Genomic DNA, 72,089 nt, shown 5'->3' with positions numbered 1-72,089 from the left:
CCTAAAATAGCTTTCCTGGCTGGAACTCCCTAACACCTTAGCTCTAAACCAACTTCTTCTAACTCACCAAATATTGCACCAACCTGACAAAACTCCAGCCTTAGAAGGCCTGATCACCCTCTACTGCAATAACCATGAGCTTAGATACACTAACAAGGCACTAATCGCAATCTTCAAAAGCCATTACAGCTATGGTGACTCCCTGTATTCTAGCAACATTGCCAAGACTTGGAACTCCCTACCACTGTAAATTAGGGTGCAACCTAATAAAACCATCTTCAAAAAACAGCTTATTTCCCACCTAAACAACTCCTGGACATGCAACTGCCAAGCACCTGGCTGACATATTCTAACACCGTTCCCCTACCCATTATCCAATCTCTTCTTTAAAACTCCCACAGATGCACTATATCTTATCACACATTACTTACCAACTCACCACTGCCTACTCCCCACTGCCCCATCTATACCCACTAACTCTCTCCTAGACTAAGTTGAAAAGCTTTCTATTAAAATGTCAGTGAACCTAATATGAACATATCTATGTTCTCCTCCTTTGACAAACTGGCTAGTATTTTTAGTTTTTACTTTCTTCTCTTATCTTCATTAGATGATGGCTTAATGGTTAACTACTGTGACTATAGTGTACAGGGTCCTGAGTTCGAGCCTTGAATAGGCAGTTTATTTTGGGGATTGGGAGGGTGGCCTAATGGTTAAGGTGTTTGCCTTACACACATGAGGTGCAGGGTTTGAGTCTCACAAGGGATAATTGGTTAGGCATAAAATGGCTCACAAGGGCAGTTAGCCTAGTACTAACCTATGAACATCTTCAAGATTATCTGGCTAGTATTGTTTTTAGTTTTTCCTTTCTTGTCTTATCTTCACTACATCTTCAAGATTATCTCTACTTAAAATACTGTATGAACGACAATCATATGTTACTACCTGCTATACTTTTAATTGTATGTCTAAACCACTATGCTTATGTAAATATTGTATGTATAGTATGTCAGCAATTGTTCTGGAGCTTTTCTCATCGGGCCTCCACTGAAAACGGACAGCTCTGTCCAATTGGACCTCCCTCTAAACAAATGTAAAATAAATAAAAATAAAAAAATATCAGTATATATCTATTTGACACTACATAGCGATAGAAATATTATGCGTGGGAGATAGAGATAGTGATGGATATATATATATATATATATATATATATATATATATATATATATATATATATGCATATGTCTGTATGTGTAGTCATTTATACATAACAAGTCATTTTGATGAAGGGGCAACAGAATTGCGCTCATTTTTACTTAAGTGTCTGGCCATGCCCAGTGGGACTGTGAGTACTTATAAAGTGACTTCAGGCCACACATACCTGTACTCCAGTCCAGGATTTTTGTATGTTAGAGACACTAACATCCGCCCATTTCTGCAGTACTGCACTTCACTCAAAATGTCCACGGCATTCACCAGCTGTGTGCTGTACTTAATATGTGACTGCGGTTGGTAATGTTATACCACCAACAGACTGACAGCCTGCATACCTCTCAACTGTCCTGATTTTCACAGAATGTCCAGAGTTTTGCCTCATAACTTTGGTCTGTTCCTCATGCATATCTGGTCTTCTGGTGAATTACTGAATATTGACGTCACTACATTATACTAAATACAGACAAACATTTGTATTTCAGTCTTTACATCCTTCAAAGAAATTTGTGTACATAAGTGCAGTCTATGGCACCCAGTACATGGTAGAAGTGTTTCATATTGCTAGCCCTCGCCTCAGGGGTGAGGGGAAAATAAATGTGCTCACCTTCATGAGATGGACCCTGTTTTCACAAAATCTCACCAAGACAACACTGATATATAGAGTCTTGGTGAGTACCCTCATGAGGTGGACCTTGTTTTCATAAAATCTCACCAAGAAGAGACTGATATATTGAGTGTATTTATATAGCATATATCATGGACAGAGGTAGGTTAAAAATAAAAAAAGTGAGCTGGGTGCACCCGACCCAGGATGAAAAAGTGCCCAAATCAGGCAGGCATACTGGTGCCTGAAATGGAAAAGATGACAGTGTAGAATCCTAAATGTATGGAAACTTTTCTACAATGGGGCCAGACCAGGCCCGGGAAAGGATGGCCCACTGTTGTAGAAGGACATAGTAGTACACAAAAATCACAAAAACTGATAGGCCAAAGAAGAACCATAAAGATGATAAAGTGGACTATTGAGGATAAGAAAGAAATTATGTATTGTTACTATTATGCAAAAAGCCCAGAATTTCCAGACACAAGATATACAAAATGATTAAGAGAGAAATTAGAGGAAAGAAAAATACTTCCACAAGAAAAACTGCCAGAAGCTTCAAATGAAAATTTGTGTTCATTAATACAACAGATTTGTGAAAAACAGTATATAGATCAAGAAACTTTAATCTGCTTGGGAAAAGAAGCATCTGAGGAAGTGCAAAAATATAAACAACAAAACCAAGAGATATTTGAAAAGTATAAAAAAGAAATATGGACATGGGAAAGAAAAAGAGATTTAATATGGTACAATAGTTATGCAAAGGAGAAAGCCAAATTAATCAATATAAAGAAGGCAGCCCCAAATATATTCAAAGAGGAATACAGGGAAAGGCATCCGGATATGGAAAATTTCACAATAAAAAATAATATCATAAAGATGTAATGTAGAAAAGAAGGTTTGTAAAGTAGAACTTAAAAAAATAGAAGCTGAAGTTATGGAGTGCCTGCAAAGTGAAAGATTTGGTGTAGAAGGTCTAACACAGGTTACATCACTGCATAATGGAGTGAGTCCCCAAAGTAAGGAGAAGCAGGAAGATCAGGAGACATCTGAAGAAGAAATATGGACATGGGAAAGAAAAAGAGACTTAATATGGTGTAATATTTATACAACGGAGAAAACAAAACTAACTAATATAAATAAAGCAGCACCAAAGATATTTGAAGAGATATACAGGCAAAGGAATCTGGACGTGAAAAACTTTACAATACAAAAAAATAAGAAGACAAAGAGGAAAAGTAGAAAAGGAGATTAGTAATGGAGAAGTTAAAGAAATAGAAACTGAGGTCATGGAGTACCTGCAAAGTGAAGGATTCAGTGTACAAAATCTAATTCGGAAAGCACCACAACAGACTAGAGCAATGGATATCCAAATTAAGGGGAAACCAGTGGAACAGGAAGCAATTGGTCAGGTACCATATGAAGATAATTTGGAGCCTTCCACAGGAAGCCAGTATAAATGTTCACTTGAAACTAGACAGCAAGGGAATGAACAGAAAACTGGAAACTCTGATGATGTCAATGTTGAGGGGTGATAGGCCAGTGAGTCCCCATATGACAGAGCAACAGATGGTACAGGATGAAAATGAAGAGAATGTGCCACAGGAAGATGCTATAGAATCTTCTATAGAATGCCCGTAGGAACTGGAAAACCAGGGATGTGCCCTCAGTTTGGAAAAAAAATGAGCAAAGAAAAGAGTTACTTGAGTAAATAGACATAGACAGATATAATAAGATCAATGAAAGAAAAAGACTGTGGAAAGTTAATAAAATTCAAAAAAGTCAGAAGTCTGATAAAATAAATGAACACAGTAATTAGGACTGTCCATAGAAATCCATGCGATATAACAGAAGTAAACAGGATATATTACTTTGCAGCTAAATTAATAACTGATAAAATTCTACCACAAGAACCCAGGGTAGTGAGGGAAAGGAAGGGGAGAAATCGAATACCATCATGGAAATATTAAATACAGAAAATTATAAAGCAGTTAAGACAAGAAATGTCGCTGTTAGAAGACTATAGAAGCGGGGAACAGATCGACAAAAATACTAAGAAAGATAGATGTGATAAAAGCAATGTGCAGTATTAGAACAGACCAGGAACTATCATGCACTATGACAAATAACAAACTAAAAATTTCAGCACAGGTGGAAAAACTTAGAAGATACGAAGATAAATATAAAGGAAAAGTACAAAATAAGCAATTTATTGATGACCCAAAAAGGTTTTATAAAGAACTGGGAAACAAGGTAAATGAAATGTAAAGACTGCCAAAAAAAGAAGAAATAGATACATTTTGGAGAAGTATCTATGAAGATCCTGTGGAACATAACAAAGATGCTAAATGGATAGAAGTAAAAGAAAGAATAAGAAGTTCAAAGGTACAGGATATGAAATGGGATGAAGTAACAGCCAGAGATATTGAAACAAAGTTTAGAAAAGCCTCTAATTGGAAACCCCCCATTCCCAGATACAATACCTAACATTTGGTTAAAAGTATTAACACCTTTGCATGAAGATTTAGCCACGAGTAAGAACTATTTATATGCGCACCTCGACCAGACACCAACCTGGCTAAAAACAGGAAAAACAATACTCCTACTTAAGAGTGAGCCTGCAAGCTACCCTTAAAATTATAGACTAATAACCTGCCTTCCAATGACGTATAAGGGGAATTGATGCTGACAGAGTTCATAGTCATTTAGAAGAAAACTCAATTATGGCAGTAGAACAAAAGGACAATAAAAGAAAGCTGTATGGAACAAAGGATCATTTGTTGTTAAATAAAGTCATAGTAGAGAACTGTAAAAAGGGGAAGAATCTAAGTATGGCATGCATTGACTACAAAAAAGCATTTGATAGTATCCAACATTCATGGATAAAAGAGTGCTTAAAAATGTATAAGATACACCCTACACTGATCGACTACCTTACAGTGACCATGAAACAGTGGCAGACCACTGTGCAATTAAGCCATGATGTTGTTGTTGTTGTGTCTTCTGGCTTATCCCGGTTAGGAGTCACCACAGCGGAACTCTGGTCCGCTAATGTTTGGTAGTGGATTTTTACGTGCTGAGTTACCAGCCCTGATGCACAACCTTCAACAAAGGCATGCCCATTCACGCATGCCTCCACACAGAAGATGCTCTAGCTGAGAATCGAACACAACAATGTCTTGCTATGAGGCGACAATGCTACCGCAGCACCACTACTGCGGGTAATTAAGGCATGATAAAAGACAAATTATTATCCCAGGGATAAAAATTCAAAGGGGGGATAGTCCAGGGTGACTCTGTGTTACCGTTGCTATTCTACCTTGCCCATAACCCATTAAGCTCTTTACTTAACAGCTTAGGCCATGGCTATAATTTGGCTCCTAGAAAACAACAAGGTGTAAAGACTTCTTATCTTCTCTTTGTTGATGATTTAAAACTGTATAGCTCATCAGATGAGGAACTGAAAACACAACTGCAAGTCATTAAAACTTTTTCAGATGATATAAGAATGTCATTTGTTCTTGATAAATGTGCAAAAGCAACCTTTAAAGCAGGAAAACTGCAGTACCAAGAAAACATCAGTTTGAAACAATATGATATAAAAGAACTTGAGCAAGAGGGAGTATAAAAATATCTGGGAATTGATGAAGGATCAACAATAAAACATGAACAAATGCAAATAAAACCTAGTAAGGAGTACTTCAGAAGACTTTAATTAATCCTGAAATGAGTGTTGATATCTAGAAATAAAATCCAGGCTATAAACCAGTTTGCTCTTCCTGTCCTAATTTACAGTTTTGGAGTGATTGACTGGCCCCAAAATGTGTTGGATAGATTAGATACGAAAACAAGAAGGATGCTTCATGCTCACCAAATGATTGATAAAAATCAGTGTATATCAAGATTATATATTCATACATATTCCTCATTCCAAAGGAGGTATGGGCCTCCTTGAAAATGATTACATGTATAGATCTGCAATCATGGGACTCCACACATATCTGCTGACCTCACAAGACCCAAATGTAGTGAACATTTTGAAACATGAGGAAAATCAATCTAAATAAAGGAAGCATTTGTCAAGGAAAATGAAATAGTCCACTGAAACACAAAACACTAATGACAACGGATATCCAAGAATGATGCTTTCAAAACTAGTTGTGACAAACTTTTATTGTAAAAACAGTTGTTAAAATAGCTGAGTGCTTTCACCCATTATATATCGGCTTCATCAGAACAATTGACTTACAACAAACTGTTATTTAAATAGACAATTTGGCACCAAATGCCATATTTTAAAAAAACTTTCCTTTAAGAAAGTTGCACCACCCATTGCAAGCTGAGAGAGATATAGTGTTTTAATTAAAATATCTCACTGTAGGTGCATTTGGTGTGTGGGTAGAGAGACTAGGCAAGAAAAAAAACAAGTCTATGCAGTAAGTAAGGTTATTTACCAGTTCATTTTGTTGTTTTTGCATAATTACATAGATTGCTGAAAGCAGTAGTGAGAAATATTTCATTTTGGTGCTTGTGCATACTTGGATAGACTACTGAAGGGGTTATTGTGGGAAATGTTTTATTTCTGTGTCTGTGCATACTTGGGCAGACTACTGAAGGGGGTGTCATGGGAAATGTTTTATTTTGGTGCTTCTGAATACTTGTACAGACTACTGAAGTGGTCATTGAGGGGAAATGTTTCATTTTGGTACTTGTGCACACTTGGACAAACTGCTGAGGGGGTCATTGTGGGAAATGTTTCATTTTGGTGCTTGTGTATATTTGGACAGACTACTGAAGGGATTGTTAGGGTAAATATTTAATTTTGGTACTTCTGCACACTTGGACAGATTACTGAAGGGGTGTTGGGGAAATGTTTAATTTTGGTCCTTGTGTACACTTGGACAAACTACTGAAGGGGTAGTTAGGGAGGAAATGTTTCATTTTGGTGCTTGTGTGCACTTGGATAGACTACTAAAGGAATGTCTGTGGGGAAATGATTAATTCGGGTGTTATTTTAGTGCTCAAAACTAGTGAAGGAATTTTTGGGGGAACTGTTTCATTCTAGTATCATTTGAGTCCTGCATATATGAACAAACTACTGAAGGGGCCATTGGGAGGAAATGTTTAATTTTTTAACTTATGCATTCTTGGACAGACTACTGAAGGCATTGTTGTGGGAAATTATTCCTTTATTTGCTTGTGCATACATGAATAAACAACTGAAAGGACCATTGTGGATAATGACTCATTTTGATGTCATTTAAGTGCTTGTGCATACATGGACAAACTACTGAAGTGATCATTGGGGGAAGTTATTCATTTTGATGTCAGTGAAATGTTTGTGCATATCACTAGGCAAACTACTGAAAGGATCCCCATGACATCTAGAGAAAGAAAGAAAACAATGCAGCTACGCTGCTTGATAGGAAGCAATGTAGCAAAGCTAAGTATAATGTTAATGCATGTTTGTCTTGACTTTAAAACAAGTATAAAGTAAATCTTTCCACTATACTAACTAAAAATTAAACCCCCTGAAGATTTGGCTCCTCATTGAAATGTACATGTTTTTTGCAGGGGAGGCAGGCTGCTCTGCATCAGCAATGTCATATGTACCCCCCATATTTATATTACTAGTCTCTTCTTAGTCATTGAAAAAAGTAACATATGTTTCTGCCTTTCATGAAAGCAGTATGATGGAGGCATACCTCTCAACTTCTTAGCACAAGAAGTCTGGGCAAAGGCTAAAATAATGGCATCAAAGGCCCAAAAATAGGGACAGGTTTTAAATATTGTTCTTATAAAGTTTAAACTTAGAAAGTTGTTAGAATAACAGGATTTGTATTAGTATGCATTTTCTGAATGAAATGAAGTCTGAAACACAAAAGTATAACATTATATAATGAGTTCAATCCTTACTGAATTACCAGAAAACCACAACTTTTAAGAAAGTTTAAATATGAACATTCTGCAAAAATCTGGACAGGTGAGAAGTATGATCAGGGGTCATGACCAAGGGCGGCTCATGCTATAGGACTGTAGCCGCCCCCACCTGTAGAAAAGAAAGACGAAAATAAAAAAAAATAAAATCACGAGTACCGGAATTCCACGCATGTGCACATGGATTTCCTGGTACTCAAAGAACTCTAAGCAGTCTGGATACAGGAGAAAGGCATCTCTGTCCTGCAGCCCCAGAAGTCTGTACGGTGATGACCACACAGAAGAGAAGGAAATCAGACTGCATCATCAAGTCAGAAACCAGCCATTAGCTTGTGCAGGCTGAGACAAGGAGCTTGCTTTCATGGGGACTGGATTATTAGTGTGGAGCAGAGAACAACTGATTTAGCATACAGAAGACTCATATGTGTGTGTGCGTAAATGCCACAGTTATTATATAGTGGTGGGTAGAGAATACTCAGGCTTGAACCCTGTACCCTGGGTGCAGGTGGCAAGGGCCTGAATTCCCTACCCACCACCATTTGTAAAAAAAAAAATGTGCAGATGTTTGCCTCATATTTGTTCTGTTCCTCATAAAATCTGTGGTTTCTATGTGCTTGTTTTTCCGTGTAAAGTCAGTGGTGCACTGGTAGCATTGCTGCCTGCCAGCTACAGGTTCACTGGTTTGATTCTTGGCTTGGGTGCGTTTGACGTGGAGTCTGCATGTCCTCCCATTATACAAAGAACATGTGTGTGGAGTGTTTCTCCCTGCTCTGCTGAAAATTGGCTTTTGTTCCAAGTCAGACTTTCCTGGTTAACAAATGTTAAATAAAAATAACAGGCATTTGAATTTCAGACTTCATATTCTTCAGAAAGTACATGCTAACACAAAACCTTTTATTTTAACAATTTTCAAAATTTATAACATGGATATTTGAAATTTGTCCCTAATTTTTGGGATTGTATTCCCTCATTATTAGCTTTGTTCAGGTGTTTTGTGCTAAGAGGGTGACAGCTATGGTGAGAACTGAATTCACTAAATGGTAGCCATTCAGTAGCCTTCCGTCTTCCTCTCTTTCACAAAACAGATGATTTGGCATAGTGGTATGTTGCTTTTACTTCTTCAGAGATTGTGCACATTTACTGATACTGGTGGACTGTAGAAGTTTGAGTAGACTTTTTTATGATGGAAATGTTCTGAATTGGGCAGTTTTGTCATTAATGCTGCATGCATTTTGTTTCATTGTTTACTTGAAAAATGTTCAAAACAATACATTTAAAATGCCCTCTAACAACTGTACTGTACTGTATTGTACAAGGAATATAATTTAATACAATCAGGAAGGTGTATCAAAGAGCATGTGTATGTTTTGTGTTCAAGGGGACTATGATTTGAAAACAGCCCAAAGTTAATCTTTATCTGCCACTGGCAAAATGTATTTTCTTTGAATGTGGGTTTCAATGCTGTTTCAATGAATGTGAGTTTCAAGGGCAGAGAAGTTTTAATGCTAAGTCTATTTTCATTGTGAGACTGCATTGCTTTGTTTAGCAGATATCTATTAGTTTATGCTGTAAAATGCAAAATAAAACTTTCAAATGAAATCTAAATCATCGCAGAAGTAAAGCAGTATGCACATTACAGTGTTTATTGTAAATGGGGTGAAATAACCAAATAATGGGACATTGGAATGACTGCGGGGGAGTATCCATTCAACCATGATTTTGTGAGGGGGAAGGGCAGCAAACTCAAAGACGGCCCCAGCTGAACTTTACCTCTCAACTGTCCAGATTTTTGCAGAATGAATAGATTTGTGTTAATTATTTTAGTTTGTTCCTCATAACATTTGTGGTTTTCTGGCAAATCATTTAGGAATGAAGTCACTAAATAATGACAGACATTGAGTTTCAGATGTTATAACCTTCAGGAAAATGCATACTAAAGCAAGACCTGTTATTCTATTAACTGTCAAGTTTATACAAGAGCAATTTTTAGTACTGTTTGTATGTTCCCCCTAATATATTTGGCCTTGTCCAGATTTCCTGCATTAAGAGGTTGAGAGGTATGTTTAAATAAATCGCTTTATAGAATTAGGAATATCCTAACCTCTCAACTGTCCCCAATTTTGGCTTAAAATGTGGCTCTCCCCCTAATAATCCCTCTGCAAAATGACAATTTTGGAAGAAAATGTGGAGGGTTTACAATTATAAATAGCTGCAATGATCAGAGTTATAGATTACTTTTATTTCAGAAATGCATGTAGATGCTCTTATTTTGTCAGCTGCTCAGATTAACAGTACTAATATTAAAAAGGTGCCCTTTCTTTGACAGGTTCCCAGCTGTATTGTGTGGCAATTTTATATTTTTGCAGCACATTTTTGGCCTGTTTTTCATAACATTGTGGGTTTCTGGCAAATTAATGGGAAATCATTAAAGATTGAAGTTAGAAAATAATGGCAGACATTTGAGTTTCAGATTTTATACCCTTCAGAAAATTCATACTAATGCAAGACCTACTACTGTCTAAGTTTATGAGCAATATTTAAAAATTGTCCTTATTTTTGGGCCTGTGTCCCACTTCTATGTATGGCTTTGTCCAGATTTCTTGCTCTGAGGTTGTGAGGTATGAGTGTCAGAGCCATCACTGTCAGCCAGAGTCATTTCAAATTGTGACATACTTGTTGCACCCTTCTTCCCATTGTAGTGGTTCTGGATGTGTCCAAGCAAGGCAAGGAGCAGTTATGCAGTTAAGTGTGCAGAGTATTCGCCCATCCAAGGTAGACCATAAGTACGACCGTGGCTTTTCATCTGTCCTTGATTTTGTAGAATGTTCTGGTTTTCTGTCCTATTTTTATACTGTTGATTTATGCTTCTAATTATTCAGAAAATGCATGCTGTCACAGTGCCCTGTTGCTCTGTGTTTAAGCAGCAATGCTTTAATGACTATCAGGTAAGCTTGTCAGAGATTTTAAAATGCAAGTAAGCTTTAATAAGCATATTGTTAAAGAATTACCAACATTGAAAGCCTTTTCGTTGTTGCCATGCAGAGAATATTTACCTAACTAGATAACGTATAAGCCTCAGGTATTGAAATGCATATGACAGTATTTGTAATAAAGAACAGGATTACAGTATTTTCAGAAGCTCATTACCTTTGTTGGAGACTTGCAGTAATCTTTGCAGGCTTTACCCGTAAACTAAACAGAATGCCAATCTATCAAGTATGGTCTATAACTTGTGCAGTAATCCGTTAAGCAGTTTATCTTGAGCTTGTTTCTTATTTGCTGTTCATTTTTTTACATTGATCATGTTTTCCCCATGAAACAAGTAGATAGTTGTTGTCAGGCAGCAGGTCTTTTTGGATAAGAAACATTTTTGCAAGTGGGGTATCATGCAAAGATTTCTACTTTCAGCATGTTACTTGGTAATTTTATAAAGCTGAATATAAATTATAATTAGATCTGCAGTGCAAGGGGAAGTGGTTTGAGTTGAGTGCTGCTTGTTTTTATACTTGATTTTGACTGGCATTCCAGTAATGTATTTAAAAAGTAATTTTATTTTTTCATGTATTACAACCTTTGTGTTTCCATCTAGATATTAAGTAAGTTGTCATGTAGCCAATGCACTGAAATATTTTTTTCATCTATACTTCATTTTGTCTTGATTGGACTTTCTTAATGATGGTTTGGCACCCAGGGCAGCGTATTTAATTAAAATTCCAGTTTTTGTGGTTTTGAGCATAGCCCCACCCCTTTCTAGTTGGCCACACTCCTTCCCATTGGGCCCACCCATTCAGCTGTCTCCTGCAGCCCCCCTTTAATTTGAAGTCACCAGCCACCACTGGTCATGACTAAATATTCAGCAAGTGTTGCATAATACTCTGAAGGTCCGTTTGTTGCCTAAATGAACTAAGGAAAAAATCAAACAAAAATGAGGCCTCACTATACTTTGTATTCTTAATAGGCTTCTGGAGGTCTCCATTAGAGTATCTTGACATATTCATGATTACTGCAGATTTGCAGAATAACAAATTGTGCTGTCCTAAGTATTACACTTTATGTCGTGAGCCTGACATTGGTGTAGGGCTTTGGAAACAATTTTCTTTCTTTGGTGTTTAAACAGCTGAAGAGTATCATAAAATAGGATAGGTGTATGTAATGCAGTATACAAATAGTTATTTGATTTGCAGGATCCTTACTGGGCTTTTATACAATGCGTGTTTTAATTAAAATGAAGCTAATTTTAGGTAGATACTTCCTTTATTGATGACTAGCATGAGAATTGGATATATACTTGTCATGGATTTGTTTTGCGCAGTAACAAAAAAAAAGTGTGTGTGTGTGTGTGTGTGTGTGTGTGTGTGTGTGTGTGTGTGTGTGTGTGTGTGTGTCTTTGTGTCTGAATTCACAGGTTAGTACTTTGCTATTTACCCTTGTGGGCCATTTTAAGCCTAGTCAAATTTCAGTTAATCAACTTTTCATAACACCGAGAATTTACCCAGGGAAAGTAATCTGTCTGCCAATATATGGGAGTTTGCCTTTTTTCCCCTTTAGTGCGATTTTAGAGTTGGCATAATTAGTTAGTGGGGTGTGGGTTTGAATTGATTTTCTGTAGTTTGTTGTGCTTGTTGGTTGTCCAATTACTTTCCGTGGGTAAATTCTCAGTGTTATGAAGAGTCGATGAACTGAAGATTTGCTGTTTTTGTCTTGATATTCTCATCTTCAATCATGTAGGATTTCGATATTATCAGGTAGACCCATATAAATATATATATATATATATATATATATATATATATATATATATTTATTTTTTTTTTTTGCTCTGCAGACTGGGGTGCTAAATGATGGTCTAGACCTGGGCTCCAAATGGCCTAGCTACCCTTCTGTAGCTCAGATATGCTTCTTTATTCTAGTTTGTTTTTTGTTGCACACTTACAGGGCAAACCTCTACTATGGTGATAGCTGTGATAAAGTGAGATACTGGCAACCCAGCTAGCTGGAATTTTGTAAATAGTTATATGTCATTAGTGAATATTGAAATGATTTCTGCAATATGCTTGTGTTACAAATGTATTAGAACTGTACGTCAAAATGGTTTGTACAGACGTGTGTTAAAAAGGTATTTTATAAAGTGCTTGTGCTTAAAATGTAACCATAGTGTGCCCTACTGGAAATGAACAGAAATGTACGTGCACTATTGTAACTGTGTATATATGTTAACAGTGGAAACTGGAATACAGGAGGTAACTTCAGAAAAATAACCAAAATTAAATTACTTTATGGTTATGCAGCAAGGGAGCTTTCTGCATTGTTGCTAGGGTAAAATATTTACTAGTCTTGGAATGTGAAGGAATGTAATTGTTTTATGACTTCCAGCATCTGCTAAAGATCTGAGGTCTATGTATTTTCACAGGTAGATGCTAAATACTGTCAGCTTCCAGAACTGGGAGTTTCACCTGGGATAGAGTCAGATGACAAGAAATGATGTCATTCTGTAAGCTATTCCAGCAGTAATATTTGAGATATTAATTTGAGAACTCTCTTAGAGAGGTAGTGCATTCTGTATTCTGTCTTGGACCTGACAATGATAAGAACCATTCACCACAACATCCGCCTTATTCTGTAGGTAAGTTTCTAGGGCATAGTAACTCCCTTAGATATAGTCAGAAATAGAGCAAAGCTTAGTTTAGATATTTTTCTTTATTTATTTGAGACTGTCCTGCAATGTTGTTTTACATATTTCCTGTAATTTTGAACTCTAATGTCACTGTGAATATATACCGAGTATTTTCTTGTTCTTTTATTATTTATTATTAAATATATTTAAACCTTTCATTGTGGCTGATCTGTTTAGAGATATTTAAGTTTTGAGAGTACTTGCATATTTATTTGGTGACACAGTGTGAGCCACTCCTAATACCCTTGCTCTTGGTCAAGCTGCCACTTGTATTAATATTAATATTAAACAGTAAGATTGGACACCCTTTGTTAAGAGCCTTAAGGTAGCTGATAAGGAGTTGGCTGTTGGCAGTGATAACTACCTTATAGTCTGGGCAAAAGGGGGCATAGCTAGTAAACATGTGCCAGCCTTTCCCAGGTGTGTGTGTGTGTGTGTGTGTGTGTGTGTGTGTGTGTGTGTGTGTGTGTGTGTGTGTGTGTGTGTGTGTGTGTGTGTGTGTGTGTGTAAATCAAACCTCAAAGAGTGTGTGTGTCAGTTACTTGGACAGGGACACAAAGCATTGGTTGGACAGAGAGGGTGCTGGAGGTCTTGGCTTGTCCACCCAGCTGAGATCTCAACTCTATAGCTGTGCCAGTGGTGAGTCTCACTAGGGATCTGGAGAAAGAGGGAGAAACCAGCCCTGGACTGACTGTGGCCTCTGTGTGCTCTTAAGGGAAATTGGAATTGATACAGAGAGCTGCATCTGGAAATACTGTGTGTGCACTTGTCATCCTCCCAGTGTACATTCCCCACTGCTGCCAGTGGTGAGGAATGAGGCTCCTTGATTACTGGTCCAGTGGTGGGTCATCACAACAACTTTACAATCTGTGGAAGGACAACAAGCTGATGTTGGCACCTGTGCAAATGCTAACAATAATGAGAAGGCACTAATACGAGTCACAGTCAGATAACAGGCAGCATTATTTATCTTTATCTTGGATGGATATCCACTGACATTATCCCCAACACAGGGTGAAGATATGACTTTGTTCATAGATGAACCTGAGACTCTACAATCTGAGCACTCACTGTCTCCAGTCGGGGAGGGGTCCCCTGTGGCTATGAGCATTAGTGATGCTTCCCCTGTGGCTGTGAGCATTAGTGATGCTTCTCCTGTCTCTGTGAGTATTAGTGATGCTCCCCCTGTGACTGTGAGTATTAGTGATGGTTCCCCTGTGGCTGCAGCAATAGATGAATGCAGTGCTTCTGATGTGGGCATTCTTCAGGAAAAAGCTAAAAATAATGTGGGGACAAAGGCCCAAATTTAGGGACAGAATTGAAATATTGCTCTTATAAACTTAGAAAGTTATTAAAATAACATAATTTGCAATAACATTCATTTTTCTAAAGGATATGAAGTCTAAAACTCAAATGTGTATACTTATTTAGCAATGTCAGTCCTCAGTGATTTGACAGAAAACAATCAATTTTATGAGGAACAAACAAAAATATGTGGCAGATTCTCGACATTCTTCAAAATTCTAGACAGTTGAGGGATATTTATCTGGGTATACCTACCTTACAGCAGCCTCCAAAGGGTACTTAATACCATCAAATTTACAGTTGGTCTCCAATATTTGGACAGCAAATGGTATCGCTCAGCAGATATTCAAGGATATCCTGCAGGCATTGTCTGCTACCCAGTCCAACATAGGTTCATAGGTGTGTACTAGACTAATGGCCCTGGAGCCTTTACAAGCCTAGCCCATAGGATTACCCTGGCATTGTGCCACCCAAACTTAGTTCCCAGTGCTTCTGTCGAGTAGAGCCACTGAAGTGATCCCCGTGGGTGAATTTTCTATTTCCCATCCACTCATCAAGATTTCTCTTGAAGAGGGTCAGTGAGGTGCTCTGCTTCACATATATGGGAAGTCTATTCCATAGCATGGGCAGTCCTGGGTTATGAACCTGTCCCTCCAGCATGTTCTGTTGATTGTGGTAATGAGGTTGAGGTCTCTGGAGCATGTGGTGCAGAGGGATTGGGATTTCTTCAGATGTAGCATTTCTAACAGAGCTGGGTCAGACATCACTTTGTAAGGCCAGCAGAGATTGCCTCTAAGAAGGTGATATGAGACAGAGAATAGTTGGAGTTTTTTTGAGTCTGTCCATACAGGACAAGTGTTTAAGGCCCTAAGATCCTCTTTGTGAGGTAGTTTTGCAGCATCTCCAGTTGTTGCAGGTGTCCGGTGAGGTACATGCCAAATGGGGCATTGTACTCAATGATTTGCCTAATGAGGGAAGAGTAGAGGGAGACAATGACCTCTTTCTTCCTGGATGTAAAACCCTTAGTAATGAGATGTGCCACATAGAAGGGCTTTCTGACCACAATGGCAATGTGGTGGTCAAAAGAATGGTTGCTGTCAACTTGAGTTCCCAGATCTCTTCTAACACCTTCTGTGTTCAGTGGACTACCATCAATGTGGTAATTCATGGGAACTGAGTTTTTCCCAAAGGGGATGACGACACATTTTTTGGCATTCCGCTTAAGGCCATGGTTCTGACACCAGTCAGTAAGGCCTATCTGTAGGATGTCAACATCACTTGGGGAGTTAATAATAGCTCCCAACTTGCAATCATCTGTGAACTTTGTCAGCCAGAGTCCCTTTGTGTTGGCCTGGACTTCAAACAAGTAGATACCAAACAGGAGAGGACCCAGGACTGAACCATGTGGGACTCCACTCGTGACTGGTCGGCAGTCTGACTTGGAGTCAGCTACTTTCACATTGTGGGTTCTATCTGTGAGCCAATTTGCAATCCATCTAGTGATATAGGGCTTGATGCCTAGCTTAGTGTGTTTTTCTATGATTCCTGAGTGGGGAATGGTATCAAAGGCCTTGGCCAGATCAAGGTAGGCTGTATGAACCACCGTGACTTCATCCACAGCTCTGGTGACTGACTCAAAGAAGTCGACCAAGTTGAGTAGGCATGATCTACTCTTCACAGAACCAAACTGTGTGAGATCCAGAGTTTGGAGATTCCCTATATCCTTGTTTATTAGGTCCATGACGATGCATTCCATAGCTTTGTATATCAGACTCATCAGGCAAATGGGGCGATAGTTCCCAGGGTCTGTAGTCACTCCTCCTTTGTGGAGAGGGATAACTATAGCAGTGCACCATTCGGCAGGGACAAAGCCTGAGGTGAGGCTGTGATTGAACTGTGATGAATATGGAGCTGATTTGTCTGTTCTGTGACTGTTTTGATGCTGCCACCCTCATTACCAGCAGCTCAATGAGGACGTGGAGTCCAGAGACTGTATTGATTAGTTTTATGAGGTCTGTGGTGGCACATACCAATTCCTCCTTCACATCCATGCAGAAGATTGCCTGTACCATCATTATGGCTTAGATGGATGGTGCTGCCCAAGGCCAGTGTAGGGTATGTACTCAGATGACAACTTGAGGAGATCATCACAAAGTACACAATCCTCAAAGGCATCAGGAAATGTATGACACTTTACCACAACAAATGTAAAATAAATAAAAATGTTATTATGGGTAGGGATAACATCCAGGCTTTGTCTACTAGCAATACTTTTTGGCTCCACATTTGCACACAGTCCATGCCACAGAAGCCCCAATTCCTATTGCAACAAGCTAGCAGTCTAGACCAATGTCATATTCATTTAGTGGCACCCCAAACAGCTCACAGGAAATGGTTATCCCAGCCCCAAAATACTGTTACCTTGAGATCACCACATCCACCTCTGTGATATACTTCTCCCACCCAGTATATGCAGACAGCCATGTATCATTGTATTCTTCAGTACCTGTGCAGGATAATGATGACTGTGACCCAGTCTATTCTCCCCCATGTGTGTTGTGTTTAGAGATGTTTGATACACTGTGTGGCTTCACCACGCACTAACCAGCATAACTTGTTATTAACATTGTATGCATTACATTTGTTTTCTGTGACAGTGCACTTGTGCTTGCCAGGACCCATAGTTTTGGACAGACATCTCTGTTTCACCTGTGCTACCATGTAGTGCATCTATTGCTGTCTGTGGGGATGTTGTGCAGATGTTACTTGCTCCTGTGATTTCTCTCATTCCTTGGAAGATGATATGTCTTCTATATTAGGTGCATGTGTTTGCAGTCCAGGTTTACTTCTTCCATGCCCTGCTCAACATGTATCTAGATCATATTATGTAGCATAGCAAATGCTAGAGACATTCTGCAAGCTGTGTCAGGGTCATACTGCAGTGCCTTCTCAGATATATGAAGACTCAAGAAGCAGGCTTTGAGTTGTCTGAATACAGTCTTAATGATATTATAGACTTGTTCAGGTGTTGTCTTGTACTGGAGTTTGGCAAAGCTTTTATTCCATACAGGCATTATTAGCCAGGGCTTTATCAGTTTTCCAACAGATGTAGCTAATAAATAAAAAGCATGCTTCAGCAAATGACCTAACCTCCATGGAATTAATCAATAACACTTTGGTCACTAAAGTTATTGAATACTATCCACTGCTGGTTATGTCTTCGTTGCAACCAGATGCCTTGTCATGCATACAGGTAGGATGCTCCTCATACATACAGGTAGACTGCCTCTTCATGGATACAGGTAGGATGCTCCTCATGCATACAAGTAGCGTGAAGCAATGCTAATGGCTCGTAGGTACCTCAGCATGCATTCTTAAAATTTAGCATGCATTCTTCCTGAGATGCTACCTTTTTTGGATGTAATGGCTATTCAGAATAACTATAGAAAGATTGATACACAATTGTACCATAAGGAAATTTGGAAGAATAATTATTTGGTAAAATCAAGTCTGCATCCTCATTATATTTACTCTAGTATAGTGGAAGCACAGCTGTTCAGCGTTTCCAGATTAAATACCAGAGAAGATGATTTTCCTGAAGAAGTATTAAGAATTGGGACATTTTTTCAGCACAGAGGCTATGATAAGAAACAGATTGCTAAGGCACAACAGAAAGTTAGGATCGTATGTGGGCAACAAGGGAGACCCTATTTCTATCGGAATGACACCCACCCCCTACAGAGCTCTTAACAAATGAAAAAGAGGCCATAAGTGGAGCAAGTTAGTCATGCTGTTCTGTCTTATACGAGTGATATTAAGTATGTATGTGACATCATTGAAGCTAACTGGAAGAACATTACATCAGATGAGACGATTAAAGAGATTGTTGGAAATAGTCCACATTTTGCCTTTAAGAACAGTCACAATCTTAAGCAAATGTTATGTTTTAAACATAAAGCACCTGTAAAGATACAGTCCCGCATGAAAGGAACCTATCCATGCCGTTGTTCTAACTGCAAGTATATATCTGAAGAACAAGATTTCAAACACTCGTTTAGTAATTTTACGTTTATACCGAAGCTGTATGCTGACTGTCCTACTAAACTTTTGATGTACTTCACTATATGCAACAGCTGTACATGTTTCTATGTAGGTAAGACTGTGAGACAGTTTAAAGAAAGGATATCTAAGCATATCAGTGATATCCATTTGAAAGATCTCAAAAATCCCCTGACCAAACATGTGCATGAATCAAATGCACAGAAGTTCTTTTTTAGAGTATTACATGTGGTAACTGAACAACAGAGAGGTGGTGATCATAATAATCACTTGGAAACTGCCGAAATGAAATGGATAGGAAGGTACCAATCACATAGATGTCATAGTCTAAACTCATACTTCCCACTGAAACATGCCCTTAAGGGGGAGAAGCTGAAGCATTAATGTTGATTGGCTGAAAGTTCATTTAAATTTTTACATCATTGATTAACAGATCTGATGAGTAATCTTGTACTTGAAAGTGCTAATCTGCTGGTTTTATAAGTCTCTTAGAAGTTTTTTAAGTCTTACTATTTTATTAAAGTTCCTGTTTGCATCACAACAGTGGACCACCTTATTGTAACAGCACTTATTTTTCTTTTCTCAGATATATATATATATATATATATATATATATATATATATAAAATATGATTGGTGTGCATTATTGTAGGGGATTGGTGCTCATTATTGTTAATGGATTGGTGTGCATTATCATGTGTCATGTCTCAGTAGGCAGCACATAGCTCACTCACCTTTGGTACTGGGGAGACCAGAAGGCTGTGGGTTCAGTTCCAACTCTAGGTGACTGGACTGCAGTGGAGGCTCCATAACTGCACACAGTTAAGGGGTGCTGCACTATTCATAGGTTCATAGTTGTGTACTTGGCTAATGGCCCTGGAGCCTTTACAAGCCTAGCCCTAGGATTAACCTGGCATTGTAACACTTAACCCTAGTTCCCAGTGCCTCTGTCTAGTAGAGCCACTGGAGTGAACCCTGGGGTGAATTTTACATTTCCCATCCACTCATCAAGATTTCTCTTGAAAAGGTCTAGTGAGGTGCTCTGTTTGACATGTATGGGAAGTCTATTCCATAGCATGGGCAGTCTCTGGGTTATGAACCTGTCCCTCCAGCACATTCTGTTGATTGTGGTAATGATGTTGAGGTCTCTGGAGCATGTGGTGTGGAGGGATTGGGATTTCTTTAGATGTAGAAGTTTTAACAGGGCTGGGTCAGACATGGCTTTGTAAGTCAAGCAGAGATTGCCTCTAAGTAAGCGATATGAGACAGAAAATAGTTGGAGTTTTTTAAGTCTGTCCAATTGGACAAGTGTTTAAGGCCTAGGATCCTCTTTGTGAGGTACTTTTCTGGCCTGTCCAGTTGTTGCAGGTGTCTAGTGAGGTACATGCCAAATGCGGCATTGTACGCGATGACTGGCCTAATGAGGGAAGAGTAGAGGGAGACAATGATATCTTTCTTCCTGGATGCAAAACCCTTAGTAATGAGATGTGCCACATAGAAGGACTTTCTAACCACAATGGCAATGTGGTGGTCAAAAGAGAGGTTGCTGTCAACTTGTGTTCCCATATCTCTTCTAACACCTTCTGTGTTCAATGAACTACCATTGATGTGGTAATTCATGGGAACTGGGTATTTCCCCAAAGGGGATGACAACACATTTTTTGGTATTGAGCTTAAGGCCATGGTTCTAACACCAGTAGTTGGTCTCAGTGACGCCTTTCTGTAGGTTGTCAACATCATTTTGTTGGAGTTAATAATAGCTCCCAACTTGCAATAGTCTGCAAACTTTCTCAGCCAGAGTCCCTTTGTGTTGGCCTGGACTTCAGAGTAGTAGATACCAAACAGGAGAGGACCCAGGACCAAACCCTGTGGGATTCCACTCATGACTGGTCAGCAGTCTGACTTGGAGTCAGCTACTTTCACACTGTGGGTTCTATCTGTGAGCCACTTTGCATCCCACCTAGTGATATAGGGGTTGATGTCTAGCTTAGTGAGTTTGTCTATGATTCCTATCATATGATGATGATATTCCTATGATGATCAGATTGTATGTCTATGGGTGCCTTTCAAGTGACTCGCAGAGAACAAGTGACCAGGTTTGGAGCCCTTTTCTGTTGCTCTAATTGCTATAGCTATATTTCTGCATAGTTTGAAATTATGTTAGTTTAACGCCCCAATCGGCATGTGCCATACAAAGCATCTGCAGAAACTGGAGAGACCTCAGAGGTTTCTAACAAAAAAGATCAAGCACATGCCTTACACAGACCGACTAAAGTCCCTGTCACTGTAGTCTGTGTCATATAGACTTCTTAGGGGAGACATGCTTGGCATACAGAGCAATCTTCGACCCAAACCTAATGAGCTTGCTGCATATGTGTAAATCAGATGTGACTAGGGCTACCTATTCCAGGGACCTAAATATGGCCTGCAACTTAAAAAGGACATGCTGGAGGGACAGATTTATCTCCCAGTGACTGCAGCATCTTTGGAACAGGCTACCAATTCATGTGAAACAGAGCACCGCTGTGACACTTTAGAAGAGGAACCTGGACAAGTGGACGGAACACCATAAATCCTTACCAGGAATAGTGCCAACATCCTTCCGGGACATAGGCAGTCATTACCAAATGGAATTTTTGGTATTGACTTGCATTTCTATAGTATTACATTGGGATAAAATGGCTAGGCTTGAAATGACCTCCAGGTCGATAGCCTAGTAATTTCCTATGATCCTATGATCCTATGATCCTGAGTGGGGAATGGTATCAAAGGCTTTGGCCAGATCAAGGTAGGCTGCATGAACCACCTTGCCTTCATCCACAGCTTTGATGACTGACTCAAAGAAGTCAACCAAGTTGAGCAGGCATGATCTAGCTTTCACAAAACCAAACTATGTGGAATCCAGAGTTTGGAGATTCCCTATATCCTTGTTTATTAGGTCCATGATGATGCATTCTATAGCATTGCATATCAGACTCATCAGGCTAATGGGGAGATAGTTCCCAGGGGCTGTAGTTGCTCCTCCTTTGTGGAGAGGGATGACTGTAGCAGTGTGTCATTCGGTAGGGACAAAGCCTGAGGTGAGGCTGTGATTGAACAGGGCACACAGGTGACATGCCAGTTCACTCCGTAGTTCATGTAGAACCTAGCCAGGGATATTGTCAGGTCCCATAGAAGCTGTATTCTTGGCCTTGGACAATGCTGTTTTAACCTGTGCAGCAGTAATACAGGTGCCTGGCAATCTACTGGTATTGTGATTGGTCTTTTGGAGGGAGGGGTAAAGTTGGCACTGAATCTGTCGGCCAGTATATTGGCAATATCTGTTGGCTCAGTATAGGGGCTACCATTGTGCAGTAGCTCAGAGCAAATCTGGGTATTGCCATGGATTTTCTTTACATAACTATAGAAGGCCTTGTGGCTGTCTTTACTATCTGCTGCAATTCTTTTTTCATATCTAGCTTTATAGGATTTGATGAGGGATCTCAACTTTTTGCTGAGGCTGATAAGGGAGTTTTTCCAGTCTTGGGACTTCACCTTATTCCACATCAGTTTCCTCCTTCTGTTGTACAGTTTGTTTATGGCAGGGGACCACCAGATTGGCTTCCTTTTTTTGGAGGAGAGCGTCTTGGTTCTATTGGGTATGGCAAGATCCATGCATTTGTGTACGTTTCCGTACAGTGCATTGGTGTATGATTTGGCGGACATGCAGCTATTCTCCATTTTCATGGGTGCTGTGAAGTTAGCCACCTCTGTTTTTAGGAGCCCAAATTTAGCTTTGGGAGACATTTTTCAATGTGATTACCTTTGCAGGGGTGGGGGGGGGTGAATGTGGATTTCCAATGGGATTAGTTTGCGGTCTGATCTAACCAGGGAGGAGCTGACTATTGGTATAGAGCAATGGTCACCCATGTTAGTAATGACCAGGTCCAGGATGTTGCTACCTCTAGTGGTGGTAAGAACGAGCTGGTCCAGGGCATTGGAATTAATGAATTCCAGGAAATGTTGGGCAAGTGTATTGGTACATGAGTAGTTTTCCCAGTTAATGGAGGGGTAGTTGAAGTCACCCATTATGAGAGTGTTATGATGGACGCTAATATTCTCCAGGGTGCTTAGGAACGTGACGTGTGAGTCTCGGGACATTTTTGGGGACCTATAGCAGGCTATGACCTGAATCGCTGTCTTACCCAATGTTAGCTACACCTGAAGTATTTCTGATGCATTATGTTGGGCTACCAGTCTGGAGGTGTGCGCATCCTTTATGAATATGGAAACACCACTGACTTTGGCGCTTCAGTCCAAGTTCTGGGGCTGAAAGTTGTGGAATGAGTTATAGCCTATTAGTGCAGGGGTGCTTTCTGCTGCCTTGAACCAGGTCTCTGTTACAGCACAAATGTCAATGTTCTCTATTTTAAGGAGTGCTTTGAGCAAGTGCATTTTGGGATTTAGACTTCTAGCATTGAGCAGAATGAACCTCAGACTGCATTTGTTTGTGGCTGTTACAGTGGTAATTTGGTCTTTGGAACACCACCTAAAAGGCACTATTGGGGTGGCAAGAGCCTTGGCCAGTATCCGGAAGCCCAGGGGTGGCAGATGCAGGCCATCTCTGGCATCAAGGTCTGTCAGTCATGTCATCCCAGGCAGACACATACTGGATTCCCTTAGAATGACACCAGAAACTTAGCCAGTTGTTGAAACCAATCATTTTCTGCTTGTACTGTGGTATCATTCTGGGTAATGGTAGGATGCTGCTCAGGGCTAGGGTCATACCCACCTGGGCTACATAATCCGAGAGGTCCTCCAAATCTCTTTTCATGTAGTCCAGGGAGGTACATCTCAGGTCATTCACACCCACATGTACAATGACAGAGTCATATTTGTACCTGTTGTTGAGGGATCTGAATGCGTGCATTATGTGGCGGATCCTGGCACCTGACAGGCAGCTTACTGCTACTTTCTCCTTATTCTACCTATTGAGTGGGACATTAGTGTGCCTCACTATCAAGTCACCTATGACTAGTGTGTTGAGCATGCTGTTTTGCCTTGGGAGCTTTGGTTGAGTGGCACACTGTTTAGGAGAGTTATGTGTCTTGTGATTAGTGTTGTGTTGTAGTGGTTGAGTGCATTTCTGCCTTGGAGGTCTCTGCTGTTTGGGTAGATTTTTACTGAGAGCCACTGTGAAGGTGGGTGTGTGGTTTGTGTCTTTATGTGAAGGTAGTGCTGGTGTGTGTTCGGGAGGACTATGTGTTCCATGTGGTGTGGTGCAAGTGTTGACTTTCTCATCCTGACCAGCTATTGTGGTCTTGACTGGAGAGTGCTTGACTTCCAATGTGGATATATAAGTGCATCTCTCACAAGTCTGAGTGCTGGGAGGTAAGAGGAGAAGGTTGTTGGTGTACATGTGGTAGTTGCTACATTGCCGCAGGATGCCCAATTTCACCAGGTTAATAGGACAAAGGACAGGTAACTGACCTTTAGACATGCCTGGGGGGGGGGGGGCTGGGCATTAATAATAAATACTGGAGCTGTTTCCTTGTAGAACGGTTAGTGCCAGTAGCACTTTTGCATGCTACAATAATTGCTACAAGAAGTCTGGTAAAGTGCTAGACTAATAAGCTAGTAAAAATGCAGGAGAGGAGAGGAGAGAACTAGAAGATATAAGGGAAAAATTGAAGAGCAGACTTTGGCACTGCTCAGAAAGTCAGGAAACAAGTGCAAATACAGGCTTTTAAACCAGAAAGTTGAAAGATATGGAAAAACTGCCCAAATGGCCAATAAACTACAATTTCTGGGCAAGAAAACTACTCCTCTTGTGGTAGATAGGCTACCTAGTGCTTACCACTCCCACTGATAAGCTAGAAGGCTTCCCTCCAACACAAAAAGGCTTGGGGGGCTCAGAAGCTTACTTACGGTCCTGGATACAGCAAATCTGTATCTGGACTAGACTAGTTACAGGAAAGGTGGGAAAAGCGCAAACGTGAGTTTTCATGTGTTATCCTTTGAATGAAATGTTAAACCAATGTCCCATCTGCTTGAACTGGCGGTAGCTCAGGTAGATTTAAAAGATCCCATGGCACTTACCAAAAAGAGTAGAGGAAGTTTCCTAATGCCTGGAAAAAGTTTTCCTATTTGTATGAATACCACATTGGGTCAGACCTGAAAAAGAGGCCACTAACCATGTGGGACTAATCTGGTCAAGAAGTGATAAATAAACAAATTATTGAAAAATGAAGTGCAGCATAACAGGAATTATAGCATGGATTATATGACTAAGTCACTCAGATTCTGACTGTCACTGATAACAACTCACCAGCTGTTAGTCAAATTAATGTTTGTGTTGGCAAAGAAAACAAAATAATAAATATTCTCCTCCATCAGTAATATAAAACAATTTTATAGTGAAAAACAAAAATTCTTTACTTGGAAAAGATCTCTCTCTCTGTGGGGAAAATAAGAACTGTCAGAACATTCATTCTAAACATGTCAAAAATGATCCTCAAGGTAAGCTCAGACACTTCAGCTTATTTAGTTGGCAATTGCAACAATCCTCCAGCTGGTGTCTCCTTCAACCAATGTTGAGGACTAAAATAAAAAGTACATAAAATGGTACAAAAGGTTATACCTGCTCCTTGTTATAGTTCTTGCCATCAAACAAATCATTTAGGTGGCCATGATTAAATGACTCTATCACCTCACTCGCTCCCATCCATCCAAGTCTGGCTCCTTTTGTACAGTGCTAATCATACCCCATAGTAGCTTGCACCCATAGTAGCTGCCCCTTTGCTCTACTTCAACTACAGCTCTAGGTGGGCTTATTCTTGTGGAATGAATGTGACAATCTGTATTGCATCCTTTGGTTTGTTGACAACATATGCACCTTGTCAAAGTAAGTCACGTTTCTTCATTAAACTCTCACAGGTGCAGACTAGCTTTACTAATCATGGAATCATTGTCGTTTGTGACTGGAATCTGATTCTAGCTTCTACATTTTACAAATAAGGTATTATTGCTCCTAGTCTGAGTACAAATCTTGCTTACACTGCAAAGTCCAACAAGGTTTAATAGCTGAGTAAACAAGCTTACAGCAATCAGTAGTCCGGTGCACACTCCGGTAATGGCCAAGCAATAAAAAGTTAAAAACGATCTGGCTGCACAGAATCCAAGTCACAAAGTGTAGCAATAAAAAGTTAAAAAGTTGGACTTTGCTCATCTTGTCTTGTGCCTATTAGTTTTTCGACGTTTTTAGTATACACATCTTGCTTTACTGATCAGTACAATACAGATGTATGAATTTATTTATTCTTACTGTGCTATTTTTCCAGAATACTAAGTAAAGGTAAGGATTCTATGTTCTTTTCATCTTTCAATTGAACATGGTCATAATTTTACTTTCTTGTCAAGATTATTTCTTAGATTTCAGCTGCCAAATAACACTAATCTCATTTCTTTACCTGATTATTTTCTGATGCACTTAAAATTCAATATTCAGAAAATACCATATATTTGGTCAAATTGGATAATAACGCAAATAGAAAAAAAAAGATCAGCATTCAGAACAACCAACACTTTTAATTAGATTGGGGACAAAAATCTTTTGCAGGCCAAGCAGTTGACAAATCTAGTTGAGTCATCAATATACTCTTTCTTTACAATATTGTGAGACTTAGAATTACCCTTTGACATCAGATGAATCACTTTGATGTCCACATTAAAAAGACTATTAATTAATGCTTTCGGGGAAACAAATTAGTAAATAAATAATCTTGAGAAACAAATTGTTAAATTAGACGAGGAGCTACTAGTCATCTTCAACAGAGAAAATGTTGAAACTCAAGTTGATAAACAGCAAAAATCAAAATCCATTTGTGCTTAAAATTTATCATTATCTGTATCATAAATACTGACAAGGCGTTCCAAATATGTTTATTTCCCTTCCAAACTTTTAGCAAAGTTAATGAAATTTCAGTCATATTTCAGATAACATGTATTCAGTCAAACATAACTGTCTCATATATCTGTAACTGGAACACATTTCTGATGCTTTCTATCATGCATCCAAACCAATGTATGCTTCTACTGGTCCTAATATAAATTTGGAAAATATTGATCAGCATTTGTCCATATTCTTTCTTAACACAATTTCTGAATAATTCAAATATTCTGATTTTTTTTATAGGGAAAGTAGAAGTAACAATTGGACTTACTAAAGTTAGTAAGGCTCCTGGATCAAATGAGCTTGATGGAACTTTCTATAAAAAATAAACAATAAATGTCATCAGTGTCTCTCAAGCTGTGCAAGTACATTACATAAATGTAAAAGTGATAAGTATATAAATCAATTGAAGATAATCTTTACTCTTAAACATAACTTGGACCCTTTGTTAATTAATGGTTATCATATTATAAATAATTCCTAATATAAATATTTTCTCAAAGATGCTAGGTAAATATTATATTTAATTGCTAATCATCCAATCTAAGGCAGTTGTGTGGTGCTGATGTTTAGGATTGCAAACACTGTTTTGTTTAAACATTCACTTGTTTAATGTTAAGTGCTTTAATCTTGTATAATTCACAAAGCCATCATCAGAACATTTGAAATCACCTCCATTGACCTTTATATACATGTTACCAAAATCATGCGACCTAATAATAATGCAAAACATTGTATTGTTGTCTGTTATAATTCTGTCATTGTTTAAAATCTTGTTATAAAATTTCTTCAGCATGTTAGTTTTCATATATTAATGTTTATGTTTATTAGCCATTAATGTCTAGGCTTTTAACTTCAAAACAGTTTTAATACTGATAGTGTCAACTCATACCTGAAGCTGTAACTGCATTAAGCCCCAGCTACCATTCCATTTCTTTTTTTGTCTAAGAAAGTCTCAGAATAACCCCCTCTCACTGAGAGTCATGTAGTCGAATGCAAAAAAGCTGACTGTTTTAAAATTATGACTGGTCTTAAGAGTGTTTGTATAAAACATTATTTATGCATCTTCCTCTTATGGCATAAACCTGCTCATAAATTCTTTGCACTGGTTTGTGCAGTGCTTTCTTTACAGCTTTTCTCAAAATAAAAAAAGAACCATAGGTTCCGTGTAGACAATTACTAGCTGCTAGTTCCAGTGATAAAACCTTACTGCAAAGTAACCCAAAAGATTTATTTCAATGTATAAAACTACCAATTTGATAAGCACTTTCATCTAAGAATTCTAATAGATTTCACCAGATAATTGGTTTGGCGTCATGTGATACTTTCATATGCTTCAATAAGCATGCGGTCATGTAAAACTTCAAAGATGCAAAGTAATGATTACTTGAAAAATTCTTGAAAAATTAAGAACATTAAAAGAACCATCATGCAAGTGCTTAAATATGTCCGATGACTGCTGGATGTTGAAGTAATCACTATTCCCTAACACAGTAACCTAACAATATTTTTTTACCATTTTATGTCTTGGCAATAAGCCTGTATTGTTAAATGTGAGTGTCTTTGAAGAACTGATGAATACTTGAGGTGGGCGAACAACAATCACCTCTCATATGCTTTCATTTTCAAGATGCTGGATATAGATATTACATCATTTAACCCTGGTGGTGCTGTGGCATTTAAATATAATTGCCACCATTAAACTCTCCATTCTAATATAATTGTCCAGGGTGTCTTGGATTCTTGGATTTCAATCTACTTTTTCCAGGATGGTGAACAGAAAGCTGCATTTGCTTTTATGGCTTATATGCTTATACAAAGCATTGTTATTATTTGCCTTTTTTTATATTGTATATTTACGCATACATGCATTGCTTCAGTTTCCATTCAGTCTTTCCAATATGAATTGATGTTTATAATTTGCATTGAGCAAAGTATACAACTCCTTGTGTATGGCAGTTATAGTTTTAACTTTATTGCCTACAATAATAACATCCACTTGATTCACGTATTTGTACTGTGTGCAGCTGCCACATTTAGTCATTTTACCCTGTTGTTGTTTTTGTCCATTGGAAATATTATCAAAGTAGTTTTTAAAGTTTTATCCTTTTTTTATATAAGATTTTAGGATGAGCACCTAATACTTTGTATATATATATATATATATATATATATATATATATATATATATATATATATACATATATATATATATCTTTGTCATTACTTATGAGTTGCCAATTTTTTGTTATGATGGTGGCTATTTGCTGACTGTTGATATTATAAGTAGTGACAAAGAGATGTTTAAATTCATTAACGTTTTGATGATTTTGGCCAGTCTGGCTATGTATTCTTGGATCTACTTCCTAAGCTGCACAATTATTATTTTCTGCATTGTTTTCCAATTATGTCTTCTGTGTTGACCTCCTTGTATCAAGTAGGGATATGTAGGTACCATTATTCCATTTCTGGATAACTTCTTCTTTGATTGATTCGATTATACTGCTAAGACAACTTCTATGTCAGAACATTTCTCCCAAAAAGTTACACTCATTTAAGAAATCATCATCTTCAGGCACCATTCTAGCAGCCCTTACCATCTGGCCTTACACTATGGCCTGTTTTTGATGGTAAGGGTGACTGCTAGAGAAATTAGGACTATATTGGAATACGTAGCTTTTGTAAATATGTTCAATGTTGAGTGTCTACACTTCAGGTCTTTACTTATTTTGACATCCAGATATTAGATAGTGCCATGACTGATAGTATATGTAAATTGTAAGAATGCGGTAGTAATGTTAATATTACTATTTATTCCAGATAACCCAGGAATCTTTACATATGTGTGGAATATTCATAGGTTCATAGGCAGGTACTAGGCTATCGGCCCTGGGGCATATACAAGCCCAGCCAAAAAGGTACCCTGGCTTTTGCCACCCAAGAAAATTATTTTCCAGTGCCACTGTTGAGCAGAGCCATAGAGGTGATCCCCGGGGTGAATTTCCTATTTCCCATCCAATCATCAAGATTTTTCTTGAAGAGTGCTAATGAGGAGTGTTGTTTGATATAGATAGGTAGTTTATTCCAGAGTATGGGAAGACTCTGGGACAGGAATCTATCTCTCCGTCATGTTCTGTTTATTGTGGTGACAAGGTTTAGGTCCCTAGAGCGTGTAGCTCGGAGGGATTGGGATTTCTTTAAGTGGTGCATGTCCAACAGCTCTGGGTTTGACATAGCTTTGTATGTTAGGCAGAGATCTCCTCTGAGTAGGCGATATGTGACAGAATAAAGCTGGAGTTTTTTGAGACGTTCTGCGTAGGGCATCTGTTTGAGGCCAGTAATCCTCTTTGTGAGGTATTTCTGCGGCCTTTCCAGTTGTTGTAGATGTCTTGTGAGGTACATACCAAAAGGGGCGCTGTACTCTATAATGGGTTTAATGAGTGATGAGTAGAGGGGAACAATGGCCTCTTTTTTTCTGGATGAGAAACCTTTTGTGATGAGGTGTGCCACATAGAAGGATTTCCTGACTACTGTGGTGATGTGATTATCAAAGGAGAGACTACTGTCCTCCTGTGTCCCAAGGTCTCTTATCACACTTTCAGTGTTAAGTATACTACCGCCTATGTTGTAGTTCATGGGTACAGAGTTTTTACCAAAGGGGATAACAATGTACTTTTTGGCACTGAGCTTGAGACCATGGCTTTGACACCAGGCATCTGTCTCAGTGAGGCCCTTTTGTAGGATGTCCACATCATTAGGAGTTTCGATTATGGTTCCTAGTTTGCAGTCATCTGTGAACTTCATTAGCCAAAGACCTTCTGTGTTAGCCTGTACTTCAGAGAAGTAGATACCAAACAGGAGAGGACCCAGGACTGAACCCTGTGGTACTCCACTTGTCACTAGTCTGAAGTCGGATTTGGAGTCTGCTACTTTCACAGTGTGGGTTCTGTCAGTGAGCCAGTTGGCAACCCATCTTGTGATATGGGGATTTATACCTAGTTTAGTGAGTTTATCTATAATTCCAGAGTGGGGTATGGTGTCGAAAGCCTTGGCAAGATCTAGATAGGCTGTGTGAACCACCTTACCCTTGTCTACAGCTTTGGTGACTGCTTCAAAGAAGTCTATCAAGTTTAGGAGACATGATCTGCCTTTTACAAACTTGAGCTGGGTGGGATCCAGAGTTTGGAGATTACCAATGTCTTTGTTTATAAGTTCCATGATGATACATTCCATGGCCTTGCAGACCAGGCTTGTCAGGCTAATGGGGCGGTAGTTCCCAGGATCCGTGGTGCTCCCCCCTTGTGGAGTGGGATAAATGTTGCTGTGCACCATTCAGCAGGCACAAAGCCTGAGGTGAGGCTATGACTGAACATGGTACTTAGGTGGGGTGCCAGTTTGTTCTGTAGTTCATGTAGAATGCAGCCTGGGATGTTGTCTCATCCCATGGATGCTGTGTTCTTGGATTTGGAGAGTGTGTTTTTTACCTGTGCAGCCGTGATTACAGGAACTTTGCATTCTTCCAGTATAGAGATGGGCTCTTTAGGGGGTGAGAGGGGGGTAAAGTTAGCACTGAACCTATCTGCCAGGATGTTGGCAATATCAGTTGGGTCTGTATATTTAGTGCCATTGTGCTGTAACTCAGAGCAGATCTGAGTGTTGCCATTGAGATTCTTGACATAGCTATAGAATGCTTTGTGATTGTCTTTAGAATCAGTGGCGATTTTGTTTTTGTAACTAGCTTTGGAGGATTTTATCAGGGATCACAGCTTCTTACTGAGGCTGACCAGGGAGCTCCTCCACTCGTGGGATTTTACTCTCTTTTGCAACAGTTTCTTCCTTCTGTTATACAGTTTGTTTATGGCAGGGGACCACCAGATTGTCTTCCTTTTTTTGGAGGATAGTGTCTTGGTTCTGTTTGGGATAGCATGATCGATGCACTCATGTAAGTGCTTATAAAGTGCAATTGTGTAGGATTTAGTAGTCGTAACTGTATTGTCCATCTGCATGGGTGTCATGAAGTTCACCACTTCTGTCTTAAGAAGAATGAAGTTGGCTTTGGAGAAATTTTTTACCATGGTTTCCTTAATAGGGGGTGGGGGCAGGATGTGGATATCTAGGGTAATTAGCTTATAGTCGGATCAGACTAATGAGGTGTTGACTTCAGGTGTGGAACACCGGTCACTCATATTGGTAATGACTAGATCTAGGATATTGGTGCCCTTGGTGGGGGTGTGGATAAGTTGATCCAGGGTATTGGAGTTTATGAATTCCAGAAAGCATTGAGCAAAGGAGTTGGTACATGAGCAGTTTTCCCAGTTAATTGTGGGGTAGTTGAAATCAGCCATTATTAGGGCGTTTGGTTGAACCCTAATATTTTCCAGTACATCAAGAAAAGAGGAGTGGGAATCCTGGGGTATGGTGGGTGATCTGTAGCAAGCTACAATTTGGATTGCAGTTTTGCCCATAGTTAGCTGCACTTGGATAACCTCGGCTGCATTATGCTGAGCAACTAGCCTGGAGTTGTGGATATCCTTAATGAATATGGACCCACCTCTGCCTTTGGTGTTCCGGTCCAGGTTACATGGCCGAAAAGTATGGTATGAGTTATAGCCTGGTAGTGCAGGGGTGTTCTCTGGAGCCTTGAACCAGGCCTCAGTCACTGCACAGATATCAATGTTCTCCATTTTAAGGAGTGCCTCGAGTGAGTGCATTTTGAGATTTAGACTTCTAGCATTGAGTAGCATCTCCCTCAGTTTTTGCTTGCCTGTTCCTGTTACGGTGGTGAATTTGTCATTTGAACCTTGCCAAAAAAAGGCACTATAGGGGTGGCAAGAACTTTAGCCAGTATCCGGAATCCCAGGGGTGACAGGTGCAGGCCATCTCTGGCAAAAGCATTGTGGTCTGTTGACCATGTCATCCCAGGCAGACAGATACTGGATCCCTTTAGAATGGCACCAGAAGCTTAGCCAATTGTTGAAGTCAATCATTTTGTCCTTGTACTGCGGCATCATTCTGGGTGATGGCAGAATGCTACTCAGGGCTAGGGTCATAACTGTCTGGGCTACAAGATTGGAGAGCTCTTCCATGTCTCTTTTCATGTAGTCCAGGGAGGTACATCTCAGGTCGTTCACACTAACACGGACAATGACAGAGTCATATTTGCACTTGTTGTGGAGTGACCTGAGTGTGTGGGTTATGTGGTGGATCCTGGCACCCGACAGGCAGCTGACAGTAACCTTCTCCTTGTTTAGCCTGGTGAGTGGGACATCAGTGTGTCTGACTATAGAGTCACCTAGTGTGTTGGGTATGTTGTTTTGCCTTATTGGCTGTGGTTGGGTGGCACACTGAGTCTGCGGGCTATGTGTCATTTGGGTTGTGTTGGGGGTGGAGGTTGCTTGCATTTCTGCTTTGGAGGTCTCTGTTGCTTGAGCAGATTATTATTAAGAGCCTCCGCGAATGTTTTTGTGTTTCTATGTGTGGATTTTGGTGGTGTAGATTTAGTGAGACTATGTGATGAGTGTGGTCTGGTGCAAGTGTTTACCTTCTCCTCTTGACTGTCAAGTTCAGTCTTGATTGGAGAGAGCTTTACCTCCAGTTTGGCTAGATAAGTGCATCTCTCACAGGTTGTAGTGTTGGGTGGTGGGAGGAGAGGGCTGTCTGTGTAAATGAGGCAATTTCTACATTGCTCCAAGATGCCCAGATTCATCAGATAGACAGGAGAGAACACTGGGAGCTAACCCTTGGACATGCCTGAATAAAAAACTATTTCCCTCTAGATAAGTGAGGAAAGTGAGTACAAGAGCTGTTTTTCTCTAAGCAAGTGAGGAAAGTAAGTACCAAAACTGTTTTCCTCTAGGTAATGAGGAAGGTTGAGTGTTGTAGTAATTAGTAGGTTATTTAGTGCTTACAAGTTCTGAACAAATTCAGATCACATATTCCTTTAACTGTTTGTCTATAAACTTAGCTATGCAACTTGTTTTTCAATATCCGACATCCACAATAGGTCTTAATGGTGATTCCTGTAGATGTTTGTGGCTTTTAGGGACACCGAATGTAGTTGGAATTTTTGGGGTCTCTATATTCTCAAATTTAAATTCCTGTGACTCTATCTAGCCTTGCATTAACATGCTGTAGAGACAGAAATCAATTTTATGATATGATTTAATTTAGCAATGCCTCTGAATATGTTTCATTAAACAGTAAATTGAACATTCTTTGTTAATAATCAATCTTATTCATAATGATAAGGCCAACACCTTTATCTGGTTGCATTATACTTAACAGTTCCCCAGTTGTTAAATTGTGTAATAAGTCCCTTTGATGTTTATTTAAGTTTTGGTTTTGTATTTTGGGGTATTGTGCTAGTAAATATTGGATGTCCATCTAGCTTATCAGTTCAAATATATTCAGGAAGGATGAAGTGCCAGTTTCTCATTTTTACATAATTACCATGCAATTTTATCTTAGTTGTTGTTCACAAATGATATGAAATAGTTAGTGGATGTGTGTTGAAGCTTTCAATTAAATGCACATCATCATCATCATCATCATCATCATCTTCTTTCAGCTGTTCCCGTTAGGGGTCGTCACAGCGGATCACCTGTTTGCATTTCTTCCTGTCCTCTGCATCTTGCTCTGTCACACCAACCACCTGCATGTCCTCTCTCACCACATCCATAAACCTTATCTTAGGCCTTCCTCTTTTCCTGTTACCTGGTAGCTTCATCCTTAGCATCTTTTTCCCAATATACTCTGCATCCCTCCTCAGCACATGCCCAAACCAACGTAATCTTGCCTCTCTGGCTTTCTCTCCAAACCTTCCAACCTGGGCTGACCCTCTAATATACTTATTCCTAATCCTGTCCACCCTCTTCACACCCAGTTCAAATCTTAACATCTTTAACTCTGCCACATCCAGCTCAAACTCCTGCCTTTCTGTCAATGCCACAGTCTCCAACACATATGACATAGCCGGTCTCACTACTGTCTTGTAGACCTTCCCTTTCACTCTTACAGGTACTCGTCTATACTCGTCTGACACAAATCACTCGTGAGACTCTTCTCCACCCACTCCATCCTACCTGTACTCTCTTCTTCACCTCTCTTCCACACTCACCATTACTCTGAACTATTGACCCCAAGTATTTAAACTCATCCACCTTCGCCACCTCTACTCCTTGCATCCTCACCATTCTTCTCATTCACACACATATATTCTGTCTTAGTCCTGCTGACCTTCATTCCTCTTCTCTCTAGAGCATATCTCCATAAATGCACATGTTCCTGTGAAATATATATGTCTAGTCTAGACAAGTTATTTTACCTTGGAGAATAGTATGTAAATTCTCTCCAAGTCCCTAACTACTAAATTCACATCTCCCATAACAAATATTTTCATAACTTTCTTAAGAAATGTACCCTGTTTTATTATATATTCCCTTCTAGGTTCCTCAGATACATCCTCACTGTTCATATGTTAATAGGTGTGTACTAGGCTAATGGCCCTAGGGCCTTTACAAGCCTAGTCATAGGATTACCCTGGCATCATGCCACCTGACCTTTAGTTCCCAGTGCCTCTATCGAGTAGAGCCACTGGAGTTATCCCTGGGGTGGCTTTTCTATTTCCCATCCACTCATCGAGATTTCTATAGGTTCATAGTAAATTACAACCCTGACAAGTATTGAACCCAGGACCCTCTGAACTGCAGTTCACTGCAATACACCACTAAGCCAACTCAGCTCTTGCAAATCAAATTTCAGTCCCCAGCTATAAGTAATAGTCCCTGCTGAAGTTGATTATTTCTCCCCAAATCTTCTTAAGCTGCATAATAGCAGTTTTAGGTGGAATATAAATACATGCAAGCATAATCTTCCTCCTTTGCCGGTAATATGCTACCAGAAATCTTCCATGATTATCTTCATTCCTCTTGTATCACAATTGGAGCTCCTTTAGAAATTAGTATAAGTACTTCCCTTTTCCTCTGTCCTTGATATCCATTCTGAAATCCTCTCTTTATCAAATTCACATTCTCATTTCTTTCCAAATGCAGCTTCTGTAGCATTGTTATTTGCACTCTGCATTTCTAAATATAATTTAATACTATTTCCTTTTTATGTATACCTGTAAGGCCATTCAAGTTCCAGGATAATCTGGACAGCATAGCCATTGTGATAAAAATATATTATCCCCACCTATTATACATGACATTTTTTGAATGTCTATTTCCAGATTTTATGTTGCTTACATATATATAAAGGTTTGGCAGGCTGATCTTTTGTACAGTTGTTTCTTCTCATCTTCATTTGAATCTGTCACAATTTTCAAAACTTTTTGCTTTGATGAAATCCCTCACACAGAAAACTAAATACAAAACACCTCCATCCTCTATTAACTTTGAACAAACACACAAAACTATGTACATATTTAAAACAGGAAGTTTAATCATACAGAAGGAAACAATTTCCCCAAATTAATGGCTGCATCTACAGGCATTGTCTAACCTAAAATTAAGGTTACTCATGCTAAACTGCATGCTTCAGAAAACATTAGGTTTTAGCCGTAAGAAAAAGTGCACTGGCTATCTTTAAATAAAACGAAATTGTATATGGTTTTATTAACATTAAAGTATTAAGGCTACTAGGGAGGTTGTTGCCTCTTATTCATTTCCCATAATTTCAAACTTAATTTTTTCACTGAATTGCTTGCTATTGTACTTTTAAATTTTGCATTTCCCTCAGTACAGCATTTTCAAAATACACAAGATTAACTGATTGCACCTGCAGACAGCTTGTCTCCATGGAAATCTACTCACCAATGAGTCTTTATAAATTTCACTCAGAAAAGAATGCACAGCTGCCCTCAGCTGCAGACATCTGCACTCCACTGAACATTTGCCAGTGGAAATCAAACAAGCTAATATATTTGTAGTTGTAAAAAGATTAGTGTTTTACAGCTTTTAGTATTTTGTTTTATTTTTAAAGCCTACATACTTACAAAAATACCTGTTCACAGTTTAAGCCAAAGGCAGTAATTTAGACATTCACCACTGTAAAATAAAAACAGAAAATGTCCTGATTCTACATATAGTATAATCAGTGCACCCCTACCCCAACTGCCCAAGATCACAGCATATGAGCATTAAGCTTGCTTTTCTCCAGCCTTTTGCTTGTTATACTGTATAACCTATATTTCTTACAACTAAATAAGTAATTGTTTACTTCAATATATTTAACACATACAACAGTCACTGAAAAGACTCCCCCACATGTAAAATATACCCCTAACTACACACTACACAAAAATGTTTTACTGTGTATAACGTGCAGTTTATATCATGAAATGTTTTATAAAAATGCTAATACGAACAAAAAGTGTTTGACATAAAGTTAGTTCCCCCTTTTAGTGTCATTAACATTAGTGATATAAAGTGTGGTATATGCTGTACAGTCCACTGACAAGTTTAACCAAGTCAACAAAAGGCCAGCATTTTTCATCCACTTTTTCTCGTAAGATGAGAGCTTTTCTCCCTGGGCCTCCACTGAAAATAGGGTCTGTCCCAGTCGAACTTTCCCAATTAACAAATGTTAAATAAATAAATAAAAATAATAAAACATATTTCATAAATGTGATAAGATGATTTACAGTGCTCCATTTATTTACTAATTTCAGAGTTGCTAGTATTCTTTCTGTTCATCTCCATCTCCCTACACCATACTCTGGTTCAAGTCCAAGGTACTTCTGATTCTTCTAGTCAATGCATGTGCTTTTTCCTATCTCTCAAGCATTTTTCTTTGGAACACTGGAAAAGCTTTCACTGTTAAAATCTCTCTAAGAACCTTACCATCAGAAGAAAGAGAAGCAGAGTCTCCTGCTTGCTGACTCACATTTTGTTGGATAAACTTTCTATTTCCTGCTTAACCTGTTCTGTTTTAAAAATGATTTTGATCTTCTATGAAAAAACAAACACTTTGAAGACAGTTGAATACAGCAGCTTGAATCTCACACCTGCCTCTCAAAAATTCCTTGATTGTTGAGATAAATTTGCTTCTCTTCTGCCTGGTGTACAGTGAACACACTCTGCTGTCTCCAATTTTTAATACTCTGCCCTTCTGCCACAATTTTGTCAGGATCAACTCTTTCTGCTGGTATTATTGCATCGTTATTAATATAAGTTTGGGGCGGTGGTGGTGCTGCAGTAGCGTTGTCGCCTCACAGTTAGACGTTGCCCGTTTGATTCTCAGTTAGAGCGTCTTTTGTGTGGCGACATGTGTGAACAGGCGTTCCTTCGTTGAAGGTTGTGCATTAGGCCCAGCAAGCCAGCACGTAAAACTCTACTGCCAATCATTAGCAGATCGGACTTCCACTGTGGTGACCCCTAACCGGGAAAAGCTGACAGACACAAACAAACTAATATAAGTTTTGGCTGCTTTCTCATGGACAAGTTTGGAGCATAAACTCAATGTCCCCTTTCAGTTAACAAATTTTGCTATGGAACACCAGTCCAGTTGCTTATTTGTGTTTTCATAAAATTAATACAGTCTGTTGATTCCAATATCTCTGGTACAACAGAAAATCTCAGTTTTTCTCTGTGCATTCTGTTCTGTGTTCTAACTATTTTTTAAAACAGATCTTCTTGAGAAACTTTATGTACAGCCATCTTTTTCTTCATGTCATCATCTGCATTTTGCAGTTTCATCAATTCACATCAATGGCTAGTCAAAGCTTCTACCATTTTTCCAGCTTTTCTTGTTTGACTTGATATATTCCTTGAAATGTTTCATTCATTTTAATCACTTCTTAGTACATTTGATGTATTTGTCCTTTAAATTACTGAAGGCCATCTCCTGAACCAAAGCTGAAGCTTAAACTGCTTTTTCAACAGCTGCAGAAACCTTCCTAGTCAATGTTTTCTCTTCACCTTTTCTGGTATATTTTCTTTCAGGTTTTCCAAATTTCTTCTTTGCTGGCATCTAGACAGTGTGTTTACTAACCAGTAACTATATTTTAGCAAAAACATTTTCAGTGGCACTCCTTTTTTCCCAGTTTCTGTTTTCCCACTGGGAGAGCTGAAGTTATGCTGTTGATCACTGTGCAGCCAGCTTGTAACTCTCAATCTCCAGGTGTTTCTTTATGTATGACAGAGAGTATATCATGCATAGTACAGAAACAAAAATGGGGTGGCATGGTCCCTAGTTGTACAAAATTAATTATGTTTTCATGGGAAAAGGAATTTATTCACAGCTCAAACTACAAGTAGTACATCTTATTTTACAGAGAGACTCCGCTTTTGATGAATTGTTTCTTAATGAAGCAAAGATAGTTTCAAGACTTTTTACATTATATTTATCATCCCACAGAATGTTTAATGTTAATACATCTATTGGTAAGGTGAATTATTTGGATATTCAGATTTATAAACAGCAACACGCAGAAATTGTGTGGTAGAATTAATATGAAAAATAGTCTCATGTGACAGCTCTTTACATCAAGGAAGTGCTTATTCCTTATATAAGAAGCAGAACATAGTTTAGGAGTTAGGCTGTAAGACCATTTAGTCTTACACCTGATGAGGAATTTGTAATTAAACTAAAACATATGGAGAAAATGTTTAAGATCCAGACTCAGAGAAAGGGCATAATCCATCTAAAAGCATTATTTTTTTTCATTTTTCCCTGACAGTTTTCTTAGCAGAGAAACTTTACATACAATTAAAAGAAACTACTCAAACAAAGATGCACACACAAAAGGCACATAGGTAACACATCTAACGGACTTTTCTTGTGAAGTTTTAAAGGGGAAGCTGTATATACGTGTGTGCTTGTATGTATGTGTTTGTGTGGAGGTGGGACTTTCTGGCTGTCTGCATAAAACAGTTCAGAGGAGACTGCTGCATACAGTACTGCAATAAAATACAGTAACTTTCTACTGTATTTGTGGAGATTTAAGACTATATATATCTGGAAAAATCAATTGTAGTGCAAAAGAAATGATTAATGGCAGCAAAATAAATGCATTGTATAACTGACAACAATAGTATGGCGTAGTAATGCCATATGACCCTGAGACACAAGCAGGGAACAAATCTGTAGAATCCTTCAATGAGCTGCTAATGACAAGAAGATACATTGTAACGCTTTAGAGATATCAGATTAAACAGTAACAGAAAGAGGCATTTCTTAACAAATCAACCAGCAGCAATTTCTAGTTGCACAAGTGTAGGAAGGATAAGTAGTTTAACAATACGCTGTCTGGTTCACAAAACCAAGGTCCTGGGTTCAGTCCTGATCTTCAGTCAAGTGTTTGTGGTTAACTCTATTTAATCTGGTTTCCACCTAAAATATGCTGTTTGATTGGCTTCAGTAAATTGTCCATTTACATTTTATATTTAATCTTGCCCTACCCAGTTTACATATAAATAACGTACAAACTGTGAGCTCAATAAACATATTTCACTGGCATGAAAAATAATAGTAATACGAAAAAGAAGATAATATAATTGTGTTATACTATTTTTTTAGCATTCTGGGAACTTGACAGATCACATTGGCCTGGAAGGTTTAGCTACCGCTACTTGTTTATGTGAAAAAAAATACACATACATAAACAACAAAAGGTTTTCTGTTTGGAATATGACTTTTTTGTAAGCCAAATGAATCCAGTGAAATACAATCAGGATAAGCAGCTATGTAGACACGCAGCCTGTCAACAAATTCACAGGTAGAAGAACCATACACATGTAAAAGGGCAGAAATGTACATAGGCAGATAGAGGAGATAAGTGAATTATTTTCTTTTTAACAAGTGCTTGTTATCCCCTTGCTACTTTTCTCATATTATCTGCAAACTTTTGATATTAATGTGTTTATTTTTAAGGAATTGGACATCTTGACTGCTTTCCACGTGTTGAGCTACATGGGACTCAAGGACATTAATGACAGATATTGTGTCATTGGGATTTCCAACAGGAACCTCTACGTTTTCAAAGTCAGAATATTTCCACTGGGGAAATTACTGTAGCCTCGGGCTTATATACTTTAATATTTGTCTATCACATTACAAGGAAGTATTGCTTAGCAAACAAGTTTTGTGGTCTGATTTATAATCTTTGTTTCAAACTTTCCTCTTTCTCCACCCACAGAATTATTTACTGTTCTTTGAAGGGCATCTTATGAAACATACTTGAGGGGTGGCATTTAATAAACAGAAGTGAGAGCAAACAAAACAAACTGCAGCTGAATGGCTGACTGAGGTGCATAGTGAGTACTTGTGGGAAGGTAGAAGAAGGATCATTAAAACACAACTGAAATGGGCAGCATACACTCTGTCCAATAATAATGTCAATAATACGAGTGGTAAAATGCAATGCTGTTTTGTTTTTGCAAATTTTACATTTTGCTGTTCAGTTCTTTCAAAGTGCACAAAAGTCTGCATATCTGACCATGTAATAATGCACATCAGACCACTTACAGAAGTTTTAAAATGATGTCACCACAAAACTGAGATACATTTGTGAAGTCAGTAGTTACATGAGAATAAATCATTAAATGTAAGTTCTAAGTTAGTTGACAAAAGTGAAAAAAATAAAATAAACACAAACCAGTATGTACAAAAATGTTGTTTAGCATTGTCTGTGAATCATGAAGGTTTGCTACAAAGCATTTTGACACAAATGCACAAAACTTGGTCAGAAGATTGTGAATAGGCTTGGCACTGTGCTATATAGAGGGATGGGGTCCTGAGTACAACCCATATGACCTGAGCTCGATTAGCAGATTGAGCACCCAAGGAATGGAGTGTAGGGTGTTAGTGAGGAGCTTATATCAGCTCATCTAACCTAGGTGAAGGAACTAGAGTTGTGCATGCAGCCCTGGTAGAAGCTGAGGTATATTTCCCTGGCTACTGGCAGGGTTCCATTAATTCTGTAGCAGGGGTAAATGGGCGAGCTAGCATTGTAGGCAGTGATGCTTGTGCACAGTAAGGTTCTGCCTTCCCATGCATACCTAAAATCATAGACCCAAAATACTTATATGATACTAGACTCAATATGATACCAGACTCCTGATTTACTGCCATATTAAAGGAGGAATGGTGGTTTTAGTGGTAGTAGACCACCCAGGTAATTAGTTCCCTGGAGACTGGACCCACTTGCATGATCACAACAAGATTTCACCTTATTCTTGCCATTCAATATGGGAGAAGGTGAATAAATAACTAGGCTGATGTTGACGAGGATAGGCAGCAGAAGAAAAGGGAGATGAGTAGGCCAAAACAATGTGAATGGGGATTTCCTTGAAGTTCATGTTTTATGTCAGGGTGAAGACTCTCACATTCCCTGCTCCTTTATTACCTCTGAGGTTGCCATTACTCAGAGAAAAGGAAAATACTTGCAGTTTCCACAAAATTAGCATTTGTTTTTTCTTCAGCAAATTTGAAGTATTGTTTTGAAATTATCTAAAGTTGTATGACATAAGTGTTTCTGTTTTGAAAAAACAACTCCCTTTCCTATTGTATTTGTAGCAGTCATACATTATTGTCTTTCCCCATGACATCTGGAGAATGTTGTTCATTATGAGTTGGTTGATTGTATATACAGTTTGCCTTACAAACACATGGTGCAGGGTTTGAGTCTCACACGGGATAATTGGCTAAGCTTAAAATGGCTCGCAAGGGCAGTTAGCTTAGTACTAAACTATGAACTATGAACTATGAAGAAGGATACAGGAAAGCAGACAGTTTGCTGGAAGCTTGCCTAAACAGATCCTGCAGTTAGATGTGATGTATATCATAAGGCCTTTCATGGCCCCGAAATGTAGATTTTAATATCATGAGCAGTTTCTGAGCTCATCAAGTCTTCAAATGCCACAATCAAAAGTGTTGGCATTCAGTCCTGATGGCAGCAGTGAAAATAAATAAAACATGTACTGTACACTAGCTCTTTGTGGATATATTGAAACAAACCCAAGTCCAACTGTCCCACGCAGCTCCATACCTACCAAATCAAAACTCCTAACAATAGATCACATAAATATTGGAAATGCCAACAACAAATGGCCCCCTCTGGAATTGTGTCTCATCCATTACAAACCAAAAGTATTAGCAATTATTAAATAATACTTAAAATAGAACTCCTGGATCCTGCCAGCTACATGTAATGACTTCCTATAGTTCTTCAGTAATCAATCTTATATTTACAATGGTGACAGGAAAATTACTCTGATTTACAAATCTGTCAACCTTTTTCCAAACTGCACAGCAAGGAGCAATTTAATAGAAAAGAAAAACCTCAACTGGACTGTTATCTCTTCATCAATAAATGGACATACAAAATTTTTCATAGTATATCTTTATGTCCCTCCATAAAGTAAAGTATCAGCCATACAAGACACCCTGCTGGAAATATTAAGCATAACAAAGACAAATAAAATCATTATGTTAGGAGATTTCAACTTTAATTATCATGGTAGCAGCAAAACAACCCCTTAACCATTTTCTTTCCTCCCAAAACCTTACCCAGTTGTTAACTGGTGGCACAAGATCAAACACCACATCTTCTTCTTCTACTATTTTAAATCTTGTAATGACCAATGTCTTTGATAAAATCTGACAGACATAATTCTACCATCTTTAAGTGACCACTCTCTTCTACTCACTGTATGGTCATTTAAAATACCCATTACACTACAAATTAACTCCAATCATCTTTTTGGTCATGTATATACACTGGTCATGCACTGACACCATCTCTGCCAGCTCTGTTTATTATAATATTCTATGTCCCACACAAGTGAAGCTGCCCCAAGACCATAAAAATGAAAAACTATTAAATCTACACGAATTACCAAAACTTTTACACAAATGATCAAAAGCAGGAAAAAAGGATCACATTTATGGAAATGTAATCCCAATGACACCACTGCATGTGATAACTACTACCAACTTAAAATAAGTACACACCTAAAAACCTAATGAAGTTTACATACTTTGGAATAATTCATGAGACCTGCTTTGGTACTCCCCACCCCCCAAAAACTGTTTTACCATAAAAAATGAAATACAAACATTTTTTTCCAAAGTAAAATGCACAGTCTAACCCTCTCCTTCACTCACAATCTTTATCTTTGGCTCCCCCTCAAGATTTTGCAACATTCAGTAATTATTCTTTACTCACCCCAGACCTCCCCTTTTATGTCCTGATAGATAAACCACTTTTCTGCTTCAAATCCATTTCAGCTAAACATGTTCAAGAACTTCTACAACAGGCATAGCATACTGGTAAGCCATTGTTTCATACCCTAACCAGGTCCTCTACAATATGGGGCTACTTTCCTATGCAATCCACTATCAGACATATTCAATCTTTCTCTTACTACAGCCATAGTCCTTCACAGCTTCAAACACTTACTCAAAAAACCCCTTCCTAAAAAGAGTCATCTCTCTACAGCAAATGACTACCAGAAATGTCTAGCATTTGCTCTATTGCCAAAATATTTGAAATGCTTGTATATCAGCAAATTTTGGAATACTTCCAAACTTACCATATTTTGAACAAAGAAGAGTGTGGTTTCAGAGCCTAGTACAGTGCCACAACAGCCATTCATTTCTGCTTGACAATATTTTCTCTAAAATGGAACAAGGCTTTGTGAATGATGAAGTACTACTCAAATAACTATCTTCCTGTAGTTTTTCAGAGAATATGTGCACATAATTTATACATTACTAGTCTCATAGGACAGTTACTATCACGACTGATTCTTCTCTCTCTCTCTCTCTCTCTTGCCAGGGTCACTGTTTAAAGGTGTACCCCAAGGAACAGTTTGAGGTCTACACCTATTTTCACTCTTCAAAAATCATCTTCCCACTGATCTTCCTGTAACTAACTTACTACTTTATTATGAGGATATCTTGTTTGCTATATCACATAAAAATACTTCTTCATGGGTAACACATCTTCAATCTAATTTCTCTCTTCTATGGAACTAGTTCTAAATAACAATCTAAAAGTTAATGTACAATATCCATTATGATGCTCTTTGCAGCCACTAAAACTCTCAGTCAGGTCAACAATTTCCCATTTTTCATTTTTGATCCTACTGAGGCTCCCTTTCCAGTTGTTAAAGAACATTGATATTTAGAAATTTAACTCAACCCGTGGCAATAGGTATCATTTTAGGGCTGCCATATACATGGTTTTGGGTTTTAATACAGAAAATTCCAGATATTTTAGGGGGGCTGGCATAATGGTTAAGGTCTTAACCTCATAGATATAAAATTTAGGGTTTGATTCTGATCTAAGACTACTGAGTAGGCTTGTAATAGTCAGTAGCCTGATAGCCTAGTATCTACTTCCTTACACAGAACTCCCCCAACAACTAAAATCTACATATAAATTCTCCCACCTGCTCAGCACTCAAGCTAGAAAAGCTGTAGCCATAAAGGTCCTCATACTGTGACTTGGATATGGCCTCCCTATCTTTGGAACTACTTCTCCCTACAATACCACCTTACTCCAGAAAACTGAATACAGATCATCAACATCATCATCATCATCATCAACCTGCCATTTTCCCATTTTCTTCATGGGGTCAGGGTGTCGTGTCAACTGTCACATCTCTCTCAATTTACTGTCACTCTCCTACCTTCTTCGACATAAATGATTGACTGTTGCAGATCCTCTCACACAATCCAGCCACATCTTTACCAGATGATCTTGTTTTTTTTTTCTTGCCTCCTTCCTGTTGGTCCCCAATTTTCTTTACTTGATTGTTTTATACTTTTCTGCACATGTGCCCAGAGCATCTTAATCTGTTCTGTTTGACCTTCTCTGCAATTGGAGCAACTTTGGCTACTACTGTGATGACCTCATTTCTTCGTCTGTCCCAAAATGTGCATTACACCACCGTTCTCAGGCACTTTATTTCTATTACCTCTAGATTCCTCACCTGCTCTACCTTTACTGCCCAGCTTTCTGCACCAAACAGTAGTACTGGCCACACCACTGTTTTGGACACCTTACTTTTCAGCTTCTTTGCCAGTCTTCTGTCATACACTAGCCATGACGTTCTGTGCCAGTGGCTGTAACTCCTCCCGTGCTAGCTTTGACATTCTCCTTCAGACTGGCCTTCTCCTCAACCCCCCTTCCCAGGTGCTTGAAGCTGTTAAGCTGTCCCATTATTTTCCTTCTTTTTCTCTTCTCAGCTTCTGATGTTCTTCATTCACTGCATTACAACTGTCTTATCTGCACTCAGTTTCAACTCATTTGCATTCCATTCCTCTATGCTTTGTTGAAATAATGCCACATCACCTGCATGAGGCAGCTTTGTTGATCTGTGCACCCTGACCTGTTTGCTAATGTAGTCTATCACCAGCATGAACAGGAGTGGGCTCAGAGTTGAACCATGATGCATACAAACTCTTACTGGGAACCTCCTCTGTGAGTCCGAACATTGTTTGTGCTTGAGTCATTTGGTCCTTGTACATAGCCTGCACCAATTCTACCAATGTTTTTGGGACTTCAATCCACTGCAGAACTGACCAAATCAGCTTTCTTGGGGCCTCATCATATGCTTTCTCCAAGTCTATGAATGCCAAGTCGGACTCTTTCCTCATCTATAGCTTTTTCTTAATTGTTTGTCTCACAGCAAACATTTGGTCAGTTTTGCTGCAATCTTGTTTTGAATCTGATCTTCTCATCTCCCATCTTACTTCCTATTACTCTATGTATATATGAATTGCTCTCTGCAGAACTTTCATGCAGTGTGTCAGGAGTTTGATACCCTCGTACTGCCCACAGTTGTGGATGTCCCCTTTGCTCTTACACACTTGGCACTGGTATGCTTATGCAGTCATTTAGGATATGCCTTTCTCTCCATACTGCTGTAAGTACTCTCAGGAGCAATTTCTTCCCATCTCATATCTGCAGTGCCCTCTTCTGATCCTGCTGATTTTTCCTTATTGCTGTCCTTACCTATCCTAGGGTGGGATCCTCCTCTTCTTTCATCATTGGCTGTGTCTGGGACAGTACATCTTCTGTGGGGTTTTCTTCATTCAGAAGTTGTTGGAAGTGCTCCTTCCATCTGCTTTGTTGTCCTGTAGACTGGTGCGCAAGTTGCCGCTGGCATCTCTTATGAAGAGTATCTGACTATCGTCTTTTTTGTTCTGTCTTTGCTTTGCAACCCAATAGAGTTTCTTTGTAACATATACCATGTCTCTTTCCAGAAGCTTGTAGAGTGTCTCTGATGCCTTGTTCTTTGATACTGCAACTCCTCTCTTAGCCTCTTTGTTAGCCAACCAGTACTCTGGCTTAGTCTGGTCTGTCATTTCTATCTCCTATTTTTTCTTCACTCCTTCTTTCTTTTAATAACTTCTTGGACTTCTGCATTCCACCACCAGCTTTCCTTATGTATCTTGTTTCCATACCTGACTCAGATGCATATCTGCTCTGTAGTCCACACACATGCTGCTTTGAAGCACTACTATTATTCTTCAACTCCATCTATTACCTCTTCCTTTCTTTTTGAGGTGGTAGACCTTGAGTAATTCTTTAAGCTCTTGTGCTTTCTCTGTGTATAACTTCCATGTCTTCAGCCTTATCTCTCTAGTAAGTTACAGCCTTCTCTGACCACAGCTTGAAGCTGATTGTGGCAACCAGTGCTTTATGCTGTGGGCTGACAATTTCACTAGGGATGATTTTGCAGTCATTTATCCTACCCGAGTAATGTAGCCTTACTAGGAAGTTTACCTGAGTTGCATGTTGGACACTCTTATATGTAATATTGTGACTGTCTCTCTTGCTGAGCCATGTGTTGGTTGCCATCAAGCCATTTGCCAGACAGAAGCCTACAAGGCCCTCTGTTTCCTTATTCCTGTTACCCACCCATGTAGGCCAAATATACCCTATTCTTTCTGTCCAGATATGTGCATTCAGGTCACCCATTATCAACACCAGTAGGCCCTGCAACTGCATGTTCTCTTTTCTTCACTATCACAGCCTTGTTGGTGGGAAAATGCTGAGATTAGGAATAATGTCTTATCCTTGCACTGGAGTCTAATTGCCATGAGGCTATCAATAATTCTGATGACATTCCTCACTGTCTTCTGAAGCCTCACCATCACCACAGTTCCAACACCATTTCCAGTTTTTCCTTCTCCTGTGTAGTAGACTCTCTCTCTCTCTCTCTGTCTCTCTCTCTCTGGACCCCAAGCCAAGTGGCTTTGCTGCACTGCCCTTCCATCTTGTCTCTTGGATACATAGGATGTCCAATATCCTCGCTTCCATCATGTCATCCACTTCAAAACAGTGTCATGTCAGTGAACCTATGTTGAGTGCAGCAATTCTTTGTTCATGATTGGCAGGTTGATTAGTTTTATGTCCGGCATTTGCTCAACAGAGCAGATAACTCAAGCTGGGCAACTGCTCACCAGTTGACCAGAGGCTTATTGAGTTAGGGCTTCTGGGCTTTATTGCTGGCAAACACTGACCAATAGTGATACATACCCCCTTCCCACCATTAGAATAGCACTCAAGCAGAGTAAGCTGGGTCCTCAACCCACTTATTACAGGCAAATTCTTATACCTATTTGTCAACATTAGTCAACATGACTGAATCACCTAGAGCTATTTTTTTTACATTGTCAAGTGGATCGCAGTCTGTGAACCATGTTCTCCTATTCTTGAGGATACTGCTCACCCCATTTGATGCCCAAAGCAGTTGGTTTAAACAATTCTTCCCTCTATAGGCACCATTTAGAGTGTGTGCTGCTGATCACAACTCCATTCACGGGTGAGTTTTTGATGGAAGCACTCAGCATTGTCTGGAGGGCGGGGAGAACCCTGCAGAGACACAAGGAAAACATGCAAACTCCATACAAGCACTGATAAGTGTTCAGGCTCAGGCTTTATACCTTGAACATGGGAGGTGAAGACCTTAACCATTATACTAACTGATCACTCTGAAAATGGAATTGTGCAACACCAGACAACAATAAAGAAAGCTAACAGACTACTCATTGTACAGAGAGCATCTTTCCTTCATAATACTTTAATACTCAAGCTTCACAGTGAGTCATACTGCCCCATCTCTTTAACAAACTTTCATTACACACATCATTTCCTCAGAAACCACAACTGCATTGTCCACTATTGAGTAGCATTTCATCTCGTAACTTGTGAAAATGTACGCACCAGACCCGCACCAGCATCATGAATTTTTTACCAGATGACCTACAGCAATTAAATAACTTCCCTGAGTTTTGCAAGCAACTAAAAATGTTCTTCACAAACAATCAGCTTGTAACTGCTTTCATGGTCATATCTGACATAAAATATCATTAAATATCCATTCTGTCTAATCATTATACACCCCCTTAGGTAACACTATATTTGACTTGTCTCAGCGCTGCTGATTTCTTGCTTGCCTCTCATAAGTGAGTACCTTCTCCAACTGCACACTCATCATGTAGTTAACACTAACTATGTTGATACCATACATCATCATCAATGCTCTTCTTCCCAGTTTCAACATGGGAGCTGAGTGTTGTGTCAGGTGTTGCACCTCTCTCAGTTCAGTGCTACTGTCCTACCTTTTTGACAGTCACAACTGACCAAATTGTCATCTTTTTTTTTCCAGCACCTGTCTGAACCACCATAATCTGTTCCCTTTGATCTTCTTTGTGAGTGAAGATACTTTGGATTCTACTCTGATATCTTCATGTAATTGTCTGTTCCACAGGCTGCATCCTACCAGCTAACTCAGGCAGTTCATCTCCATCATCTCCAGTTTTTTCAGCTGCACTCCCGTCACTGTCCAGACTTCTGTGCCTACAGAAGTACTGGTCGTACCATTGTTTTGCTCTTCTTACTCTTCAACTTCTTTGGCATTCCTCTGTAACACACCCACTGATACTCTATGCAATTTGGCTGCAGCTCCTCTGATTCTAACTTTTTTCTCCTTATTCAGACTTCCCTTCTCCTCATCTGCTCCTCACACATATGTGAAGATTTAACCTGTTCCGCTATTTTCTCTTCTATCTCCTTTTCCTGGTTATTCTTATTTCCCATCTCTACTGACATGACAACTGTCTTGTTTGTATTTAGACTCATCCTATGTGCTTTAAGTTGTGAATTTTATTCCCCTGTCATTTGCATCCACTGTCATATCGTCTATATGCAGCAGCTTTGTTCATCTGTCCTTCCATCCTGTTTGCTAATATAGTTTATTTATTTATTTTAGTTTGTTAACTGGGGTTGTACTCTGATCACTATATACCATTTGCAGGCACAGCCTGGGAATCATCACCACTGTGAACAACAGTGTGCTTAGAGGTAAACCCTGATGTACACATACTACAATGAGATCCGCTCTTTGAACCCAAATAGTTTTCAAACTAGTGTCATTGAGTGCTTGTAATTTTACCAATGTGTCAAGGACTTGAACCATTGCAGGACTGCCCAAATCAGCTTTCTTGGGACCTTGTCATATGCTTCCTCCAAGTCTATGAATGCCCATTTGGACTCTTTTCTCATCTCAGCTCCTTCACTACTATCTAATCTGAATCTGAATTGCTCAACTTATTTACTTTCTACTACCTTTTGAATTCATTTATCAGTCATCCTGTCCAGTACTTTCATACAGTGTGAGAGAAGTCTAGTAAATCTATACTGCCCACAGTTGTGAATGCTCCCTTTGCTTTGTACACTAGCACTAGAATGCTTATTCTCCAGTCATCTGGGATATGCCTTTCTCTTCATACCACTATGCATACCTTCAGAAGCCATTTCTCCACCAAATCCCCCCAAATTTGATCACATCTGCCGTGACCTCATCTGAGCCTGCTTCTTTCCTTGACTTAATTTTCCTCAGTGCTGTGCTTACTTCAGTCAGTGCAGGTTCTTCTTCCTCTTATTTGCAGTCTGTGTCTGAGGCAGGACAGTGCTGTGCTTACTTCTATTATTGCGGGTTTTTCTTCCTGTTATTTGCAGTCTGTCTGAGGCAGGACAGTGCTGTGCTTACTTCTATCAGTGTGGGTTCTTCTTCCTCTTATTTGCAGTCTGTGTCTGAGGCAGGACAGTGCTGTGCTTACTTCTATCAGTGTGGGTTCTTCTTCCTCTTATTTGCAGTCTGTGTCTGAGGCAGGACAGTGCTGTGCTTACGTCTATCAGTGCGGGTTCTTCTTCCTCTTATTTGCAGTCTGACGCAGGACAGTGCTGTGCTTACTTCTATCAGTGCGGGTTCTTCTTCCTCTTATTTGCAGTCTGACACAGGACAGTACTGTGCTTACTTCTATCAGTGCGGGTTCTTCTTCCTCTTATTTGCAGTCTGATGCAGGATAGTGCTGTGCTTACTTCTATCAATGGGGGTTCTTCTTCCTCTTATTTGCAGTCTGTGTTTGACGCAGGACAGTGCTGTGCTTACTTCTATCAGTGCGGGTTCTTCTTCCTCTTATTTGCAGTCTGACGCAGGACAGTGATGTGCTTACTTCTATCAGTGCGAGTTCTTCTTCCTCTTATTTGCAGTCTGACGCAGGACAGTGCTGTGCTTACTTCTATCAGTGCGGGTTCTTCTTCCTCTTATTTGCAGTCTGATGCAGGACAGTGTTGTGCTTACTTCTATCAGTGCGGGTTCTTCTTCCTCTTATTTGCAGTCTGACGCAGGGCAGTGCTGTGCTTACTTCTATCAGTGCGGGTTCTTCTTCCTCTTATTTGCAGTCTGACGCAGGACAGTACTGTGCTTACTTCTATCAGTGTGGGTTCTTCTTCCTCTTATTTGCAGTCTGTGTCTGAGGCAGGACAGTGCTGTGCTTACTTCTATCAGTGCGGGTTCTTCTTCCTCTTATTTGCAGTCTGTGTCTGAGGCACGACAGTTTGTCATTTTTTTCTTCATTCAGAAGCTGCTGGAAGTAGTCCTTCCATCTGTTTTTGATGTCCTTGTACTGTTAAGCAGACTGTTGCTGGCATCCTTTATGAATAGTGTCTGATAAATACCTTTTTTATCTTTCTATGTTTGCTTTACATTGTTTCGTTGTCACTTTCCAGACGTGCCTCTGATACCGTGTTCTTTTTGTTGCTGCTTACTCTGTTTTTTCTTAGCCAGTCACTATTCCTTCTGAGCCTCATTCATCTTTTCTGTTTTTCACAGTTTTCTGCACTATTCCTTTTTTTATAACATCTTTGAACTCTGCATTCCACCACCAGCTTTTCTTATATACATTGTTTTCATACCTGGCTTGGCCACATATTTATTCTTTAGTTTTCACACACATTGTTTTGAGATTCTGACATTCATCTTCAACTCCACTTATTTCTTATTCTTCCTAAAGTGCTGGAGCCCTGAGAATTTCCTTGAGGTCTTGTGTTTTCACTCTGGTCAACTTCAGGGTTTTTAGCCTAGTCTCTGTTCTCCATAAAGTATTCCCTGATCATTATTTGCAGCTGATTTATGCTGCAGGCTTATTGTTTCATTGGGGATGACGTTGCCCTCCTTCAGTCTACTCCAACACTCTTTCCTCACTAGGAAGCTTACCTGAGTTGCATGTTAACCACTATTGTTATTGAACCATGTGTTGGCCACCATCAAGCCATTTGCCAAACAGAAGTCTAGAATGGTCTCTCCTTCTTTATTACTGTTGCCCAACTCATGTGGACCCTGGCAGTCCTCATATCCTGATCTTTTCTATCCCGATATGAACATTCAGGTTCCCCATTATCAACACCGACTCATATTTGCCCTACTTTATCTAGGATGACCTACAGCAGCTGCCTGAATGCACTCTTTTTCTTGCTATCACAACACTGCTGTGGGGCACAGGCTGAGATTATAAATACTTCTTTGCCTTTGCACTGAATTTTGATTGCCAATGGCCTATCACTAACTCTGATGACATCCATTCTTTACCAAAATCCCCACATCATTTCTAGCCTGTTTAATCCTCATTAGCTTAGTTCCCATTCATTTCTCCAAATCAGGTATTGTCAGCACAGAAGTGACAGTCATCCATAGTGGGTGTCATTCAGAAATCTACGTGGTTGGTTTGTGCAGGAGACGAGCAATCTGTATCTGCAGAGGGGCCATTATACCCTTGCTTTATCAGTGCATTTTCCCATGTACTAGCAATAGGGCTATTACATACACAGTGTTGCTGCTCCTCTTACTTTGAGAGGCTATGGCATCAGATGGCCCTGTTCCATCTCTTCTCCCCAGGATTGGCATATCCATCACTCCCATACCAGCTATAACAGATGCTCGAGCCACTACTAGAACTCCGGATGCTTGGTTCCTAGTTAGCCCTTTATCCCAACCTAACCCTGCTAATGGATCTTGACATATTTTTTAATCCTAGTAGTCATATCAGTGTATTACATTATGACAGATTCCATGTAGCTTAAATCTCAGGTCACAATCATATGATCTATTTGTTATACTTTTTGAAATCCTTACTTTAAGTCTGGGTGATTGTGAACAGCCAGACAACATTAACTGCATTTAGACATGTCTTCAGACTTCAGCTTTATAAATTGCCTAGAAACTGCCAAACAGATGCATACAGTTACTATAATTAATTGTTACCAGTTTCAGTGCAGTAATCTAAAAAGCCACAGCAGCTGAGCAGGTGAAAGCAGTTATCAACGTAATTAGTCATTTGTAACATCTAACTGCCTAAACAATGGCAAGAACTGCACTATGCTTGCTAGCCATTGGGGAAGGGCTGTAGGAGTATCAATGAATTTCCTAGCCTCTCATAGGATGGTATCCAACATCCTGGCACTCACCTCTGTGCCTTCAATATTCTCTAATGCTAAGCTTTGAAAAGAACTGGGCCTGAAATGAAAACAATTAAACTCAGAGCAAAAAAAGCATTATTTAGAAATGTTGCTAAACAGAAGTAGATGCATATGTTACACTTGCACAAGATATGCCTTTATTTTAGAAATAACGTCTGGAGACTTGAATATCGGTCTTAAAATGAAACCTAATTGGGGCAGTATAAGGAACATTAACAGTTTAAAGGGCACAATCCAGAGGGAAATTAAATTAAACCTCAAGTTTTTAAGTTAATCAAGTTTTATACAGAACAGTGATGGTTTCATTTACATCTTTTAAAAAAGATTATTAGGTCAACTATATGATTCGATGCAGCATATTTATTTTGTTATTTGTTGACTGGATTAGTTCCACTAGGCTAGGGGCTCTTTTCAGGGAGACTCAAGATGGTATTTATACTACTAGGGGTAATTTGTCCAGGGCACAAGGGAACTTCTCCTCCCCCTTTTGATAAGTGCTGTGGGATCTTTTGCATCTACCTGAGCTACCACCAACTTCAGCAGAATGGACCTCAGTTTAACATCTCATGTGAAGCACAATGCACTCATGAGTGTAGTACCCGATCCTTATGCTGCACTGCAGCGTCAGCAATTAATCTACCTGGTGTGGGAATATAACTTGCAGCCTTTTGTACCAAGGGTAAGTGTGCTACCTGTTGCACCACTGACTCTGAACCATAATGTTACCTTTCACATTACAGTTAAGTTAAAGCATCCCAGCTCTAACTGTAACCAGCAAGGTTATTCAAATATCACATTGTTTATCTAACACCACTAACATTACCAGTTCTCAGAGCAACAATAGCTGAGCTCTTATGTGGCCCACAGCATTCTCACAGCTAAACGGTTTTTCATTTGTTTTCCCAGAAGCACTTCCTCCACTCATAATCTGCCAATCTGACTTTCTGAAGTACTTCCTCATATATTATGCATTCCAAACACATTTGTCATCAGCATATCTCTTCGTGTGGAAACCTGTCACCAACAATGCACTAGTCTGTGTATACTAGTATTACTCCATAAATAGCCAGGTGGTATGTGACTGCAGTGAATGCATCACAGATGTATATTCATAGATTCCAGTGGAAGCCATGATACCTACTTCTGGCATTCTAGTATCATATACCAAGCCTTTAACTATGGGTACCCGTTTCATGGTTGTTTCCCAGGTGACGTCAGATATGATCTAGAACCATGGCTGCTGACACCACACAGGTCATAACCATGACCCCAGCAGCTACCATACAATTGTCTACCCAGAAGTGGTCATAATATAATTAAAAGGGGGGAGGTTCACTCTTAAAAATAGAGTTCCATTATGTTAGTGAATCTGGTGGAATCCTGCAGTACAAATCCACAAAGGTCAGTAAGATACTGCACAACCTTACCTACATAATGCTCATGCCCTATCAATTGCCTGACAATCGCACATGACCACAGAGCCAGCGTGATAATGCTCTACCATCTCTGCCACAAAGAGGAGTCCCCTCAACAACAATGTCAAATCAGACATAGCAGGTACATGATGCGGAGAATCAGCAGATGTTTGGATGATATGTGTACAGTTACATGTTTACATCAAATGATGCAAATCATAAGACAAGCTAATACACTACCCAGGACTCTAATCATAGGGTAGTCCATTGCACATAGTACTGATTCCCCACTCACAAGGCTGAACAAAGAGAAAATAACAGTCAGTTGCTTATCCAGCAAGTTATACATGAACTCGGTTATTGCACCACAGGTACCAGTATAACTCAGTCACAGTCCTTTTAGGTGTAAATGACCTGAGACATACCTCCCTTGATTATATGAAGAGAGACATTATGGAGTTCTCACACTTTGTGTCAAAGGCTGGTAGGTGCCTAGCACTGAGCAGCATTCTACCTTCACCAAGGATGATGCCACAATACAAACAAAAGATGATTGATGTTAATAATTGGCTACGTTTCTGGTATAGTTTCTATGGCGATACAATAATTGTCAGCATGGGAGGGCATGGTTAACAAACCATGTTGCATTGCCAATGATGGTCTGCACCTCTCCCTCATGTCTTTTAAATATTGGCTAAAATATTGTCCCCTCCTATAGAGCCTTTTTAGGTAATGCCAAACTAACAACACTTACAACATAGCAAACTCTGCCCAAGGAAATCTAAAGGTATTCCTGCTCAATGCCATAAGTCTAAACAAGAAGCTCCACTCCCTCCAAGCTCTCATATCCAAGAATGCAGACATCTGTGCAGTTACCAAGACATGGTTTAAAGCTGCACAGAGTACCCCAGCAGTGCAAGATTTCAGTGCCTTCTACACATTCAGACCAGCAATTGCACAGACAGGAACTAAAGGTGGAGATGTTTCAGTCTACATCAGTAACAGCCATACCTTTAGGTAGGTTATGCAGGATGACATGCTGGATGGAGGCCCTCAATGTTCAGACTACCATAGACCATATTCAGATTAATATGGACAACGTTCCATCTCATATCCTAGCAAGCTACAGGTCACCCTGTATGCACAATGAAACCCATAGTTCAACCAAATGCCATACTCATGGGGGAATGTAATTATCTCTCTATAAACTGGGAATCTTACATGACCCCGTTTTTTCAGGTACAGAGATTCCTAGAATTTGTAAACACAAACGCCATGGAAAAGATAGTGCATACACTTACCAGACATACAAAAATATTTGGCCTGGTGCACAGAAACATGGGAGAATGCTGCACTCCCCCTAGTCTCATGTCTTTTCAGGTAAGGTCAGACCACAAAACAGTCTCCTTCAAAATAAAAATCAGTTATCTAAACCCAGTAAACTCCATCATGGTTAGGAACTAGTCCAATGCAAATTACCTTTTGTTAAGTGATATAACCTATAAAAATTACAAGCCTCTCCAAACCCAAATGACACAGAAGTCTGTAAAGAATTATTCACAGAAGCTCTGTACAACCATGTCAATGACTACACAGAGGCAGCCTACTAGATGTAAGCCCATAGATTAATTTAAAAAACAAACCAGCCTGGTGGAATCCAAACTTAAACAAGTTGTGCAATAAAAAAAAGTCTAACTAAAATTAGGAAATGTGATACAAAAACTAATTTAAAAAAATCTCATCAAGCTAAATAGACAACTAAGAGGACAAATTAAGTCCAACAAAGGAAATTTTGAGGTAAAGGTAACATCCTAGGCCAAGGACAACTATAACGCCTTCTTCAACTGTGTATGAAACCTCAAAGGTAGCTCACAACGGTATGCCAAACTGCTGGTAAGTGGAGCCACATTCACAAAACCAGGAGATATAGCAAATCATCTGGCCAAAAAGTTCAGCTCTAACCTTACCTTTCCTGTCATCCACAGCCACCCCCCAGGAAGTATCATCTAGCATAATCTTTCCAACTGTCAATAGAAGGCAGGTCTTAAATGCGCTCTCTAAGGCCAAGTATACAGCTTTGATGGTACCTGATAATATCTAAAATAGTTGGAAATATGACCTGTCAGGGCCACTAAAGTCCCTATCCAACAACAGCCTCCAATTAGGCTTTGTGCCACATAAATTGAGGACTGTAATGGTCATCCCACTATACAAGGGCAGGCCATCAATGGATATCAATCAGATAATGGACCCAACCCTTTTTTGGTTTTGTCAAAGGCAAGTCATGTCTTCTGAACCTAGTGAACTTCTTCGAGAAGGTCACCAAGGCAATGGATGAGGGCAAAAAAGTACACACTGCCTACCTAGACAAGGCATTTCATACAATACTCCACTTGGGCATTGTAAACAAACTCCTGGAATTAGGCATAAACCCCTGTGTAACCCACTGGATAGCCAGCTGATACATAGATAGGATCCAGGAGGTTAGGACTGGAGAGATCATCTCCACAAAGAGGTTGATCACCACTGGTGTTCCCAAGGAATCTGTGCTGGATCCGCTCCTCTTTGGCATCTATTTCTCAGAAGTCAAGGCCAATGTCAAGGCATCTGGTTTACCAAGTTTGCAGATGATTGCAAGCTGGAAGCAATCATAGCAACCCCATCCAGATACAAACATTTACAGGAAGAGCTAACAGAGACAAAGCTAAGGCTTAAAACTCAATGCCAAACAATGCATAATAGTAACTTTTGGGAAGTCAGCCACATCAGGAAACTACCTCATCAATAAAACACCCCAAAACTTAATAAGGAGTATAAGTAGAAGAAAGAGTCAGTGACAAACAGTTAGCACACTTGCCTTTTGCTGCAGAAGGCTGTGGGTTCTATTCCCACACCAGGAATATTGATTGTTGACACTGTAGTGCAGCATAGGAGGGTTACTGCATACCTGACTATGCTGTCCTTCAGATGAGATGTTAAATTGAGGCTTGCATTGGTGGTAGCTCAGGTTGATGTAAGAGACATCACAGCATCTGTCGAAAAGAGTAAGGGGGAAGTTCTCCGATGCCCTGACCAAATTTCCCTTAGTAGTATAAATCTCACCTTTGGGACTCCCCTGAAAAGAGGCTACTATCCTAGTGGGGCTAATCTGGTTAACAAAGAATAAATAAATAATTATGAAAATGATTCCATGTCACTCAACCTAGAAGGAAGGACATGGCATCTAGAACCAGAGAAGTCACCGTGCCACTATACTCAGCCCTCATCAGACCGATCATTGAGAATAACAATACTTTATGTATGTACCTAACCAGACACATGTAACAATTGCAATATCCATAGAAATTTCTTACAAAAGAATACAGGGCACAAACACAATGCCATATGCAGATTGACTCCAAGCCCTATCCCTATACTCTGTTTCCTACATACTACTGTGTGGCGATTTATGCCTGGCATACAAAGAATCCTTGGATCCTGCCCTGATGGACTTTTTGCATAACCACAAAATGAACAGCATCAGAACTATTAGATCCAATGATTTAAACTTTGTTTATTATTTCAAAAGGATATGGTAAAGGAAAAGGTATGTATCACAATTTCCATTCTCTGGAATAGACATCCCAGCCATATGAAGCAGAGCCCTTCCCTCACCCTATTCAAGGGTAACCTGGACCAGTGGATGCTGGATGGGAAATTAGAAATTCATTGCTGGTCTGCCACCTATGTCTCTGATGGACAGAGGCAGCAGTTAAATCATGCCCTAACTAACATACACTCCTACAAACAACCTCTAAGCAAATGGCCCATGAGATACATTTAGTTTGCTTTGCTAGGATTATAAAGGTCCCAGCAGTCGATAGCCTTGTATATATCTATCAAACTATGAACCTATGAAAATGCATGCAATCATGTAAAATGTTAAACATTTGTGATGCATTTATAATTGTTTATGAAAACAAAATGCAAAGGATCAAACCTGCCAGTCCAATACATTCTGAGCAATAGGCAGATACACACTGTAAGCTAATTACAAATGCACACCACAAAACCCTTTTGTCACCACCTGGTCATGGCTGGGCTCACAGCATATATATTATTCATTACACTGACAAAACCTGTATGCTGATCAGCACCCTGTGCCCTGCCAGACCCATGACCCCTAGAAGCACTGCTTTAGGAATTTTTGTAAGTAATAAATATCCTCTACTAGGGTGAAGGAAACATCATTAGCAGCAGACTCGCACAGTCTAGCTAATGGCAAATCTACAGTGGATGGCCAGCTATGTGGATCCAGCTAGGATGCTTAAAATGTACTGCTGGTATGAATGCAAGTGATGGACTCTTTGAAGTACACTAACAAGTGTTCCCTCTTGCATGTGAAACAGAGGATGCTGCTGCTGCAGTTTAGTAAACTAGCAACACCAGCTCATGGATAGTAGTGTTTAAAATATGAACTTCCTTGCACAGTCGCACAAAGGCAGTACTACATTTACACAACTCCTGGTTCCTGCAGCCTAACGTCAAGCCCTATCTGCATCCTGCTGTTATGCCTACACATTGTAGTCATCATGGGTAATATACACCACCATGCAATCCAGTTCCTGGTCTTCCCATCCAACCATGGGTATGCATACTTTATTGCAAGACTTCTGCATGCTACGTGAGATGTCACCTACAGCAGAAGCCCCCACAAGCTAAAGCAATACACCTACATTGTTGGAACCACTGCAGTAATGGCGCAACAGGTTCAACTGTGTTCTGCAAAGGTGTAGACTGCACTTTGCCTGTCAAACCAGTATGATCAGAGTTCAAGCAGTAACTGCTGTAAGGAGGCCACCAACCCCCTTGATGCCTTTTATGTACCTCCCACAAAATGGGCAACCAAAGCAGGGAGAGCAAAGAAAGTAATAAATGATACCCCACTGCACTTGCCTCCAATAGTGAGTCTACATAAATATCCATCACTATAACAGAGGACTGAGTCACGATGAAACCAGTAATAAATGATATCCCCACTCCCCACTGCACCTGTCACCAATAGTGAGTCTACATAAATATCCATCATTATAACAGAGGACTGAGTCACGATGAAACCAGTAATAAATGATATCCCCACTCCCCACTGCACCTGTCGCCAATAGTGAGTCTGCATAAATATCCACCACTATAACAGAGGACTGAGTCACGATGAAACCAGTAATAAATGATATCCTCACTGCACCTGTCACCAATAGTGAGTCTGCATAAATATCCACCACTATAACATGGTCTGCATAAATATCCACCACTATAACAAATTACTGAGTCACGATGAAACCAGTAATAAATGATATCCCCACTTCCAAATACACCTATCACCAATAGTGAGTCTGCATAAATATCCACCACTATAACAGAGGACTGAGTCACGATGAAACCAGTAATAAATGATATCTCCACTCCCCACTGCACCTGTCACCAATAGTGAGGCTGCATAAATATCCACCACTATAACAGAGGACTGAGTCACGATGAAACCAGTAATAAATGATATCCCCACTCCCAACTGCACCTGTCACCAATAGTGAGTCTGCATAAATATCCACCACTATAACAGAGGACTGAGTCATGATGAAACCAGTAATAAATGATATCCCCACTCCCCACTGCACCTGTCACCAATAGTGAGTCTGCATAAATATCCACCACTATAACAGAGGAATGAGTCACGATTAAACCAGTAATAAATGATATCCCCACTCCCCAATGCACTTGTCACCAATAGTGAGTCTGCATAAATATCCACCACTATAACAGAGGACTGAGTCATGATGAAACTAGACAACTTGATAGCAATAGTGGCTTCATTAGCTCTGTAGCCAACAGAGCAGTTAAATACACAGCTGCTTGGTGCTTAGCCAACAGAGCAGTTAAATACACAGCTGCTTGGTGCTGAGTTTTTTTCTGCTCGATAGTCCTCGGTGCTCTGTGGAACACAGCCAGAAATAAATAGGATTTGCTTAAAAGTATGTAAGAATAAGTAAGATTTGCAATTCTGTCCTCAATACAAGTTCCCAGAATTGCAAGGCATGCCTACTGCTATGGCTAATATTTGTCTTGCTGGGGCTGTTTGTGCATCTTCCACACGTGCTGATCACACACGGTCAACTGACCACTCCACCTGCCTGGTTAACAAATTCCAATAACTAACCGACTAAATAAATAAATAAATCATTGCACAATAGAGCCTTTATGAGTACAATAAATAAATAATGCACTGGCATTCAGTTCTCCATTATAAAAACAGCTAAGTAAACACCAACCACTGGCCTTGGTACATTAATGTCCACAACTCCAGTCCCTGTAATAGATACCTCACACACTAAAAAGATTAACAGTCATCTGTGGTTAGTTCATTTCCTGTAGGAGAAATCTTTGCACAGTCTTGCAGCAGATGTCTATCTGTAACTTCTTTGTCCTACTTACTCCTCATATTGTTTATTCTACAGTGACATTCTATACTCAGCTGCCAGTGCCAACCAAAGGCATTAACATCTGCCACCACCTTCAAACACCTGTGTTGCCTCAGCTCTTGATTGCTGCCATGACACATAAGTAGGACAGCACCTGTTTAGATGGTGCTTAAAAGCATGTATATATCCTGTTTGGTGGCATTTCCTTTCATTTCTGTCTGTCTATTAATTGAAATGCAGATGATATGACACAGAGTAATGCTATAAAGACTAAGAATTTCTTGAAGCCTAACAATATATGCTTGACATTAATTATATTGTTCTATCATATTTCCACAGATAACAGAAAGCTAGAATGGCAGGATAATGAAGACTGTTGCTAACTGTCCAATCCGAACTATCCTGTAAATGAGTATGCTAAAATGCAGAATGAACAACCCTTCATACTAATACCAATTACATACAGCTAAAACAGCATGGTCTTGTAATCTAAAATTAACCATCAAATGCTTGCAACTGCATACCAAAATATGTCAACAGCAGATCAGATTACACATGTAAAACCATGTCCTACCGGCCGGAATTTGAGGTAGCTTGGATAACGAAAATGACTACACTACATTTATTGAAAAGAGTGGATGTAAGATAAACTTTATTATAAATACAAGGAACATAAAATCAGATAAAAATAAACGAGGAACAAAGAACACCAGGAAAAAAAACAAAGGCAGAAAATATAAAAAGTAGAAGTATGCTGTAAACAACATTTTCCAGCCACCCCACCCATTATTCCACAGCCAGATGTTTAATTTCCTTAAAATATTTAAATTTTCATTTGCACATGAGAATATTGACCCTTCAGATATACCATAGATGAATAAATAAAATTTTGTAATGCCATCAATTTGTGCCCATGTTAGAGTGTCATAGTGGCCATATAAAATGACCAGTAAAAAAAACTCACTAAGTGATAAAAGTGAACTTTTTTTCAACTGCATCCTAAAATCCTGTAATCCTACAAGTAAGAAAAACACAGAAAACACAAATGTTTCTGAGAGAGCCATAATTGGAGTGGGGCGAAGGAAGTGTCAGCCCCAGGTGCACGTTGTTAGGGGGTGTGTTTGACAGGTGCCAGTGGTGTGGGAGTACATTAACAGCATTGCTTGACTAAGCCATGAAGAATATACAGCTTCATAAATGAATGCTTATACAGCACTGACAGATGAAGAGCTGAAGTGTTCTGAGCAAGTTCCTAGTGATGTTTGTAGCAAACAGCTGCCACAAATGCAACAAGTAGCTCTGAAGACCTCTTTTGCTCCTCAGCTTTGAGTTAAGGAAACTGCGTGGGTACATAGAGCTACAGTATTGGTTACTATCTATGTTTGTATTTCATTATGTCCTTGACAGGAAGCTTATGCAAAAACAGATACTGAATGAAATCTTCCCATTTTAATACTGCCCTAAAACGCCTTTTGTCTTCTGCATAAACTATGATGCACTAATGGTGACAAAGAGTTCCATGGGTTAACGAGAAAAAAAAAATGTCTGCAAAATGGAATAAAACCAATCCTATCTCAAACATATTGGAGAAGGGAGCTTAACGCAATAATGACGTTTTAAGACATTTGTTTTTCAGTTTTTCTGTGGAAATCCCTCCCCACAAAATGGCATATTTGATGTGCAGAATACTCTACATCCTAAATAAAGTTTGGACTGGGTGGGACAAAAGTTAACAGACAAAAAAGTGATGCACAGACGTAAAATAAACAATTAGATTTAGTTTATCACAGGTGTCATACACACTTCCACACTTAACTGATTGAAGACAGAAACCCTAAAAGAACACACAAACTAAAGTCAGGATGTCTTTCCCAAAAGAGAAAGGTAGACAAACTACACTGGCTATGTAGGTAAAGACATTCATCAGAACAGTATGACTCAAATCAACCTTTTTTTCTGAATAACAAGAAAACAGATTTCCAGGAAGTAACTGATGATCATTCCTTCTGTAACCTTCATGTCCACTGAAGAGCATAGAACTCTTTTGAAACAAAGGTGATACCAAACGAATGTTCTTCTTACCTAATCAGTTGTTTCCCCAAGTGCAGATCCACTGTTTCTTATTTCTTATTTTAACTCCTCTGTATGAACTATTTGTTTCCCAAGTATTTATAACTATGTTTCCTCTCCTGACAAGAGGCTTTATTTATCTGATTTAACTTGAATTGATATACATGACTGCTAAGGTCTTGATCTCTGCCTGACTGATACGGCACTACTACAGGGCTTATTATGTGAATAGGGGTGCATAACTAGTGTAAACAGCTGGTCACATTCAGTTCTCTGTATGATAACATTGTTACTTTGTTACATGTGTACCTAACCACCTTTTTCTTTTAATATGTCTTTAATAAAATATTTTGGATGGATGGCATTTCATTTGTTTGGATTATCTTTGGCTAGTTCAATTATCTGGATATCAAATACTAAATAAATAAATACATGTCCTGATATGTCCCTTTCACTTATGCCCTCATGCCTGAAGCCCTTACATTTGTCCTTCCTTAGAAAGAAATAACCTCTTATAAAGCAGACAAGAAATGGTGTAGCATCAGTCATTCATAAAACATTCCATGTAAGAAAAATATATAGGGTTAGAAATTATTCTTCCAAATGCCAAAGAAAAAACAATATAGCAACATTCAAACCAAAAGAAAACAAATGACCACTGAGTGGACTGCTCTGCTTAATATATCAGCACATTGGGACACCTTGGCCAACACTCCCATTAGCAACAGAGAATAAGCCAGTGTTACTGAAAACAGTAACGCAAGAGTTTCAGAATCAGAGCCAAGTCCATAAACTGTTAATAATGGCCACAGACTAGAATGGGTGATTAAGTCAAAAGCCTTCATTGTATCACAGTTTAAGAGTACCTGGAGGCATTGATATGCGAAATAGCAGCGAATATTTCTTGCACTACAGTAAGATAATTCTGACCCAAAAAATGTTATGTCCCATAAAAATCTGGACCCACTAACAAATGCACTTAAGGAGAGATGTCGGCCTGAAACACATTTGCTATACATTCATTAGCAATCTAATGCAATGCTATAGGTCTCCAATTTGTCAAATCCAATTTTTCCTTCATCTTCCATATGTACCTGTCAGCAAAACTTCAGATATCCATGTCACATAGCCAAGTGTGATCCTACTCATAAAGTACAGCGAGCAGCATTTGTCTGTTACCTAATCCAAGGAAATAATAGTTATAGCCTATGCTGTCTAAACCATGTGACTGCATCGTCTATCCACAGAGCCATGTCCAGCAAAGCTGCACAAATTTCAGAAGGTAGAGATGGCACCAATGCCAAGACAGCAGGGTCCTCATCCAATGGCTCTGCAGAATAAACAGAAATCATGGCACCAATGTCAAAACAGCAGGGTTCTCATCAAAAGTCTCAGCAGAATAAACAGAAACCATGGCACCAACTTCAAAAAACAGGTCCTCATGCAATGTCTCAGCGGACTAAACAGAAACCATGACACCAATGCCAAAACAGCAGGGTTCTCATGCAATGGATCCACAGAATAAACAGAAACCATGGCACCAACATCAAAACAACAGGGTCCTCATGCAATGTCTCAGCGGAATAAACAGAAACCAAGACACCAATGCCAAAACAGCAGGTTCCTCATCCAATGGCTCAGCAGAATAAATAGAAACCATGGCACCAACATCAAAACAACAGGGTCCTCATGCAATGTCTCAGCAGAATAAACAGAAACCATGGCACCAACGTAAAAACAACAGGGTCCTCATGCAATGTCTCAGCGGAATAAACAGAAACCATGGCACCAATGTCAAAGCAACAGGGACCTCATGCAATGTCTCAGCGGAATAAACAGAAACCATGGCATCAATGCCAAAACAGCTGTTGTGAAATCAAGGTCATATTAAGGAATTACAGTAGCACAGCATAATCAGATTCCCTTGCTTTCCTAAATAAGATGCAATAATTTACAAAACTTTTAAAACTTCACCTTCCAGTCAAGCCACCAATTAGTTCAATTTGTATAAGAAAAAAAATAACATCCCTCCCAAAGCAACAAGCTCTTTATGATACCAGGTCACATGCACTATACTTTAATTCAAATGAAGAATGTCTTTACTGGGGACAAGAAAATCATCCCTAAAACTGAAATAAGGATAGCAAAATGATCAGAAGAATCAAAATGAAAACTGGAAAAATAAAATTCAGCCAAAACATCAGAGTAAAAAAAATTAAAATGCAGACCTTCTATAATCATGGCAACTAGTGAAGGGGTGGGACATACCTAATCAAACCTGTGGCAATTTATAGATTGCCTGCTACACATTTAAACTGAGACACTACCATATAGAATGTCTAAGATTCATGTTGAAATCCCTCATCCAAAGAATCCTCATGTTGACAAACAAGAACGGGCATAACTTATCAGTAATATTTTTATATCACTGAGTGCAGTGGAGGTATGAATAAATGCAGCCCTAAACACCTGCTGCCAACAAGAAATGTCCAACACTACACATCCCTCAGTATGAATGCCACTTACGTCAGTAAGTGGTCAATGCTCAGAAGGGAGAGTGATAACAATCACAAAAAGCCTATCATTCAATTTAGTGCAAAACAGGAGCCAACACCGAAGAAGTGACCAATCTGTAAGTTGACTGTCTTGATGAAAACTTGTATCCAAAAGATGTAAATCATGACATGTTAAAGGTAATTTTCATTGCACTGCTCATCACCTCCTTAAACAGGACTGCACAGGTTCATAGGTAGGTACTAGGCTATTGGCCCTAGGAACTATATAAGCATAGCCAAAAAAGTACCCTGGATTTTGCCGCCCAAGAAAATTATTTCCTGTGTTCCTGTCGAGCAGAGCCACTGAAGGGATCCAGGGGATGAATTTACTATCTCCCATCCAATCATCAAGATTTTTCTTGAAGAGTGCTAATGAGGAGCTTTGTTTGCTATAGATAGGCAGTTTGTTCCACAGTATGGGAAGTCTCTGGGACAGGACTCTATCCCTCCAGCATGTTCTGTTTATTGTGGTGACAAGGTTTAGGTCCCTAGAGCATGTAGTTCAGAGGGACTGGGATTTCTTTAAGTGGAGCATGTCCCACAGTTCCGGGTTTGACATAGCTTTGTATGTTAGGCAGAGATCACCTCTAAGTAGGCGATATGCGACGGAATAAAGCTGGAGTTTTTGAGACGGTCTGCGTAGGGCATCTGTTTGAGGCTGGTGATCCTCTTTGTGAGGTATTTCTGCGGCCTTACCAGTTGTTGAAGATGTCTTATGAGGTACATACTAAAAGGGGCATTGTACTCTATAATGGGTCTAATGAGTGACAAACAGAGGGGAACAATGACCTCTTTTTTTCCTGGATGAGAAACGTTTTGTGATGAGGTGTGCTACGTAGAAGGATTTCCTGACTACTGTGACAATGTGATTATCAAAGGAGAGACTACTGTCCACCTGTGTCCCAAGATCTCTTATCACACTTTCAGTGTTAAGTAGACTACCACCTATGTGGTAGTTCATGGGGGGGGGGTCTATATTAGAACATAGAATATTTAACAATTTGAATCACTAAAGGTCGACCCTTAGTGATCAAACTGTTAAAACATCAAATGTTCTGAAAAAAAAAATAAAAACATAAAAAAAAAACCTAAATGGTGTAGGCAGGGGGGCAAGTCCCCCTGCACCTCAACACCCCCGCTACTTAAATATACCAACTCCGTGACCACACTACATTGAAATAAATGGAAATCTCCCTTTACGGAGATTTCCATTTACCTCTTTGAGGTTCTGCAGTTTCACTATTATCGTGTCGACAATGTCAGATTCAAGATTATCACTTTCGAGAATTTAATATAAACCTAGTTCATGGGTACAGAGTTGTTACCAAAAGGGATGAGAATGCACTTTTTGGCATTGAGCTTGAGGCCATGGCTTTGACACCAGGCATCTGTCTCAGTGAGGCCCTTTTGTAGGATGTCCACATCGTTAGGAGTTTCGATTATGGCTCCTAGTTTGCAGTCATCTGCAAACTTTGTTAGCCAAAGACCTTCTGTGTTAGCCTGTACTTCAGAGAAGTAGATACCAAACAGGAGAGGACCCAGGACTGAACCCTGTGGTACTCCACTTGTCACTGGTCTGAAGTTGGATTTGGAGTCTGCAACTTTCACAGTGTGGGTTCTGTCAGTGAGCCAGTTGGCAACCCATCTTGTGACATAGGGATTTATACCTAGTTTAGTGAGTTTATCTATAATTCCAGAGTGGGGGATGGTGTCGAAAGCCTTAGCGAGATCTAGATAGGCTGTGTGAGTGGAGTGGGATAACCATCGCTGTGCGCCATTCGGTGGGCACAAAGCCTGAGGTGAGGCTATGACTGAACATGGTACTTAGGTGAGGTGCCAGTTCATTCTGTAGTTCATGCAGAACACAGCCTGGGATGTTGTCAGGTCCCATGGTTGCCTTTGCAGAGTGTTTTTTTTTTACCTGTGCAGCCGTGATTACAGGAACTTTGCATTCTTCCGGTATAGAGATGGGCCCTTTAGGGGATGAGAGGGGGGTAAAGTTAGCACTGAACCTATCTGCCAGGATATTGACAATATCAGTTGATTCTGTATATTTAGTGCCATTGTGCTGTAACTCAGAGCAGATCTGAGTGTTGCCATTGAGATTCTTGACATAGCTATAGAATGCTTTGTGGTTGTCTTTAGAATCAGTGGAGATTTTGTTTTCGTAACTAGCTTTGGAGGATTTTATGAGGGATCTCAACTTCTTACTGAGGTTGACCAGGGAGTTCCTCCAATCATGGGATTTTACTCTTTTTTTCAACAGTTTCTTTCTTCTGTTGTAGAGTTTGTTTATGGCAGGGGACCACCAGATTGGCTTCCTTTTTTTGGAGGATAGCATCTTGGTTCTGTTAGAGATTGCACGATCCATGCACTCATGTAAGTGCTTATAAAATACATTTGTGTAGGATTCAGCAGTCGTACCTCTATTGTCCATCAGCATGGGTGTCGTGAAGTTTGCCACTTTTGTCTTAAGAAGTGTGAAGTTGGCTTTGGAGAAATTTTTTAAGGTTGTTTCCCTAATGGGGGTTGGGGGTGTGGATGTCTAGGGTGATTAGCTTGTGGTCAGATCTGACCAATGAGAAATTGACCTCTGGTGTGGAACACCGGTTGTCCATGTTGGTAATGACCAGGTCTAGGATATTGCTGCCCCTGGTGGGGGTGTGGATAAATTGATCCAAGGCATTGGAATTTATGAATTCCAGAAATCTTTGAGCACAAGAGTTTGTACATGAGTAGTTTTCCCAGTTAATGGTGGGGTAGTTGAAATCACCTATTATTAGAGTATTAGGTTGAACCCCAATATTTTCCAGTGTATCAAGAAATAAGGAGTGGAAATCCTGGGGCATGGTGGGGGATCTGTATCAAGCTGCAATTTGGATTGCGGTCTTGCCCAGAGTTAGTTGCACTTGGATAATCTCGGATGCATTATGCTGAGCAACTAGCCTGGAGGTGTGGATCTCCTTAATGAATATGGACATGCCTCCACCTTTAGTGTTTTGGTCCAGGTTAGGAGGCCAAAAGGTGTGGTATGAATTATAACCTGGTAATGCAGGGGTGCTCTCTGGAGCCTTGAACAGGTCTCTGGCACTGCACAGATGTCGATGTTCTACATTTTAAGGAGTGCCTCAAGTGAGTGCATTTTGAGGTTTAGACTTTTTTTGTTTGCTTGTTTGTTTAGTATCATGGCTTTTAGAATATGATTTGACCATGAAGAGCAGTTCCTAGTATTTTAATCCTTACAGTCCAATCACATTTAAGGAGCCACACTGTTAAGTCTGGATGGAAAGTGATGGGTGGTGCGTCAAAATATTAAGCAGTTTTTGAAAGAAATGAACTGCTTTTGTGAATGCCTATTTGTAATTTTGTTGAAACTGAAGAATTTGTTGAACATCAATGGATGCCTGTGTACTACATTGCTGAAATCAAGATTTGCTGATCCTGAATACATTAAATTAGAGCCCATGCTATTCCTGTTGTAAGTGAAGAATATATTGTTAGTGCTAATTTATTATAAAACAATTTAATCAGTTGTTTTGCAAAAACTGATTATTTTAATCTCTTCTGCTGTAAAACTTTTCTTCAACTTCCCTGTTGTATCAGAATACACTGCTCATCCCTGGGGAAATTGCTGCTCCCAGTAGTAACATGGTTGGTCCCATTTTTCCTTTCAAGAAGAAACAGAAAACTAAGCATGTGTCTACTCCTTCTCAAATTTCCTTAGACAGAAGTAGGTTTACTGGGTCTGGCTAAAGGTTGATTCAGGCTGTTGATACTGTTTGTAAAGTAGTTTCTCATAAATGAAAGAGAGACGCTTCTTTTTCTGAAGAGATTCAACATTCTGAATCGAAAAAAGGTGGATGAAGGTGCAAATACAGGGTTTTCGCCATAGATTTCTGATTCACTCAGAGAAGAGCTCATTTTCTGATTCTCTCTACTGGGGTTTCTCTTTCTGTGAGACAATTGCTAGAATGTACCTCTCAACTGTCCTGATTTTCACAGAATGTCCAGATTTTTCCCTCATATTTTTGTTTGTCCCTCATAAAATGTGTGTTTTGTTGGTAAATTATGGAGAATTGAAGTAATTAAATAATGACAGACATTGAGTTTCAGTCTTCATATCCTTCAAAAAATGCATGTTAACACAAAACCTGTCAAGTTTATAAGAGAAATATTTAAAATCAATCCTTATTATTGGGCCTTTGCCTCCCCGTTATTTTTGGCTTTGTCCAGACTTTTTGCGCTAAGAGATTGAAAGTTATGTACAGTGTCAGTGTTTTCAATGGGAGAAAACTGACGTTTCTCACTCCCTCAGAAAAGACTGTCCCCGGGATTCATGAAGCTCGGCGCAAGGCCGGTGTAAGGCTTGTGCCAGCAGTGCAGTGAATAATCGGCGTAGCAGCACCATATGCATAGTAATGAGTGTGCGCCGCAACCACAGACACGTGCGGAGGGCACGTGAGCGAGCCCAAGTAGGATGCGTCCGGAGGCGTGGCCAAGCCGGCAGGCGATGAGCAACCTAAAGTGCTGACTTCCACAGGCCGCCTGCAATAGTAACCGCACCAGCCAGGGCCCGTGGATAATGAAACGTACGCAGACTATGCAACATAGTACCCGTTCACACAAAACGGAGAACCAAACATTAACCCACGAAGTCCAAAGTGTACCCGTCCAAGGAACAAAGGATACGCGTAATACCGTGTCCGTCCCACAATGCACTGTCAGTGGGCATACCCAGTGAAGGTGTACCGCAGCATGTCAGCGCCGCACCGACATAGAAGTAGCGACATGGGCATGGTCACCAGCAGTAGTGAGAGTACACAGCCGGGTAGCCGTGTCGATATAACAACAAGAAGGAAACAAGATACCCTAAACACAGGCAAACATGTGCATAGCAACATGTACTACACCCAGCAATGTGCTCGTCGCATACACATAGGACGGCGTATGCCTAAGCGTAATATCCAGAAGCGGAACTCATGCATGCAAATGTAATACACAACAGCCCCGTCATAGCATGTAACCCGCACCCATGTACGACCGTGCACCCAACCCAGCTAGCAGCCTTGCACAGCTACACACCTACACACAATGGGCATACCTGAAATGTAGTAAGAAGTATTGTCCTAGTGCCACGCGGGCAAATATGTACCCCACATGTTAACATCCCACCTCAGGTACAGATATCCAAATGGCTGCATGTGAATGTGTCGGCAGAATGTGTACATCCCGCATGTGGTATGGACCTGTCGAAACCCCATAGGCGTGCACACACCATGGTGCCCATAACTGTACACATCTGGACAAGGCGGTATGTTCAACCACCATACCGATGATTAGCTATGCAGACATGTCAAACACAACACATATGGCGGAACATCTGCCCACCAAGCAGGACGCCCCAACAGGGTGCCACAGGCACAGAAGGGGAAGGTGGGACATCACATGTTGAGAGTAGCGTTGCCGGATGGCCAAACACCCACGGCCAACGCAAAGGACAGAATAACATGTATATGCCTGGACGGATGGGTATGTCATAGCATGGGAATAGGCCAAGCTATCCACCATAATAGCCATGCATACCAGATACAAACAGCCAGTAACACGCAGTAGTAATGCAGGAAGGCATACACGACTGTGGGAATAGCACAGGACATATGGCAAGTGCCAAGTGTTGATGCATGACACAAATGTCCAGGAAGGGGCCCCCTGCAAAGAGGAACATGTGCCAACCCCACCTCCCACAGATGTACCAGCAGTGAAAACACATGCCAAACACACACCAACACTACCGTCCATCCCACGACAGCAACGGAGGCTGGTCAAAGACCACCATGACGCATGCACAAACAGGGACACGTGTAACCATTGCCTTAACACCCCCCCTCAGGCCAAAGAATAATAGAATGGACATATGCATGTAATGCTGTGAAGGATGTGTGGTAGTCCTCAGTATCACAGAGGTAGGTACACAGATACACTGTAATCAACTGTGACGTATGTGCACTGTAGACAGCATACCTGCAGGTAATACATAGTTCAATCACGTGCCACAGAAATATACACATAAGAATGAGGATAGGGGATAGATAAG

This window comes from Protopterus annectens, chromosome 2.part1, assembly GCF_019279795.1.
Source record: "Protopterus annectens isolate FY-2018-M chromosome 2.part1, PAN1.0, whole genome shotgun sequence".
Lineage (NCBI taxonomy): Eukaryota > Metazoa > Chordata > Ceratodontiformes > Protopteridae > Protopterus > Protopterus annectens.
This window is presented reverse-complemented; position numbering follows the sequence as displayed.